This window comes from Onychomys torridus, chromosome 2 (genome assembly GCF_903995425.1).
Source record: "Onychomys torridus chromosome 2, mOncTor1.1, whole genome shotgun sequence".
NCBI lineage: Eukaryota > Metazoa > Chordata > Mammalia > Rodentia > Cricetidae > Onychomys > Onychomys torridus.
Genome location: NC_050444.1, coordinates 135,623,331 through 135,694,447, shown reverse-complemented (window position 1 = coordinate 135,694,447; position 71,117 = coordinate 135,623,331). Strand labels below are relative to the sequence as shown.

At 45.2% G+C, this 71,117-nt stretch overlaps 1 protein-coding gene across 3 annotated transcripts; it reads left to right on the top strand.

Moving 5' to 3' along the window:
- The first annotated feature begins 15,576 nt into the window (after positions 1-15,576).
- Positions 15,577-67,219, top strand: Smap2 (small ArfGAP2). Of its 3 annotated transcripts, XM_036178774.1 has the most exons (11): positions 15,577-16,120; positions 47,560-47,693; positions 49,731-49,816; positions 50,678-50,756; positions 55,367-55,453; positions 57,280-57,361; positions 58,266-58,372; positions 61,657-61,822; positions 62,650-62,966; positions 65,916-66,054; positions 67,047-67,219. In XM_036178774.1, the coding sequence occupies exons 1-10, from the start codon at positions 16,018-16,020 to the stop codon at positions 66,039-66,041; spliced, it is 1,287 nt and encodes a 428-aa protein (XP_036034667.1). In that variant the 5' UTR covers positions 15,577-16,017; the 3' UTR covers positions 66,042-66,054; positions 67,047-67,219. The 3 variants fall into 3 exon arrangements, with proteins under 3 accessions (XP_036034667.1, XP_036034666.1, XP_036034668.1); XM_036178773.1 differs by having other exon boundaries at positions 65,916-67,219; XM_036178775.1 differs by lacking the exon at positions 15,577-16,120 and adding an exon at positions 28,849-28,926 and having other exon boundaries at positions 65,916-67,219.
- The last annotated feature ends 3,898 nt before the right edge of the window (positions 67,220-71,117 follow it).

Below are 71,117 nucleotides of genomic sequence, written 5' to 3'. Positions count from 1 at the left end.
TGGAATTCTATTTTTCTTTTTAAAAAATTTCAACTATGTTTATGTCTTTTATGTGTTCCTGTGGATGTATATGTGAACATATGTCTTTTCTTTTTCCTTATCCCTTCCCTCCTTCCCTTTTTTCTAGGTCACGTGTAGCCCTCACACTTACTCTGTAGGTGAGGATGACCGTGAACTCCTTACTCTCTGGTGTCCCCTTCCCAAGTGCTGGGATTAGTGGCTTAAACAGTTTTGGGGATCAGACCCTGGGTTTCATTCATGCTGGGTAAGCTGTCTGTGCTGGATCTCTCGCCCCTTTTTAGGAAGTCTTGGTTTTGTATTTTGAAGAATACACGGTGTACAAATCTGTGGCTTTTATATCATTTGATCCACTCTGTGGTCACCTGGGAGAAATGTCAACAGAGTCCCATGGTGACTGTTCTCTTTAGAGGCAGAATTCCCTAAAATCCAGCCTGAATTTTGTTACTCCTCAGTGAGCAGGTCCCCTGATTATGTCTGTTTTTTTTTCTTTAATTTCTTTTTTAGATTTGTTTAATATGTATGAGTGTTTGCTTACAGATGTGTTATGTGAACCGCACATGTGGTACACACAGAAGTCAGAAGAGGGTGTCAGATTCCCTGGAACTGGGGTTATGGGTGGTTGTGAGCCATTATGTGGGTGTTGAAACCGAACCAGGGCCCTTTGAAAGAGTGTAAGTGCTCTAACCATTGAACCATCTCTCCAGCCCTTATTTATGTGTGTTTCATACCAAGGGAAACAAGTTTAGCAGAATGGACTTTCCCGAGACCACACACTTGAATGATTACCATTGTTTCCTGCTCAGCATGGTCCCAGTGACCTGCGCTTGCTCCCTTTTCCACTGAGGCCACAGCATGGAGATATCCATTTGGGGTTATGTACAGAAATGGATGACAGGTCAAGAGGGCAGAGGGACCACGAGATTGTTTCAAGTTTTTATTTAGCTGGTCCTAGACTTTCAGAGAAGACTCTTTGGAATCTTTTGTTTGATTGTGAGGCCTGGGAAACTCTAGGAGTGTTTCAGATTTCTAAACTCTAACTGGCTAATCTCCCGGACCTTTCTTCCAGCTCTGGTGGGCAGACAGCCCAGACACGTCCAGGATGGCAAATCAGGCTGGCTGGTGCTCTGGCGCCACCTCGTGGTCACTATTTGCAGTACACCATGCTGGTGACTAAATTGTATAGAAAAGCCGGTTTCTCTGGAGCTCTAGGGCAGGAGCCAAACTGAGAAACACTACTGGGAAGGGGCTGGTGGGATGTCTGCGGACAAACCACCTGTTGCCAAGCTCAGGGACCAGCGTTTCAGCTCCGGGACCCACACGGTGGAAAGAGAGAACCAAGTCCCACAAACTGTTCTTGGGTCTCCGTGTGTGAACACACAAATGAATGGTGTATCTTTGAAAAAGAACTCAGTTTCATGAAAGATCATGGCTTTCGAAAATCAGAACTGGGGCTGAGAGATGACTGAGGATAAGAGAGCTTGCTGCTTTTTCTTTTCTTTCTGAGACAGGGTTTCTCTGTGTGGCCCTGGCTGTCCTGGAACTCAAAGATCTATCTGCCTCTGCCTCCCAGTGCTGGAATTAAAGACAAGAGCCAGTACTACCTGTCTGAGAGCTTGCTGCTTTTACAAAAGACCCAGTTCGGTTCCCAGAACCCACACTGGGCAGCTGACAACTTCCTGTAACTGCAGCTCACTTCTGGGCTCACAGGCACACATGTGCAAACACAGTCCACCCCTACATACACATAACTTTTTTTTTTCCAGAGCTGAGGACCAAACCCAGGGCCTTGCACTTGCTAGGCAAGCGCTCTACCACTGAGCTAAATCCCCAACCCCATAACTTTTTATATATGCATAATTAAAGATAATTTTAAAAAAGAATTTGGAATTTGGCTTCAATTAGAATTAGATCCTCATTCTACTATGTATTGGCTGAGTGACCTTGGGTGAATCACTTCATCTCTCTGATCATCATTTTCCTCATTTGTAAAGTGACGAGTGTGTGCATACCAGCCCCTCCTTATATCCAGGGCATGTTTAACATGGCACCTGGAAAGCTTGAGGTGTTTCTTTTAAGCAGAAGGCACTTGGTAAGCAGTAAGCAAAGGGAAGGAGCAGGATGTGTGTTCAGAAGACAAGAAGACAGTAGGCGACAGCTCCTCCCTCTTCCCTGATGGAGGGGAGGAGTCTCAGCTGGTCCTTCCCTGAAGCAAGATAGGGCAGCAGAGGAGTTGAAGCTTTTATTTCAAAGACCTGTGTGTGCGCGCGCGCGCGCATGTAAGTGCAGGTGCCCTCAGAGGTTAAGAAAGGGCATCAGAGTGAGCTGCCACCTGGGTGCTGTGTCCTGAACTCTGGTTCTCAGCAAGAGCAGCAAGTGAGGCATTTCTCCAGCTCTGTTTTTTATTTATTTATTTTAATTTTAATGTGTAGCTTAGGCTAGCCTAGAATTTACAGTCCTCCCACTTCAGCGTCCTGCATGCTGAGATTTCAGGCATGACTGCCACACCTACCTCAAAGGGAATATATATGTGTGCATATAGATGTACACACACACACACACACACACACACACACACACACACACACACATATATATATAACAAGAGAGGAACCAGATTCCTCCTGGGGGCAGCTCCCCATCCTCAGCTGGTTCACTCCCTTGACTCTGGCTGTCTCTTGTGCTCAGGAAACACCCCCCAAACACCAATTACCTGCTTACACCTCTCCTTTCTTCTAGGTCTGACTATGTAGTTCAGACTGGCCTGGAATTCTCTATGTAGACCAGGCTAGCCTCCATCTCCCTCTGCCTTCCTAGTGCTGAACTTAAAGGCATGCACCACCACATCCAGTTTCTCCAGACGTCTCTGAACAGTCACAGCTGGCTCTGGTTCTGTCTGGCCGCCCACCTGATTCTTCCCTGGTCCAGAGCCAGCACCGACCACCTGCTCTGCTCTTTTGGTCTGTTTCTCCAGTTGTTCCTTTTAGGAGTTTCTTCTCTACACACCCTGGCTCGGCTGCTCCTCAAAGGTTTGTCCGGCCCTTCTCTTTTCATATGTCATGTTCTTCCAGAACTATGTATGGATTGATTGTATTATTATTATTATTTGTGTGTGTGTGTGTGTGTGTGTGTGTGTGTGTGTGTGTGTGACACTATAGAATGCAGTCAGTTCTTTTTTTACACCTTTATGAGGATTCAGTTCACCAGACTTGCAAAGCAAGCTCTTTTACCCCAGTGAGCCACCTCAATGACCCTATATATTGGTTGGTTGGTTGCTTGTTTTGTTTGTGATAGGCTCTCAAGTAGCCCAGGCTGACCTCAAACTCCTTATGTAGTTGAGGATGACTTTGAACTTCTGATCTCCTGCCTTTGCCTCCTGAGTGTTGTGATTACAGACATACACCACATGCCTGTTTTATATAGTGCTAGGCATGGGACCCAGGGCTTTGAGCATGCTAGGCAAGCACACTGCCAATTGAGCTACACCCTCAACCCCTTTCCCTGGGCCATCTGATCCACCCCAGTGGCTTTAATTATCAGTTGCTTTGTTTTTCCCAGAACCCCAGACCTACTTCTGCAACTGCCTCTGGAATGTTCCACATGAACCACCAACTCCCCATGTGCAGAATGAAATTATCTCTTGCCCACAGGCCAACTCCTCTTCCTGTGTGACCTGTACAGCCAGTGACTGTACCAGGCTTTTTCTCTTGGGGAGCTACCACCTATGTCCCAAATAAAGACATGGAGACTTCTTATTCTTTGTTACAAATACCCGGGCTCAGCTTAGGCCTGTTTCTAGCCAGCTTTCCTAGTTTAAATTATCTTGTTTCTCTTTATCTATGTTTTGCCTCCAGGCTTTTTACCTTTCTTTAGTCTGTATGTCTGTCTTTCTTTCTTGCTCCATGGCTGGCTGAGTGACTGGCCTCTGGCGTCTCCTCTCTCTCCTTCTATCTTCTTTCTTCTCTTCTCTCAAGCCTAGCGTTCTCCTCCTGTTTTTTCTCTCTCCCTGCCAGCCCCGCCTATCCTTTCTCTGGCCGTTCAGCTCTTTATTAGACCAATCAGGTACCTCAGGCAGGCAAGAAGAAACAGATGCAACACATCTTTACATAATTAAACACACATCCTTACATGTTAAACAAATGCAGCAGAAACAAATGTACCACATCTTCACCAAGTTAAAATAATATTTCACAACAAGTGGCTCCACCCTTTACCCTATTAAGGCAAAAATGTGGTTACCAGTCTCAACTCTTCCCTCCCTCCTTCCCCACATTCCAGTGGCTACATGTAATACAAATTTCTAAGTGGTCTTTTAATAAAAATCCAGAACTAGATATTGGGGTAAATGTTGAAAGATCAGAGAGACAAAAGAACAAACCACTGCCACATCTTACCTTTAGGAAAAGCTTTTAGTTCCTGTCTCCTCACGCCTTATATACCTTTCTGCCCAGCCATCACTTCCTTCCTAGTGCTGGGATTAAAAGAGTCTGATTACAGATCTGGGATTAAAGATGTGTGCCACCACTGCCTGGCTCTGTTTCTCTCCTAGACTGAGTCAATCTCATGTAGTCCAGGGTGGCTTTGAACTCACAGAGTTCCAGACAGATCTCTGCCTCCCGAGTGCTAGGATTAAAGGTGTGTGCCACCACCGTCTGGCCTCTGTTTAATCTAGTGATTTGTTCTGTTCTCTGATCTTCAGGCAAATTTTATTAGGGTACACAATATATCACCACAGCTACACTTTACATACACATTTTTTTTTCTAACCCATTCACTTCTCTAGCCTTTTTTTGCCTATATTATTGCTTGTCCCCACCTCCAAACCCTGAAATAGAATCTCTAGTTGCTTAGTATGTATGCTGGTCAGTCATCTGGTCCTCCTGTGTATTGGAATCACCTGGTTTTAGGTGGTGCTGGGGAATGAATATTTGTTTAATGATGCAAAGATGTGTTGCATTCTTTTATGTTGCATTTAACTTTGTGAAGCTGTGTTACTGTGCCTGCCCAAAACACCTGATTGGTCTAATAAACAGCTGAACAGCCAATAGCTAGGCAGGAGAAAGGATAGAATGAATGAATGAATGAATGAATGAATGAATGAATGAATAAATAAATAAATAAATAAATAAAAGAACATGAAAGGGAAGAGTGAGAAAAAGCAGGAAAAGAGGATGCCAGGGGTCAGCATCCAGCCAGACACAGAATAAGAAGGAAAGAAAAGAAATACAGAAATAGAGAAAGGTAAAAGCCCAGAGGCAAAAGGTAGATGAGATAATACAAGTTAAGATCTGGCTAGAAACAAGCCAAGCCCAGGCATTCATAAGCAAGAAAAAGTCTCAGTGTGTTTATCTGGGAGCTGGATGGCAGGCCCCCAAAGAGCAAGAGTGAAAAAACAACCAACTACATATGACAGAGTCACAAGTTCTGAGGGACTAAGGACATAAGCATTGTTGGAGGGCCATTGTTCTTCCTACTGCAATCCTCTCTGGTCCCTAACTATTCACGAGCCTACCCCTCAGCCCTCTAAAACCAAGGCCTCTCCTAAATCTCTTCAGGACAAGAACTTCACATCTCATAATACAGTTCACCCTCTGTGAACACAAGGTGCTGGAAATGAGTCCTCAGCTCCCAAACTTCAACAGTGGGATGGACACAGAAGAACAGGTATAAATGGTCCCACGCAGAAAGAGAAAGTGGAAGAGACAGTTCCAAACAGTTTTAAAATAAGGTTTAAGACCTAGGAATCTCAATCCCCTGTGGTTCATAGTCCCCCACCCCGACCCCAGACAGCTTCCTTTTCATGAAAGTAGCATTCCTGTTGGTGGGATCTGCAGGAGTGAATTCCCTCTCATTTGGTACTCTCTCCCTTTCTGTCTACACTCCAGTGGTTTTTGTTTTTTTGTTTTGTTGTTTTGGTTTTGTTCTTTTGGTTTTGTGAGACAGGGTTTCTCTGTGTAGCTTTGCGCCTGTCCTGAACTCACTCTGTAGACCAGGCTGGCCTCGAACTCACAAAGATGCGCCTGCCTCTGCCTCCTGAGTACTGGGATTAAAGGCGTGTGCCACCATCGCCTGGTCAGTGTTTTCTTTTTGTTGTTGTTGTTGTTGTTGTTGTTGGTTTGTTTTTTGTTTTGTTTGTTTGTTTTCTGGTATTAAATCCTCAACAACCTTGTGGGTCTCTTATGTATGTCGTGGGCATTCACTCCATTAGATTCCTCCATGGGTCTTCCCTAGATAATGTCCCCATTTCCTTCCTTTCCCTCCCCTCCCCTCATCTCATCTCTTCTTCTTTCCTTTTGGATTTTGAGTCTCCCTGTGTAGCCTGTAGATGAACTGCTAAATGGTCTTATTAATAAAAAAAAAAAAAAAACCCAGAGCCAGATATTGGGGTTAAAACCGAGAGATCAGAAAAGCACAAAGAAGCCAGCCATGTTCTCACCACTTGGAGATCCCCAGCCAAAGAGACCTGTCTACCCACACCTGTGTGCCTTTCTGTTCTGCCATCTCATTTCCTCTTTCCGCCCAGCTACATCACTTCCTGTCTGTCTGTACAGACCTCCCGACCTTTATAGGATTAAAGGTATGTACCACCATGCCTGGCTCTGTTCCCAGTGTGGCCTTGAACTCACAGAGATCCAGACGGATCTCTGCCTTCTGTGTGATAGGATTAAAGGCTACCATTGCCTGACCTCTAAGTTTACTATAGTGACTGGCTTTTCCCTCTGATCCTCAGATAAACTTTATTGGATAAAATATCACCACAGTATCCCAAGGTCACATAATCCTGGGAAGCCTTGAATTTGTGATCCTCCTGCCTCAGCCTCTTGAGTGCTGTACCACAGGCATGTGCCACTGTTCTCAACTTAGCCTGTTTTTAAGTGAAAGTATAGATTCATTAAAAGCATGTGGGTACTTACTACAGACTGAGAGCAGGCTCAAGCCAACACAAGAGTAGACAAGAGTAGTCAAGAGTAGACAATCCGTTTTTATTTTTGGCTTCCACTGAGGTAATTGAAGGGATATGTGTATCACACAATTAATCTCAAAAGCATTTTCTCTCAGGAATGCTCTGACCTTGTGATCGTATTAGCAACAGATCCCTGACCTATAGCCTCAGATTTTCCTCTAAAACACACTTTTCTGATGGTGAAGGCTTCCATTTTTAAATCAGTTGTGATCTGAACAGGCTGATGATTCATCCCCCAACCACCAGGTCCCAGGCTTGTTGGTTTGTTTTTTGAGTTGTGTGCTTGCTATATTGCCCAGGCTGGTTTCCAACTCCTGGGTTCAAGCAATCCTCCTGCCTCAGCCTTCCACATATCTGGGACTACAAGCTCACACTATCATGCTCAGCTCTGGTAAAGCAGAATCACTAATATGTATCCTAAAGCAGATACAAGATATTTGACATTTATAGAGGTGTGCTACAGCACCATCCTACAGCTAAAATACTTAACAAGGGTTGTGTACTTTAGGTAGTTTTTTCTCCAATAACGTGTGTGTGTGTGTGTGTGTGTGTGTGTGTGTGTGTGTGCATGTGTGTCCATGACACACACAGTATATGTGTGGAGGTCAAAGGACAATTTGTGGAAGTCAGTTCTCTCTAGCATGTGAGTTTTAGGGACTGAACTTAGCTTCTCAGGCTTGTGTCCAGCACCTTTACCTGCTGAGCCATCTTGCCAGCCTAGGATACACTTCCAGTTGCATTATTTGTCCCAGACATGGTGGAACACACCTGTAATTCTAGCACTCAGGAGGTGGTAGAGGCAGGGAGATCTGAAGTTCAAGGTCATCCCTGCTAGATGGGTAATTTGAGACCAGTCTGGGTCAGAGATTTTGTCTAACTAAAACAAACAAACAAACAAACAAACAAACAAATAAATAAATAAAAGAGGAAAATGCATGTTTCCTAGCGAAGGCCTTCAGTAAGGGTTAGCAGGGTCACCAAACAACCCATGAACCAACACTGGAGTCACAGTCAAATCCATCGTCTGTACCATTTTCGAGGTCAGCAAAGGTTGCAGAGGTCAGTGTCATAACCTGAGGTCTGTCCCCATGACAGCATGAGCCCATGGCCAGGGCAGGAGAGACCCAGGAAACTACACTCTTAAACTTTGAGAAAAAAAGAAAAGGGTTGGTGCCGATGGGTGACATCTGTTTCCTGGGACAAACAAAATCCACAGCAGGTCTGTGCAGGTGGTGTGCAAGGTGATTTGCAAATCTGGGCCACTTCCTGTTCAGAAACCAGTTATGAAATATGTTTGAGTAAGTTGGGTTAAGGGAGGTTCCCACCCTCATTTCAGGCCTAAGGGTGTTCCTTGCAGGTCTGCTAGGGCCACTCAGCTGAAATTCAGGGATGTTAGCATCTAAAGAAAGGGCTGAGCACAGGAGTGAATGGGAAACAGCCCACACACCATCACTAATGCACAGACTTCATCAGGTGAAGAACCTTCCTTTTTCTTTTAAAACTTTATTATTATTATTATTGTGTGTGTATACACAGTAGGAGGGAACACTTGGGTGCCACAATGTCTGTGTGCAGGTCAGAGGACAGCTTTCAGGAGTCTCTCCTTCCACCATGTGGGTCCTGGGGATTGAACTTTGGTCATCACATTTAGTGGCAAGTACTCTATCTGCTGAGCCATCTGGCTGTCCCTGCTGAGCTGTTACAACTTCTTCTCCTTCTCCACTCCTTCTTTATGCTATCCATCCATTCATCCATCATCCATCCATCCATCCATCATCCATCCATTTCTATCTATCTATCTATCTATCTATCTATCTATCTATCTATCTATCTATCATCTAGCTCTTTCTCCATCTCTTTGAGACAGGGTCTTATGTAGCCCAGGGTCTGCTTGGAAGATCTGGAGAGAGGACAAGTTTCCAGGTGATGCTGATACTGTTCCTCCGTGGATCGTTTGAGGATTACTGAACATGAGCAAGGCAAAGCAGGATGATGATACCCTGATGCTGATAGTATCCTGATGCTGATGGTACCCTGATGCTGATGGCCTTGTCAAGGACCTGAGTAGTTAAACAACTGCCCTGCTTCTGAATTTCTTGCTCAGTGAGAGTAAACCACTATTGGTTCAAACCCAGTTGGATTTCTCATCACTTCCATTTAAAAGGTCTTTGGACTTGGAGCTGGGAATGTAGCTTAATTGGTAGAGGGTTTGCCTAGTGTGCACAAAGCTCTGGGTTCAGATCCCAGCACTGCACAATAAGCCAGCTTGGTGGCTCAGATCTGTAATCGCAGTATTTGGAGGTGAAGACAGAGGGATCAGGACGTTCAAAGTTATATTCAGAAACAGTAAATTCAAGGCCACTCTGGTCTGCTTGAGACCTTGTTTCAAAACAAACAAACAAACAAAACATGAACATAAACACAAACTGCAATCAAAAGCTGCAGAGGATGAGTGAGATGGCTCAGTGGGTAGAGCCGCTGCCTCTAACCCTGCGCGCTTGAGTTCATTCCCTGGGATCCACAGTGGGGAAGGAAATGACTGACTCGCTCAAACTGTTCTTTGACTTTGTAAAAAAAAGTTGTTTTAAAAACAATTCGAAGGGATTGGAATGATGGCTGAGCAGTTAAGAGTACTGGCTGCCCTCCCAGAAGACTGTGGTTCAATTCCCAGTACTCACATGCTGGCTCACTACCATCTGTACCTGGAGTTCCAAGGGATCTAATGTCTTCTTCTGGCCTCCGAGGGCATCAGGCACACATATGATGCACATACATGCAGGCAAAACACTTTCACATATAACATTTATTTATTTATTTATTTATTTATTTATTTATTTGGTCTTTTTGAGACAGTTTCTCTGTGCAGCCCTGGGTTTCCTGGAACTAGCTCTGTGGAGCAGGCTGGCTCTACAGAAATCTGCCTGCCTCTGCCTCCCTGAGTGCTGAGATTAAAGGCGTGTGCCGCCACCACACATAGAGAGTTCTATGATGATATTTTATTTGTACTGAAATGTGATTTTATTTGTATGTTAATAAAGTTGCCTTGGGGTCAGAGCAAGCTATAGCAGAAGCTAGGCGGTGGTGGTTGCACGCCTTTAATCCCAGCACTTGGGAGGCAGAGCTAGGCAGATCTCTGTGTGTTCAAGCATACAGCCAGCATGGTGACACACGCCTTTAATCTCAATACCAACCATAGAAAACCTGGAGGTCTGTACAGACAGGCAGTGACAAGGAGGTCATGTGGTTGGGTTTACAACCAATGAGAAAGCAGAACAGAAAGTCTATATAAAAGACAGGACACAGGAAGTAGGTCTCTTGCGGAGAGGAAAGGCAGGGCAGCAGTGAAGGGTAAGGTTTTCAGCTCTCAGCTATTGCTCTGACCTCTTGGCTTTTAACTCTGCAATGGGCTCTGTGTTTCTTATTTAACAAGACGGTTACATCTACAGAGTTCCTCAATAAATTCCAACATATTAACTAGTCTGTTGGCTTCATTCTTGACTGTCCATGCCAGTTTCTTTTCTGCTGGTCCATTCTGCCAAAGGACCCTCACCCTGGACTTGACCTTCATATAACTGGGAAGAGCTTTTATCTGTTTTCTATACTGGTGTAGCTCTCTATATTGACTGTTCTATCTTTTGGATAGTGTATGCCCAGGAGGTGGCTTGGTAAGGATGTGATCAGAAACTCATGGCCAATGTGAAAGAGGCAGCTGAGGAGAGCCTTCAAATGGGAGCACTGCATCTTGAAGCCAGCTTCAGCAGAAAGCTGTTACCCTCAAACTCTGGGGCACCAGGAGGGGGTTCTGGAAGGTCATGTTAAGAGCTGTAGTTGTGGGAGAATCGGTCCTCACAGGAATGCTGGCTGCCAGTGCAGGAAGGAAGTGCTCTTGGCAGCAGGAAGAAAGCCGAGAAAATGAATAACTCAGCATCCCTCTGGTTTCCTGCCTGCCTGCGCCTCCTGTTGGCTAATGGTAAAGCACAACCAGGAACCTGCCTGCCAGGGACCTGGCTGATGCTGCTGAAGCTCTCCACTGGTGTAGACTCTGGGGCCCAGGGAGGGATGAAGGGCAGAGAGTGGGAGGCAGGGGGGAACACAGGCACAGGGGGAGGTACAACTCTGAAAGCCGGTGCAGCTAAAAAAACGCCCTTGTTCCACCCTGCTTCTAGAACAGCAGGGTAGCTAGCTTAGAATTCTGGGTTGGCAACTCTTTCTCTGAGAATTTTGGAGGCACTGTTCCATGTCTCCTGGCTTCCACATCTGTTGCTGAGAGCTCTGTGCCATTCTCCTTCCTGGTCCTTCTACATGAGACTTGTTTTTCCTTTCTGGAAACTTCCGGTCTTACCTTCCCCCGAGTCTTTTGCTTTTTACAGTTGATATGCTGTGGGGTGACTTCCTTTCACAGCACTTCACTGTATCTCCCAGGAGGGCCTTGGCCAGGTGTGCTTACCTAGTCCCGTAGAAGGCCCTGAAAGTGCAGGAGCTATGGCTACAGTGCAGAGGGTAATGAGAATGCTCTGGGCTGCTGTTTGCACTATCATGCAGCTGGAGGGGATGTAAGCAACATCACCATGGCGCGGTGATGGCAGGGAGCTGCTTAGCCAGAGTCACACATGGTCCAGCCTCCTTTCCCAGGACCCACATCACTGAATGTGGAAGGTTTTAGTGAAATTAGGCCAGAGAAGGGAAGGCAGAGAAGAGGGTATGATAGATGGGGTGCACAAGTTATTGTAAGGAGAATGGCAGATTGGCATAGCATGAAGTCCGTTTCCATCAGGTTCCCTGTCCTGGCATTGGGTCTGGGCTTCCATGTTGGAGTGGGCACAAGAAAGACTTCATGAGACTGTCCACAAGCAGGGATGTTTGGAGTCCAGAGTACAATGTGTAAACAGATAGGGGGATGCCATTCTCTGTCTGGAAGGGACCAATGACTGTGGCTGGTCTTCTGGAATCCCAAGCAGTGTAAACATCAGGACACAGTGCCACTAAGAAAAGCACTGACCCTGTCCTGTCAGGCATCTGCAGCAGTGGCAAGCAGAGGCACGTCTGAGAGGCAGGCTGTGGAAGTGGATAGATGCGAATTCTAGCAGGGAAGAAGGGTCAGAAGGCAGGGCTCGCAGCTGGCTTCTGGACAGCCATGTTTTCAAGGTGTCAGCACTCTTGTGCTAAAGTCATAGGAGGTTCTCTACATCTAAAGAAAAGTGAGGGATGTTCTAAAGTCACAGCAAGTTCGCCACATCTAAAGAAAAGTGCAGGTTGGCTGGAGTTAGCTGAACAGGCCCCGAGCTCACTGGAGATCCAGCGCTCACTTCTTAAGACAACTAACACGGAGACGACTGGGAGATAGAAAATCGGTCCAGCCTGTTAATGACAGAGCCATTTAATCAGTATTACCCCAAACTGGTAGCCTGACCAACCAGTGGGTTGGAAACTATTTCAGTTCGATATATGACTCAAGAGGTTTGCTCTGTTAGTCAGAAGGTGCAGGAATGGAAAGCTCTGTGTGGCATTGGTCCAAACGCGTTCACCACAGCGCCTCTGGAGACAAGTTCCAGGCATTTGACTGCTGTGTTTGCTCTACCATAGGCACTTAAGAGAAAACTGATTTCTGAGCCAGGCATGCATGGTGGTACAAGGCACTCTGCTATAAAAATAAACACAAAGGGAACGAATGAATAAATACACCTGAGTATTAATGATTTCTTCTTCTTCTTCTCTCTCTATATATATAAGAGAAAGAAGAGAGAGAGAGAGAGAGAGAGAGAGAGAGAGAGAGAAGAGCGAGCCCAGGAGATCCTAATATCCACCATATAGCTGAGGTTAGCCTTAAACTCCTGACCCGCCTGCCTCCATCAACCAAGTGCTGGGATCACAGGCATGTGCCACCATGTCTGGCTTTTATGTAGGATTACTTAAGTTACAATTTGTTGAGAAAACAACTCATAGCGCAACGAGAAGACTTCCGTCGCTCATCACCCCCTATCTTTTGTGGACTAGCAGAGAGCTTTGGCTTATCTGAAATCAATTCAGGCCTTCATTGCGCAGCCCAGTCTGGAACCTTGAGGGCTGCCCTTTGGGGAATCAGAAGCTGCCTCTGTTTTCTCTAGTGATGCTTCACTCTGTCTTGACTGTTCTGTCCTTTCTGGATAGTGTGTCCTAGCCAAAGCAGCAAAGAGAGCCTTCACGCATCAAGTGACACATCTCTGCTTGACCCGGTGACCATGTCTGACCATAGACAGATCAGGAAATAAGCCCTATCATAGAGTGATAAGGCCAAAAGCCAGATACATTTAGCAACAGGTGTTAATTGCCTATCATTCATTATGTGCCAAGTGTTGTTCTAGACATGCAACAGGTATTAGGCCAGCGAAGCTTTGCATCAAGCCTTCGAAACAGGTTGTTAGCATCATAAGTACCGAGGCCCAGGGAAGTTAAACGACCTGCCAAAGCTACACAAATTGTACGGAAACTGTGGCTCCCAGCCCGGGTGATCTGACCTCAGGGTCTGTGTGTGTCATCACCAAACTATGCAGTCTCTCACCAGGTGGGGGAACATGAGAAGCTGCCAAAGACTTTTTCAGTGGGTGAGCACGGTGCAGTGAGACTGTCATACAAGAGGTGTCGCGTGGCTCAAAGCCACCTGTAACTCTAGTTCCAGAAAATTGGACACCCTCTTCTGGCCTCCGAGGGCACCTGCACTTATGTGTACAGACACACATATAGACATACATACAATCATTAAATATTTAAATCTCTAGGACAGAATGTTGTAATGTCTCTAATCCCAGCACTCAGGAGGCAGAGGCAGGCAGATCTCTGTGAGTTCAAGGCCAGCCTGGTCTACATAGTGAGTTCAGGTCAGCCAGGGCTACATAGCGAGACCTTGTCTTAATAAAATAAAGTAAATATTTTTTAAAAATGCCTAGGATAATATCTAGTCTGATGGATCTGTCTTAGGAAAATACTTTATGAACTTGTACATTTATGAAAATGAATTCTTCAAAGCTTGGCTAGAATGGAAAGGTTTTGGACAGAGTAAAAAACTGTTCTGATGAATAAAGTAACAGGAAGATTGAATTTTCCTTTGAAAATAGAAACATTTTGAGGGGAGCCTGGTCTGGGGAGAAAGTAGAGCTGGACGAGGGTATTAGTGGTAACGGAGCACTTTGCCGACTTCCCTGGCCTGTCACTCTAGTGTTCATCCCTTAAGATCACAAAAAGCATTGTTCTCCTTTCCTATAGCGCTTCCTGCTTCCCACCCATGTCTTGTAAGAATTTGAGTGAAGGAGAACTCGGGCTAGAGGGCAGTGGGTTCAAGACAGCCACCACACAGTCTCTGTGGCAAGGGTAGCTTGGGAAAATAGTGCTTAATAACCATTTTTAGTAATGGCTTATTCCATGCTAACCTTTAACTGGCTCTCTCCCAAACAACCTTTAGTGGAGGTCTCCCCACAAAACTGCTCTGCTTTGTGAGGATTCAAGTAAGAAGGCGGCTGGAGAGTTGGCTCAGCAGTTGAGAGAGTTCGGTAATCTCCCATAGGACCCTGGTCCTGTTCCTAACACCCACACCCATTGGTCAGCACATCTCTCAGCTCATAACAGCATGAAACTTCAGTTTCTGGGGGTGCAATACCCTCTTCTGGTCTCCTTGGGCACCTGAGCACATCACACACACACACACTAATAATGGCAAGTAAAGCCAGGTATGGTGGCACAAACCTTTAATCCCAGCACTTTGAGGTAAATGGAGGTAGATCTCTGTGAGTTTGAGGCTATCCTGGTTCACAATATGAAGTTCAGGCCATCCAGGGATACATAGGGAGAACCTATTCAAAAATAAAAACAAAAAAAGAAAGAAAGAAAAAATCGCAGAACAATGCTCAGAGAGGACGGCAGCCACAAGATGAAGGGTAATGAATATCAGTGGGAAGAGGTATTCCAAGTTAGAAGCGATCACCAGCGCTAGGCAGTGGAGGCACACTCCTTTAATCTCAGCACTTAGGAGGCAGAGGCAAGCAGATCTCTGAGTTTGAGGCCAGCCTGGTCTACAGAGTGAGGTCCAGGATAGCCAGGACTGTACAGAGAAACCTTCACTTGGAAAACCAAAAAGGGAAAGAAAAGAAAAAGAAGAGGAAGAGGAAGAAGAAGAAGGAGGAGAAGAAGAGATCATGTGGGAAGGTGTGATGTCTCTTTAACTTGGGTCAGAGGGTGAGTCCTTTCATTTCTCGAAGGGAAGACTAAGCTGAGGGAGTCTGGGATATCCACAACCCCTGGGTTATATAAAGATAATAAATACGCATTTCATAAAGGTTGCTGTGAAGAGCATACGGTGATAACTGACATAAAGTGCTCAGAGCGGTCCCTTGCACACAGTAAGAACTCAGTAAATGTTGGGTGTTACCTTCACTTTATTCTCTTCACTCTCCTCCCTTTTCCACCAGGCTTCATTCATTCTTTTCCAAGGACACGAAGGGGGCGTGCCCTCCTCCTGCCGCTCTCGCCCAAGCCCCGCCCCCGGCTCTTCACGGATTGGCTCCTAGGAGGCGGAGCCGAGGGAAGAGCCCAGTGCGGTGCGGTGGGCGGGGCGCATGCGCGGGTTGGGCTGGGTGGAGGAGGATAGGAAGAGCTGCCGGAAGTAGGCGGTGGAGGTGGCGGCAGAGCTGGCCGCAGCTGCCAGGGAAACCGAGGCGGGAAGCGCGGCTGCAGACCCTCCGCACCGGGGTCAGGTGTGCGCCCCGCACGCCTGAGGCCGAGGGCTCGCTCCTCCTAGGCCGCGTCCCGGGTCCCGGGTCCCGCAGTCTCCGCGGGCCCCCTCCTTGCCCGAAGCCCGCCAGGGGGCGCCGCGCCGAGGGGCTGCGGAGCGGGGGGCAGACGGCCCTGACCCCCGGGACGGCTCGGGGCGGGGCGGGAGGACACGGCTCGTCTCGCTCGGGAGGTGCGCCTGGGCGGGGGCCCCGAGGCCTCAGCCCCGGACCGAGGCAGGGGCTCCTGGGGGCGCGGGGGGCGCGTCGCCCTCTGCCCCCGCCGGCACCCTGGCGATGACGGGCAAGTCGGTGAAGGACGTGGATCGGTACCAGGCGGTCCTGGCCAACCTGCTGCTGGAGGAAGATAACAAGTTCTGTGCTGACTGCCAGTCCAAAGGTAGCACATCCGTGGCACCGCCTAGGGGCTGGCTGCGGGGGTGGGGTGGGGGGCAGCGGCGTGGGGGGCTGGCCTGAGTGGGGAGGGGGTTCTGGTGCCCAGGGGCGAGTCCTCTTCAGGTGGCAACGGGTGCCACCCTTGCTCAAGAGCCTGCTGGGTTTCCTGGGGCTCGGGGTTTGATGTGGGAGAGGGAGAGGTGGTGTGTGTGTGTGTGTGTGTGTGTGTGTGTGTGTGTGTGTGTGGGCGTGTGAGCGTGGTGAGGCTGGTATAGTAGGGGGTGGGGTGGCCCGGTGTGTTCAGGTGAGAATGTCTGTGTTGCAGGCTCTGAATGGCTTCTGGGCCCGCTGTCATCCAGAGCTGGCAGCCTTTCACTTGGCAAAGCTGTGGGTGAGCTGCAGTGTGGGGGGGGGGGTGGGGGTGGCGAGGAGGAAGGTGAAATGATGAGGAGGAAAACTGTCGAAATGATTTTTAAAGGTGGTATTCTTTGCTGTCTGCTCTTTCATTAGCAACTCCTGCCATTTTACCACCTTGTTGAGCTCTGACAGCGTGCTTAGGTGGCCTTCTTCACTCCGGATGTGTGCAGTGGGAAAGCTGCCTTACGCAGTGACACAGTGCGGATTTCTAGGTAGCCTAGCCTGGTCTGTGGAGGCCTCATGCTTGTGTGGTGGCTGAAGCTAGCAGGATCTGGGCTGTAGTGCAGGACCCATTCAGGCAGGGAGAAAAGGAAGCAAGGAATTCATCGAATTCGTTGCTTCTTTGGTGCTTACACTTCTAGAGGTGAAAGAGGAAGGATCATCATAAATTGGCCACAACCATTTAGCCTTTGTTTTCTGTGCCCTTAAAGGTTCGTGCTTTAATACAATTAAAGGTCAATATGGTAGTAAAAGTTACTAGTGAAATATTTGTACTTGCCTTTGTAAATACACGAAATTATATTTTGGGGAGCTGTTGTTTATGTACCCTAATTCCACTTCCCAGATTTGCCGTATAGCATATGGGCATGTAGTATAAAACAAATTCAAATGTGTGTGTATTAATTTTGAGAAAAAGCAGTAGATGCTTAACCCATGATTCCTGTGATTATGGTTTATTTTAGAGTAGGGTTATGTAAGGAGGGCACCAGGAATGATGGTGCATTGATTTAGACTCCTAGTAATAGTTTTTTAGTGACCTCTATCAGTAGGTAAATGGAATGTACTGTTAGGAAAGCAGGTCCCTGGATTTCTCTCCTGAATTTTTTTTATTTATTGGGTTTTTTTTGGGGGGGGGGTTGTTTGTTTGCTGTCTTTTTTGGTTTTGTTTGTTTGTTTGTTTTTTGAGACAAGGTCTCTCTGTGTAGCCCTGGCTATCTTGGAACTCGCTTTGTAGACCAGGCTGGCCTTGAACTCACAGAGATCTGCCAGTCGCTTCCTCTAGAGTGCTAGGATTGAAGATGTGGGCCACCACCACCTGGCTAGATTGATTCTTGTTAGATCTATTGGAAGATTTGGTTTAAAACTTAGGGGCATCTTGGTTTCACTCAAATTCTCCAGTGTCCTCAGTTGACAGCTCTTAAGTCGTAGTGAGGCATCCCTGAGTGGGCATCACCACACTTGGAGAGTCAGATGCCATTTTGGTGATTTTTAGAACCACCCTCTCCCCTATTTCTCATGTTGCTCTTATATTTACTCATTCCAATGAAATATACCATATGGAAGAGAGAGGTTAATTTATAATTTCTTCCTCCAAATTCCCTATTACCCTTTATTAATAGTCCTACTGAGAACTCAGACATGAAGCTTTAGTTAATTTATTTTTTTTTTAATTTTTTTATAACTTTATTTAATGTGCATTCATGTGAAGGTGTCAGATCTCCTGGAACTGGAATTACAGACAGTTGTGAGCTGTCATGTGGGTGCTGGGAATTGAACCCGAGTCCTCTGGAAGAGTAACCAGTGCTCTTAACTTCTGAGCCAACTCTCCAGCCCAGCTTTAGTTAATTTCTAATGAGAACTAGTAACTGGGGTCTGTGAAATGGCTCAGTGGATAAAGGTGCTTGCCACCAAGACTGGCGGCCTGAGTTTGATCCCCAGGATTCACATGATAAAAGGAGAGAACCAGCTCCCACTCTTGCCCCCTGACCTCTGTGTGGATGCTGTAGTACATGTACAAAGCCCTCCAGTCAATAACTAAAATGGAAACAACAGCAAAAACTAGTAGCTGTTGATGCTAAAACCTTAGATCCTGAACATTCCAAAGTCAGAAACTCTTTTCCACACATCTCATCACTATTAAAAAGAGATGCCATGCACCCGTTATCTTTCAGCTCTGTTAAGCAAGCGTTTGCTGAGGCCTTGTTTATCTAGTTGGAGAATGATCCAGTCCAGTCTGCCGGTTAACCCCTCTTCGTTTTCTTCCTCTTTTCTATTTTCTGCTTTTGTAATGAACATGTAGGCAGTTCTCAGAGGGTGGGAAGGAAAGACCTTTGTGTCAGTATATTGTGACTTGCTCAGCTCTGGTAAAAAAAAAAAAAAAAAAAAAAAAAAATTAGTTGGCAGAAAAGTTTAGAAAGTATTCACTAAATAAGATTTGGGTTTGAGTTTACTTTTTTTTTTTTTTTTTTTTTTAATCTTATCCTTTCTCAGAAAATTGAGAGCTCACCAGACAGGATCTTTAGAGTATTCTTGTATTAATATTTAGTCTATTGATATAGCTTGAACTACAAACCTGTAATACCTTTGTAATGTTCTAAAGTAACTCTTTGGCAATGACTCTTTTTTAAAAAAAATTTCATACTATGTTTTAATTTATTTGTGTGTGTGTGCTTTTTTGTAAGAGACAGAATAATTTCTACCATGTGGGGAGTGAACCCAAATGATCAGGCTTGGTAGCAAACACCTTTCCTTACCTACTTAGCAATCTTGCCACCCTGACTTTTCTATTTATTTATTTTTTTTAGAAAAGTTATCTTTCATAAAAATTTTATTTTAATTTATGTGTATATGTGAGTGCATTGCCCATGGATGCCAGGAGAGGGTGTCAGATTCCCTGGAGCTGGAGTTACAGGTGGTTGTGAGCCACCTGAGGTGGGTGCTGGGAAATGAACTCAGGCCTTCTAAAGAGCAGTATGAACTCTGAACCACAGAGTAACTTGTCTAGTCCCCTGATTCTTCTCTTTCACATTATATTTAGGAGTGATTACCTGTTAGATGATCCTTAAAATGTTGTGATTTAAACATCAGAATAGAGAACAAGTTGATGCCCTTCTCTCTTTATTCAGTAGAACAGTGGTTCTCAACCCCTTTAGCAAACCTCTGTCTCCAAAAATATTTACATTATGATTCGAAACAGTAGCAAAATTACAGTTATGAAGTAGAAAAATTAATTTTATGGAGCTGGACATGGTGGCACACAATTTTAAACTCAGTACTTGTGAGGAAGAGGCAGGTGGATCTCTATGAGGTTGAGGCCAGCCTGATCTACAAGGATTCCAGGATAGCCAGGACTGTTACATAGAAAAATCCTATCTTAAAAACAAACAAACAAACAAGCAAACAAAAAAATAATTTTATGGTTGGGGTCCCCACAATATGAGGAACTACACTAAAGGGTCACAGCATTAGGAAGGTTGAGAACCACTTCAGTAGATCTGTTGGACCAGGCTCCCAAATGTCCAGGATGTCCAGAACTGCTTTTGCATTGCTTTAAAAAAAAAAAAAAAAGCCACAGTTTAAATCACCTGAGGTGGCCACACCTGTAATCCCAGAACTCAGAAGTTGGAGTCAGAAGGAAGATCAGTTGAGTCATCCTCAGCTAGTTTGAGGCCAGCCTGGGCTACGTGAGACCCTGTCTCAAAAAGCTCACTTTCCCAAATGCTGTGACTTGTTCTTAGTCCATGATACAGTCTCCTTGTCATGAAAGCTCCCACATTAATATCTTAAATGGACTAGCTTCAGTCATGATAAACAGGGGCAAAACTAGTGTAAGGTCCAGGAATGTCCATAGCTTCTGGCTGCTGGAGACCTGGCTCCATCACACTTCCTTTGTACTTGGGGTCACCGTGGCCCAAGGCTTTGCCTTCAGCTCTTTAGCTCCAGATGTCTATCAGTGTGTGGGAATTAGCCCATTTGGAGACTGGCTAAAACCAGATTCTATCTAGCATTTACCATTGGAGGGTCTGCCTTTCTGAAGACCTTCATACTCCTGTCCACCATTGTGACATTTCCAGTGTCGAGGGTTGTGAGACGCAGAGAACTGTTTCATGAGAAGGAGCTGACATGGGGGCACATAATGGGCTTGTGGAATATAGGAGAGACTGGAGCACCTCTTGGAGTTCTGGAGTCTGAGGGCTTTCTTAGGTCCCCGTCCCTCTTCTGTAACATCCTGTCTGTGAGATGTTTCCCTCTAACTAACCACTGCCTCTGTTTCATCCCCTATTGTATATGTTTTCATTTAATTGATTTTTCATGTGGTTCAAAATTCAAAAACTCCAAAAGACAACAGTGTGAAAAGTCATTGTCCTAAGGTGACCCAGCCACCATTGTTCTCTTCCTGGGGATAACCACTGTTGGCCATTTCTTACCTATCCTTTTTCTTTGTTTGAAAAGGGTCTTGTAGCCCAGGCAGGCCTTAACCTCTGTGTAGCTGAGTAAATGAACTCCTGATCTTCCTCCCCAAAGCTTGCATTACAGGCATGCACCCCTCCCTGTACCTGATTTCTTACCTATGTATCTGAGACAGTTCTATATAGCTTTGGCAGGACCATGTAGAGCGGACTAGATGCAAACTTCCTGTGATCCTCCTGCCTCTTCCTCCCAAGTACTTTGCCTTACCTGACTTTCATTTTAAATGTCTGTGTAGGACCATGTGTTTGAGGATACCTGTGCACATGTCTATGCCTCCTTGTAGAAGCCCAATGTTGACCTTGGGAGCCTTCCTCAATAGATCTCCACCTTTTTTATTGAGACAGATCTGGCACTGATTCTGGCAAATCTAGCTACCCTGTCCTGAGATTTCCTGTGCCTGCCTCCTGTACTCTGGGATTATAAGCAGGCTGCCATGCGCACCTGGCTTTTAGGTGAGCTTTGGAGCTCTGAACTCCAATCCTCCCACTTGCAGGGAGAGTGCTTTCCTCCTGAGTCTTCTCCTCAGCCTCCCTGATTTTTGAGAAGTAATATATGCATTGACAAACAATGACATTTTCTTTATTTTGTATATGTGCGCATATGTATATTAAACAATGACATTAAATGGATAGGTTTTTCAGCACTTTCCTGCAAATAGCACATTACCCCTGTTCTTGGTCTTTTGGATTTTTCAGTCAACAGCATAACATGGAGACAATGAAGACTCTCTGTCCATGTCCACTCAAGAGCTTCTACACAAGGCTGTACTTCTATTAAGTTGGGAGATATTCTTGAATGATTTGGAAGACAGCTTCTCTCATGGAAGATGTCTTTGGAAAGTGTGCACAGAGGCTAGAGAGATGGCTCAGTGGTTGAGAGCAGAGGACCCAAGTTTGCTTCCCAGCACCCACACGGTGGTTCACGACCATCTGTAACTCTAGTTCCCGGATCTAGTATCTTCCTCTGGCTTTCATGGCCACCAGGTGTGTGTGTGTGTTGCACAAACATGCATGTAAAGCATTCTTACACACAAAATAAGAAGGAACACATGTAGATGGATTGTTCCGTCTCACAAATAATGACATGGAGACTTCTTATTAATTCTGAAAGCTTGGCCTTGATTTAGGCTTGTTCCCAACTAGTCTGATAACTTAAATTAACCCATATCTATTTATCTACTTTTATGGTCTTTTGTGTGGCTCTGTTACCATTACTCTGTACTTTGATCCTGCCTCCCCTGAGTCTGGCTGGTGACTACGCATTTCTTCCTCTCAGGTCTCCCTCTGCCTGGAAGTCCCTGCTAGCTCTCCTAGCTATTGGCTGTTCAGCTTTTGATGACACCAGTCACAGCAATACATCTTCACAGTGTACAAATACCCCACAACAAATGCATCTTTTAATAAAGTATCTACAGCACTTAGACGGCCTTGAGGAGCCGAGGAGGCACTGGTGAAGAGGACCTCCCCTTGGTGACGGAGCAGCTAGTCTGACCCTTCAGCATGCCACCCACTGTCTCAGCTGCTTTTCCTTGTTTTTTTTTTTAATGTACGAGTGCTCTTTCCACATGTACACATGCATGCCAGAAAAGGGTATCAGATACTGTTATAGATGGTTGTGAGCCACCATGTAGGTGCTGAGAATTGAACTCAGGACCTCTGGAAGAGCAGCAAAGTAGCCAGGGCTCTTAACCTCTGTCAGCTTCATTTTCTTAAGTGGAAAAATGAAGGTGCCTTGTAAACAAAAGATGTAAACATCCTTTATTTTTACCACTCTTGGTCTTACATATTTTATCTTGAGTTCATTAGTTTCTTTTTTTTAAACTTTGTGTCCTTAAAAATACTCCCGTTACTGGAAGTCACGGTTAGAATGACTCACTGTAATCTCCTAGTTCTTAAGCCAAAACCATTTCCTATATATGGGAGTTCTGGCATTTTTGCAAATGTGCTTTACAGGACCCTTGAGGATGATAGCCTGCATGTTTCCTGCCTCTTCAGACATGTATGAAAGATTAGGCAAGGGAATTTCTTTGTGTGGAGATTTTCTAGTAGTAACGCTAAATTTTAACCTTTTAAAATTTATTATATTTTAATTAATTATTTGTGTGTGTGTGCACATGCTACGCACATGCTATGATATATGTGTGATGGTCAGAGGATGCCTTGTAGGAACCGGTTCTGGCTTGCTGCAGTGTGGCTCTGAGTCAGAGCTCAGATGGGCAGACACAGCAGCAAGAAGCCTCTCCTGTTGAGTTCTCTCACCAACCGCCCAGGCCTAACGTTCGCACTTTTATCTGTAGCTCTCCCTTTATTGGTTTTTATCAATGGCCACACCATTGCTTTTGAATCATCATTCCTAGAACACAAACTTTCCTGTCAATTTTAAGTTGTTTTAGTTACGAGTCAGTGGCATCTGATAATGCAGAAACATAGTTTCTAACCTTCTGGAGAGGTTAAAAAAAAAAAAATCTACCAGCTGTAGACAGGCAGAAGTTCTGCTTCCATTTCCAGTTTCCTCTCTGTTCATCCTCCTCTTCCCAAGATCAAGTAACTTTCTGAGCTTTTACAGCTGATGCACATTCACACTGGCAGTCAGGAATCTATTGACAAGTTTACTGAAAGGAATTAGTCAAAGCCACCATTAGATCGTCTTGTAGTTTTGGTGTGCTGAGGCTGTTCTCTGGGAGACACTTCCTTGTTTATTCTGCGTTCCCTTTAAATAGCATCTTGTGGCAGGGAGGAAAAGAGGACAGAGTTCCTTTAGGAACGGCTCACTTTAGATTGGCATTCTGCACTATATGTGTGTATGCATGTATGTATGTGTATGTGTACACATATTCAGTAATTATCTTAAAGTGGAGTGTGGTGGTACCTGCCTGCAATCATATCACTCAGAAGATCAGGAATTCAAGATTATCCTGAGCCAGCCTAGACTACATGAAACCCTGCCTTTTTTTTTTCTTCTTCAAGACTGGGTTTCTCTGTGTATCCTTGGCTATCCTGCAACTTACTCTGTAGACCAGGCTGGCCTCGAATTCACAGAGATCCATCTGCCTCTGACCTCCTGAGTGCTGAGATTAAAGACGTGCGCCACCATGCCTGGCTATGAAACCTTGTCTTAAAATACCAAAAAAAAAAAAAAAAAAAAAAAAAAAGCAAACAATTACAAAACACTCCAATAAAACAAAACAAAAATTTTAAGCATTCACTCTGTGCCAGACACTGTGCAGGGATATATGAAGGGCTTCAAAGATGAAGTCTTTGATATCAGAGGTTCTAGTGGGGAAGTAGATATATAAAGCAAATAATCATTATAGCACTGAAGAAGGCAAAAGATCTTCCAAGAGGCAATTAAGCTGACAGAAAGGGTACATAGGGCTTTGTGGGTGAACTTGAGGAGCTACACTGTAGGAAAGGGAGGCAGAAATGTACAGAGACTCTGTGATGTGCTGGTTGTGCTGTACTCATGAGTGTGTGCATTCGTGTGTGTGTGTGTGTGTGTGTGTGTGTGTGTGTGTGCTCTTGTGTGGTATTTAGGGTGATTTAACTACATATTGTATAGTGTGAGGGTTAGAATTTGGTAGCTAATCAGAGGCTCATACGATTAAAATTCCAGCTCTCCAGGTGACTTTTTATGGTTTTGAGATTATGAATATGTGTTATGCTTTCAGCTTTTTGTATACATCTAGTGTTGTAGGTCGACCTGCTTTTCCAGTGGGATTATAAGTCTCACAGGCATGAAGTACTTGGTTATTGCCAAGTAGTAAAAGATACGTGCCGGGTAGTGGTGGCGCACGCCTGTAATCCCAGCACTCAGGAGGCAGAGGCAGGCAGATCTCTGTGAGTTCGAGGCCAGCCTGGTCTACAGAGCTAGTCCAGGACAGGCTCCAAAGCTACAGAGAAACCGTGTCTCGAAAAACCAAAAAAAAAAAAAAAAAGAGAGACGTGAGTATTGCACCTGTATCATCTGTGTGTGCTTTCGTGGACACATGCATTCCTCTTAGAGCAGTCTAGTGGAACGCCAGCAGGAGATGTGCTGTCGTCTCTGCGGCCAGTGCTGCTAGTTTTGAAGCTGAGCATGCTCTTATGCTCAAGCAGGACCATGTGTCGACTATTTGTTATGTCTTCATGATTGTGTCAGGTACTTTCTTGGTAGCAAATCTTGTTTCCAGATAAATCTGAAGACTACCCCCTTTCTGCCTTTGTCATCCGATGTCATTATGGGATGTAGGTGGCAGCTTTCTTCGGCACAGTTGTCTATGTAACTGTTCATCACATGAGTCATTGTCTGTTTCTGTTCTTCTGCCTGCAAATTCCAACTTGAAAATAATATGCAATTGCTGGCTGTGACACACCATTAATTACGTACATTGCATGCTATGTGAGTGGACTCTACCTGTGCTATGGAGAGAGGGTAAGTGACATAATAAGCAGAGGTTGACTCTTTCTCCAGTTAATATCCCCTTATTAAGATGCCCAGCAAGTCTGTCATGCTCTCTTGCTGTGCATTCTAAGCACACGGTGTCTACTCAGACCCTTGCCACAGTTGTACTTCTGTTGGAGCAAGTGGCCTGTTTAAGTAGATAGTAACTTTGAGGAAGTTCTGTCCAGCTCCTGGAGTTCTCAGCTCAGCACACCATACCAACAAGGTAGGGACGAGTCTGTAGAACACCTTAGTAGTGTATTCATTTACTGCATTCCTCTACTGGGAAGACAGTAATTCTGTACTGCTTAATTCATTATTTTTGTGGTGCTGAGGTTTGGCTTCTCACATGCCAGGCCAGCACCCTAACACTAAGCTATATCCTCAGGCATCCCTTCCACCCCCATTTTTAGATAGGGTTTCCCTATGTAGTTCTGGATAGCCTGGAACTAAGAATGTGGGATGAAGCCTCGACCCTGTGAATATTCTCCTGTTCTGCCTACTGGGATACAGGGTGTGCCACCATATCCAGCCTTTTAAACTTTCTGAGACAGAGCCTTTCCAAGTTGCCCAGGTGGGTCTGAACTTTTGCCCTTGCCACCTCCAACTCTCAAGTCACTGGGATTACAGGCCTGTGTCACTAGACCCAGCACACCCAGCTCAGATAACATTTATTTATTTATTTTGAGGCAGGATCTGGTATATCCCAGGGTGTCCTTGAATTCAATATGTAGCTGGGGATTAGCTTTAATTTCTGATCTTTTCCCCTCTACTTCCCCAATGATAAGGTTATAGGCAGGTGCCATCACACCCGGTTTATGTGATGCTAGGCATCAAACCCAAAGCCTCATTCATGCTAGGCAAGAACTTAGTAACTACACTGCATCCCCAGCCTACAGTTAACTTCTTAAATTGTGATTCACTGCACTTGAAGTGTCCACTAGGATGTAAGCCCACAAGGACAAGGACTTGGGACTACATCCACTAATCTTCCGAGCAGTGATGGGGTTTGATAAGGCCTAAGTAATATTAAATGGATGAATGTGTATTATCATCTGTACATTTTGTTTCCTAGAAGCATATTTTTTACAGGATATCTGGATAAAAGAAAATTATTTTCCAAACCAATATGTTTGACATGCCTATCGGAAGGTCTCCTTAATCGAGGCCAGTTAGGGAAACAGAAACCAGTAGGTCAGGGAATGAGTTACAGCTAAGTGGTTACTGAGACACCTAGGTATTGGTGCTGCCCAGGAGCTACCATGTGGCTAAGGAAATTAGAAAGTGCCAGTAGCCATGTGGTATGATCCAGAGGCATGGAAAGAGGGATTGTTAGGTGGCAGCTGAAACCCAGGCCGAACAAGAACACTTGGACGTCTTTCTTCTTTCTGCCATCTTCCCTTACGAGGATCTCACTGAGGGAATTTATCCAGAAATCATTTGGCAGGGAGGCTGGGAAATGTAGTTGGTTCTCTGTGATAGAGTAGAATAAGAGTAAGATCCAAGTACTGACAGACACACAGACACTGAAACCATCTCCTAAATGGTTTCACACATCTCCATGGGATCGTCCCCCTTAGTTATTAGGGATGAGGGATACAAAAGTCTTTCCTGTAAATGTGGACAAGAGATAGGAATGGGTTTCTGGTAGAAACGGCCTGTGTGCTTCTAAAGGATCGTAGCTGTTGCTGAAACTTAGTCCAGTAGTGAGACAGTAAGTCATAGCCTGTAAGCTGTGTGCCAGGTTGAAGCCGTTTGACTCTGGCTCGCCACCAGGAGCTGTGCATCGATTTGTCATTTGGTTACTCAGAAAATAAGTTCTCACCCTTCCAATTCTGGGAAGCTTAGGGTCTGGGCATGTTCCCATCCTCACCTGAGTGACTTGAGTCAATAATACAAAGATGCACAGAGTTTTGTCAACAGCAGCCTTACACATGGCACGGCTTAATCTCTCCTTGATAATTGAATTTGTTACAGTGGGGTTAATTTTCCTTGTGCCTTGCACCACTGTGTCTAGGTGTGTTGAGTGATGAGTCGGGGGCCAGTGGCTGGTGTCTCCCAGCAACTTCACATAGGTTAGTTAGTGCTGGGTGAACAGGGTGACATCAGTAGATCTATCTTCTGCTGCACTGACCCTAAAAAGTATTACAGTCTTACAAGGAATGTCACTGCTCTGGCTAAAGGCAAAGTTTGCCAAGTTAGGGTCGCTAATTTCCTTCCTGATTATAAAAGCGTTGGCGTCACGTGGTTCCAGTTCAGCAAGTTCTTTTTTTGTCAATCAGGTCACCTGCATTTGGGCTCTGACCACGTTAATGGCTTTGGTGGAACCAGGCCAACAAAGGTTTCAGTTCAGTGTGAGTATGTTTGTTTTGGGCTGTTACTTTCCACAGATTAAGGGAACGTCATTGTTTAAGTTGTCATCAACTATGAAAATCACATGGGTTTCACTGTTTTTTCGCTTTTCTCTGAAAAATTAATTTCTTCTTGATGGGTATTCCTGTAAATCACATATAATTAAATGCAATTTGGGTTTTATTTATTCACTATGTATTTACTTTTGAGACATGGCCTTGCCATGTAGCTCTGGCTGCCCTTGTAGACCAGTCTGGGCTGAATTCACCTGGTAGCCCAGGCTGACCTTGATCTTGTAGCAATTAACTCTGTTTTTGTTTTTGTTTTTGTTTTTGTTTTGTGTGTGTGTGTGTGTGTGTGTGTGTGTTGTTTTGTTTTGTGACAAGGTTTCATTACATAGCTTTGGCTGTCTTGGAACTCGATCTGTAGACCAAGCTGGCCAACTCAGAAACCAGCCTGCCTCTGCCTCTTGAGTGCTGGGATTAAACACTTGTGGCAGTTCTCTTGTCTGAGCCTCCGAAGTGTTGGGATCACCTGAGGGCTCCACCATGCCTGGCTTAGATTTTTATACATACACACACACACACACACACACACACGTTTTGTTTGTTTGTTTGCTTTGTTTTTTAGAGACAAGGTTTCTCTGTGTGGTCCTAGCTGTCCTGAAACTCCTTTGTAAACCAGGCTGTCCTCCAACTCACAGAGATCCTTCTGCCTTCGCTTCCCAAGTGCTGAGATTAAAGGCGTGTACCACCATACCTGGCTGGATTTATATTTTATTATTATTATTTTGTTGTTGTTGTTGTTTTGTTTTGTTTTTTGAGACAGGGTCTCTCTGTGTAGCTTTGTGCCTGTCCTGGATCTCGCTCTGTAGACCAGGCTGGTCTTGAACTCACAAAGATCCACCTGCCTCTGCCTCCCAAATGCTGGGATTAAAGGCGTGTGCCACCACCGCCCGGCTAGATTTGTATTTTAATTAAACAAGTCAGTAAATAATTTTGAGGAGGAAGTCCAGGCTTGTCTTGTGCTCCTCACATAGCTGGTAATGCCTTGACTTCTTGATCAGGCTGTATCCACCTCCCAAGTACTGGAGCTATAGGCAGATTGTTTTGTAATTAGGTATTTGAAATACTTGCCTTTCTCCCAGGATACCAGTTCTTTTCAGCCAGGCCACTTGTGCTTTAAAGGTACATCTTAAAGGCACATCTATGCCTTTGTAAAGCTTCATGTTTTATAATGATAATTATTTCTTCCTCTGTTTGACTCTTCCCTTTCTCAAACTTTCTCCTTCCCTACCCTGCTCTTCTGGATCCTGTATTTCTCCACAGGCTTTGTGAATGCTGGTCATTGATGGCTGGACGGCAGGTCCTTCCCCAGTGGAAAGCCCCAGAGATGAGCCAAATTCGCCTTCAGCTGTGGCCATCCAGCCGTGTAAGGTTGCTGCTGTGGGGGTTATATTTAGTTTGTCAGCTCTCCACTTCCCCTCGCTCCCTCTTGTGAAGCTGAAACCAGCCTCTGAACCCCACCTAACTTGTGGCTTGCAGAGGAATGGGGGTTTCTATTGTTCATTGACAATGAGTGGATTCTTTGGACAGTTTTTTTCATCCCAGGTTGGTTTTAGATACATAGATTATACAGTTTAAAAATGCATTAGGGCTCCAGGTGGTGGTGGCGCATGCCTTTAATCCTAGCACTCAGGAAGCAGAGACAGGAGGATTTCTGTGAGTTCAAGGCCAGCCTGGTCTACAGAGCGAGTCCCAAGACAGGCTCCAAAACTACACAGACAAACCCTGTCTTGAAACAACAACAACAAAAAGCAATAGGTTTTTCAAGCCCACCAGCAGAAGATTTTGTTGATATTCTTTTTCCTTTTCTTCTAAAAAACATTCACTCAGCTATTACAGGAACTTTCTTAGTCCTAAATTGGATCCTTTTGGCTTCCTGTCATTGTTTTCTTACCCCACTGAATGAATGTGTGATGGTCCCATTTTGTGGCCCACTGAAAATAGTAAAGGACAGAGGAGGGGGAGCCTGCCCTCGCTGGGATAACTGTGTCCCAGGCGGTGACAAAAGTGTCCCTCCCTTCTTCAGGGAGCTGTTTGTCTTAGCTCTCCGCTGCTGTGATAAACACCATGACCAAAAGCAGCTTGGGAAGGAAAGGGTTGATGTGGTTGACACATCCTAATTTGAGCCTGTGGTTGAGAACATCACGGAAGGAACTCAAGCAAGAGTCCTTGTGCAGCCATGAAAAGCACTCACTGACTTGCTGCCAGGCTCATGTTCAGCCGCCTTTCTTACACTCCCCTGAACCACCTGCCCAGAGGTGGCACTGCACACTGTGGCTGAGTCCTGGCACATCAATCCACAATCAAGAAAAGAACCCAGCAGACATGCCCGCAGACAGACCAATCTGATGAGGCATTTCCTCAATTGACGTCCCCTCCTGCCACATGACTCTAGTTTGTGTCAAGTTGAGGAAAACCAACCAGCACACTGTCTTTTCCAGCAGTTGCTAGTGAAGGCTAGATTGTAAATCCCCAGTCTCTCGCAGAATATCCATCTGTCGCTGCGCGTTTGTGTGCAAATCCTACTGTGTGTTCCTGCCCCTCGTTTGTCCAAGTGCACACAGCTTGATGTTGTTTTTAACTTCTTCCTCTTTTCTTATCTGACTGGAAGTCCCCAAATGTGCAGATTTAGAAATGACTTCTCTGGCATTTCTGGCTTTGACTTGAAAGAACTTATTTAGTGTCAACTTTGCTAGTTGTTGGAGTTCTTCAGCTATTTGGTTTGGTTTGGTTTGGTTGGTTTTTCAAGACAGGATTTTTCTGTGTAGCCCTGGCTATCCTGGAGCTCACTTTGTAGACCAGGCTGGCCTCAAACTAAGAGAACTGCCTGCCTTTGCCTCTTCCAAGTGCTGGAATTAAAGGTGTGTGCCACCACCCCCAGCAGTTCTTATACTCTTGAAAAATGATTTCTCACGAGAACTTTACATGCAGGTTGTGCGGTCTTGGTCTGCAGCCTCTGGCCCGGCCTTTCTGTTGCTGTAGATACTTTAGCTTATATGACAGAAGCCCCTAGAGCAGAGCTAGCAAGGACCCTGTCCTTACCGGGCTGCAAACAGCAGAGCTGCTGGAAACCAGGTCCCGTGTGACAGCTGACTAGATAAAGAAAGCAGTGAAAAAGATTCAGTCAGCCTCTCAGGCCAGGTTGAAAGTGTATTTGCTCAGAGTAGCTCTTTGGCCAGGGCTTGGCTTTGTCACTCTGAAAGTGGGCATGGGGACTTTGGCAAGAGGAATTGCTGCAGACAGGGGAAATCTAAGAAAAGGTCTTTCCTGTAATGGGGCTGCTGTGTGTGTTTCCAGCGCATACAAGAGAGCAAGGCCCATCTTTAGATGAAGCTTTCGAACTAGGAGGATGCATTTTCGCTCCCTCGAGCATCCTCCTTGGTTCTGAGCCTTGTCTGAACAGAAGCAGTTGGCACAAATGACTCCAATCGAGGGTCTACATTATGGAAGAGTAAAAATAGATCCTCATTTCATTAGACTGCTCATGTATTTAAGGGGGAGGGGAAGACTTGTTGCCATGGGAACAGACTTCTAGAGCAGGGTTTTTGTTTTTTTAATTTAATCTTATGAGATTTGTGGAGTGGGGAGGTGTGCTTATTTTCTAAACATTAGAAGCTATTGCCTTTAAAAGCAGAGCCACCAGCTGCCATCTTTTCTGACCATGGCACTTACCTATATTCATGATAAAATAATTGGAAAGTATGAAAAACAGAATCACAGAAATGATAATTCCCAGAATTCTTATTATTTACTTAAGTTTGTACTTCATCAATTTTTATGACATTAGTATTTCATTTAACATTTGTCATAGGTCTTTTCATGGCATTAAAACATGTAATACCTTTTAAAAAACCATACTCTGTCATGTTAGACATTTGGGTTTTCAGTTTCATTATTACAGACAATAGTGCAGTGTAAATTTTTGTGCTCTTTTAGGCCACTTTACATGTTCAGCCCCAAGTAACCCTGGGCCCCTCTAATTTAAAGAAGTTGGGTGATATCTCCTGGGTTGAAACCATTTAGGAGATGGCTTTGCTGTAGGGAGGGCTATCATGAAATGCTTCACTGTGGTAGACATCTGTTGAAGCAAGGAATGGAGAGCTGGGAAGTCCTGGTGCCTGTGTGGGTTAGTGTTGTCACACCATGATTAGCCCCTTAGGTGTTCACAGTCTTCCTTCACTTAGACACATCCCCTGGGAAGGTGGATTAGAGGCCCTACATTTCCAGAAAGGGAATGATAGTTGTTACAGTTCTTATTTTTTGAGCAAGGATTTTCTTAGACTGTAAACAAAGACAAAGGACTTTTTGTCTCTGTGTGTGCAGAGCGGATGTAGCTGTCTGGCAGTGTCTCTGTGCCCACTACAGGTAGTGGTGTTCTGCTACTATGTGTTCAGATCAGATTCTTCTTTTGGTTTGTAACAGTCCCCTTCACACTCTTGGCTCGGCTAGTTGGAGACCTGTGACATTCTAAGAAGCTGAGAGGTGAATCTTGTGGCTGCTTTGTGGTAATTGCTGCTTTGCAGCATTTCATTTGTGTGCTCCTGGCATCTGTACCACAGGAAAGCTGGAATCAGTCAGGAAGCTGACCCCGTGCCCTCTGTAGGAGGTTTCAGTGTGACACATCATCTTGGGGGAAATGTAGCAAGTGGTGTGAATCTGGAGGCTGAAATGGCCCTTTTGTGGGATGGGAGTAAATATTTAGACACTGTTCTAGTGAAATTAATAATAACCTTATAGCAGTTCTAGAAGCTCTCTTTGTCCCCCCGGGACAGGTTTGCTTAATTGAAGAACCTTGCTTTGGCTTTTTGGAAGCTGTGACTATTTTTCTAGAGACCTGTTCTGGTCTCTGCTCACAGATCCTTGTGCAGATTTTTCTCTGTAGAGCTGGTATCTTTGCCCTACCCCATGCCTATGTATATGTCATACTTGTTTCTGCTATGCCTAGGTTTGAGACATCGTGATGGGTCGTCTCCGTGAAGAGGCAGACCTCCTCCTTTCAGGCAGGGCTGTTTCAGTGACTAACGTCCAGCATGCCGCTGGACTAGCCATTTGTACTTTGACCCCAGAATTCATTTCTAAGCTGCTGTGTGTTTAGAAAGCTGTCTGACTTGTTTAGATATGGTTGTGATTTGGTAAATGGCACTGCTTTTCCGTGTGTTGGCCATTCATTGGGTCTCCTCTGGCATGTGGAGAAAGTTGCCGTGCTCCTCTTTGGGCCACAGAGCTCATCTGTTGGCTCAGAAGGTTTTGTATAGAGCCGCTTGCTGCCTGGGTGAGAAGCCTGAGCTTTGCTGGGAACGGCTAAGAGACCTCTCCTGCCTAGCTGCTGGGTCCTGAGGGCCAGTGTGTCACCCGTGTTCTTCTGGACTTTCCTTTGAGGAAGCGGAGGAGTGTGGATGGAAAACCAGAGACTACGTCTTCACACTCAGTCTCGGATGCTCCACATCCTAGCTGTACAATCATGTTATAGTAAAAAGACTACGGAAAGAGTGAGGTATTGTTTTAGTAACTGTTGTGGAGGATCTACCATTTGTAACACATCTGATACATGTGGGGTGTGTAAAGACGATTCTAATTCCAGGTTAACTGATGATCATTTCTTTAATGACCTTGAACTCTCTGAGGCTCAGTTTCTCAACTGCATGAACTAGAAGATCTCTAAGGTTTTTTTCCAATTTTAGAATAGTGTATTTGTGTTAGTCAGCCTTCAGTCACTATAACGAAAAATCCAAAGCCTGGCAATGGTGGTGCATGCCTTTAATCCCAGCACTCAGGAGGCAAAGGGAGGTGGATCTCTGTGTGAGGTCAAGGACAGCCAGGGCTACATGGAGAGACCCTGTCTCAAAACAAATAAACAAACAAAACAAATAAATAAAAAAGAAAAGAAAAATCCCAAGGCAGTTATAAAGAGCAATGGTTTGGGGTGGTGGGGTGCTGTTAAGAGCACTTCTGTTTTTGCAGAGGTCCCAGATTCAGTTCTCAGTGCCCACATGATAGCTTGTACCCAACCATCTGCAACTCCATTTTCAGGGGATCTGACACCCTCTTCTGACCTCCATGGGCACCAGGTGTGCACATGGTGCACATACATGCATGCAGGCAAAACCTACATACACATAAAATAAATACATCTAAAATACTCTTTTAAAAAGAGAAAGCTCTGTTTGGCCAGTGGTTCTAGAGGGTTCCTCCAAGACAAACACAGCACATTATGGCTGGAGCATGTGGTTGACCCAACTAGGAAGCAACAGAGAGGATGAAACTAGGGACTCACAACCCATCTGACGGCACACACCCAGTGATTGGAAGACTTCTCACAAGGCCCCACTTCTCAGTGCTACATCATCTCCTGGGAGTGCTACTCTTGGACCAAGCTCTTGACATTTGAGTCTGTAGAGTACCCATCAAGCCACAGTTGACTCTAAATGCCTGCCTGTCTGTCACAGAACAAGAGAAAACTTCTGCAGAATTGGTGTGTTTTTCTATCTAAGGCTTAAGACTGATTCTTCTAGAGCAGCATTTCTTGACCTTTTGGTAATTCTTTGTGGGGATTGCTCTGTGTATTTTGGGCATTTATCAACATTCCTTGGCCTCTAGATGCCTAGCGTGTTTCTATCTCCTGTCAGCTGTGACAGCCAAAAATTTCTAGAGACATCTCCTTAAAGTAGAGATTGCTTTGATTGGGAACCGTGGTCCGGAGGGAGAAGAGAGGACTCTGTGGATGTGGGTGGGGTTGCTGTCCGTTTCTATGTTGTTCCTCTGCTGCCTCTTGCTGTGTTATCAGCAAGTTTGTATTCTGTGGGGGAACATTAATAATACCAGGTTCTGAAATGTAGGTGCCTCTGGCTGGCTTTGAAGTGGTTGTGTAGCCTTCAGCTCAGCATCCCTCCCTGCCCATCTGCTTACCTCCGTCTGCTGTTAGTGCCTGGTTGAGGTAGTGGCTGACATGCATGAAAGCATTTCCTGGCAGAGACTATCAAGTCAGCCAGGTGAGTCATGGGTCAGGACTGGGTCCTGTGTGCGAATCCAGTGCTATGACCATTAGCCCTTCAGCTACCCAGGGAAGAAATTAACTTGTCATTATTGGAGAGGAATCTATCCTATGGATAGAGGATGAAGAGCAACTCATGGCTCAGTTCCATATCATCGTCTTTAGTGGCTTCTTTCAAAAAGTTGTGCCCTCCCTCCCAGTGGGCATGCTCTCTTTGCATTTTCTCTTCTTTTCTTTTTAAGATAATTTGATGACACCATTTCTTCCTCCCTCCATACCTCCCCCTATATCCCTCCTTGCTTTCTTTCAAATACTGGACCTCTTTATTCATTAATTGTCATTACATGTATGTACACACACACACACACACACACACACACACACACTCACTCACTCACTCAATCACTCCTAAATACAACCTGCTTAGTTTGTATAATGTTACATATATATATATATATATATATATATATATATATTTTTTTTTTTTTTTTTTTTTTTTTTTTTTCCCCCCAGGGGTGCCTTTTTTTACCACCTACTTTTGCTCCCTGAGTTCAGGGGTTAAAGGCATACATTGCCATGCCCAGTGTTGTTCTGTTACGGTGTGGTGTTGTGTTTTTTTTTTTAAGGACATGAGTAGATTATTTTTTTAGTAAACTATTAAATTTTAAAATAATTTATAAAATTATTACAGTAAAGATATTTTAACCTGAAGTAACCTAGAAATCACCAGAGAACTGGATGTCCCCAAAGGGAAGATGGTGACTCCTGGTGAACCAAGCTAGCTTTATGACTTGAAGTGAGGTCACCAGTACTAGGAATATAGCTTAATTATGGTGCTTTGAAGTGTCACATGTATGGGTTCGAATCTGCTGCACTTGTCTAGCTGTTAAGGAGCCCATCTCCACCAGTCTGCTGCTATTCCTTGAGATGATGCTGGAGCCACACTGGATTTCCAGAGGTACTGCTCTTAAGAGGTCGTACTTGTCTACTTGTTGACAGTTGCTATGGAATGTCAGTTTAGGATAACGTTGACTTTGTTCCCTCTGGCTCTTTAAATTCAGTCTCACTGGCTCGATTTCAGACTGGTGCATAGTAAAGGAGGCCGTGTTCTGTGAACATCCTCGCAGGGATGCGCTGGGATCCCAGTACCATGACTCTGACACTTGAGTCTGTGTTAGTCCCTGGGGTTCTGGCAGGCTCTGCTTCTAGTCCAGCTGAGCCTTTGCTGGAGTAATTGCCCACATGGAGGCTTCAAGCCAAACACAATCATTTGCACTGAGATAGTCTCACTGTTTGGCTCCTCATGAAGTAACCTCCTTCCTGCCCTTCATGAAAGCAGCTATTTTTTGTTTTTCCCCTCCCCTTTGCAGAGAAGCATGCCTCAGCCACCACTCTTCTAGCTTATTCATAAATGCATTAAGCAGGGTCTTTGTGTAGAGGGTGCTCAGTTGGAAGCTCCCCTTGGCTTCACTCCCCCCTTTCCAGACCCTCTCTTCTCAGAGAGCCTCCTCCGGAGCTGTTCAAGACCAAGCCTACAGAGGAGTCTGTCGTATACAAGCTCCGGTCCCTAGACCTGCCCTGAGATTTCTCCTCCTCCCTTGCCTCACTTCTGGGGGCTTGAGAGTCCCCCGGGGCTGCTTGGCTCATTAAACCCGGTGTTTTTTGATTCGGCTTGATCTGACTTACTGTGTCGGCGGAGAACCCTGCCATGGTGGATCCAAAAATGCTTGTCAGAGGGAATTAGCTGGATTCAAACGATCGTGGGCTGGCCGAGGAACACGTAACATTATAGCCATCGATTCCTCTGACATTCTATGTGGCATGTTTAAATTAACTCTGTGTCATTCCTCTATAAAAAGTTATTTTCACAAAAATACCTTACTAGGTCTTTATTATTTTTTTTACTATTTTATATGATTTTTAAAATGTATTTTTTAAATGTGTATGAGTATTTTGCCTGCACATATGTAAGTGTACTGCATGCATACCTAATGCCCACAGTGCCAGAAGAGGGTGCCAGATCCCTCAGAGCTGAACCCAGATCCTCTGCAAGTGTTCTTAACCACTGAGCCATCTTTCCAGCCCTGTTGTCTGTGCTCCTCCCCCAAGGTTTGATTTAGTGTGTGTGTGTGTGTGTGTGTGTGTGTGTGTGTGTGTGTGAGAGAGAGAGAGAGAGAGAGAGAGAGAGAGAGAGAGAGAGAGAGAGAGAGAGAGAGAAGGAGAAGATTGAGAGGGTACAGGTACATACATGCACATTCCTGGAAGTCAGAGGTCGACCTCAGGAGTTGGCTCTCACCTTCCACCTTGTTTGAGGAAAAACATCTTTGTTGACCTTGCATGCCCCAGGCTAACTGGCCTGTGAGCTTCCAGAAATTCTCCTGTCTCCACCTACCATCATGCTGTAGGAGCAGTGGGATACAGATGTGCTCTACTGCATCCCACTTTACAGGTTCTGGGGATTTGAACTCAGGTCATCGTCACACCAGCACAGCAAACTGTAATCTCTGAGCCATTTCTCCAGTTCTGGCTTAGGCTTTTAAGAGTTATCTGAATTAGAAAGTTTTGTTATCTAAAGGAACTGACAAAAACCAAAAACAAAACCCAACAGTGAACAACTGTGGATGAGTACCCAGGAGAGGCATTAGAAAGAGAAAGGCTTCCTGGGAAAAGCAGCCAGGAGCATGGGCTTCACAAAAGGATGTCTGTCTCCAGTAGAGAAAGTGGCCTTCTGAAGGCTTCTGGGAGGGATCTTCAGCCAATCTGGAAAGGGCAGGAAGTTTCACAAGCCTTTCCAAGTCCACAGCATCAGGGAGATGCCAGATGACCCCCAATCCAGGTGCGCTCCTTCTCTGGTTCACTTTTCCTTCCTTCCTTCCTTCCTTCCTTCCTTCCTTCCTTCCTTCCTTCCTTCCTCCCTCCCTCCCTCCCTCCCTTCCTTCCTTCCTTCCTTCCTTCTTATTTTCTTTTTCTTTTTTTTTAAAGATTTATTTATTGGGCCGGAGAGATGGCTCAGAGGTTAAGAGCACTGACTGCTCTTCCAGAGGTCCTGAGTTCAATTCCCAGCACCCACATGGTGGCTCACAACCATCTGTAATGAGATCTGGTGCCCTCTTCTGGCCTGCAGTCATACGCTGTATACATAATAAATAAATCTTTTTAAAAAATTATTTATTTATTATGTACACAGAAGAGGGCACCAGATCTCATTTCAGATGGTTGTGAGCCACCATGTGGGTGCTGGGAATTGAACTCAGGACCTCTGGAAGAGCAATCAATGCTCTCAACCTCCGAGCCAACTCTCCAGTCCCCTGGTTCACTTTTTCTAATCCCAAATTTTCATCATCCACTTAGTAAACTCCAAGGGCAGTAGGCAAACTTCACCTCCCAGTACAAATTCAGTCAAGACCTTCTTTTTTGGGGGTGGGTGGGTGGGTGGAGTAGCTGTTTCAAGCTCACCATCCATGAAAGTTCTTCATTCCTGTGACTCTTGTGTTCTGGATGCCAGTCTCCAGGAACTGAAGGGCTTTTGAGGCATTTTTGGGTGATGAGGTCTCTTGAAAGGTTAGCCACTCTCCTGTCACTGCACAAAGTTAAAGGTTAGGGGTTCACTTCTGTTTGTTTGTTTTTGAGACAAGATCTATTAGTTCTGTCTGGCTTGGAACTTAGTAGGTAGACCAAGCTTGGCCTTGAACTTGTTATGATCCTCTTGCCTCTGTGTGCCATGTGCATGGCTTTTGCTTTTATTCTTTCTAAAGAAAGTACTGTATGCTCAAGTGAAGAGATGGGCCTGTTTAAAAATTTATCATTTTTTTTTTTCTCTTTGCCTTTTTTTTGAGACAAGATCTTGTTTGGTCCAACTTGACTTAAAACTCACAGTCCTTCTGCCTTAGCCTCTTAAGAACTGGGATTTCAAGAATAGAAATCCATGTCCGGCTCTTTCAATAAATTTTACCATATTTGCTGGACATGGTGGCACTCAGAGATCCACTTGCCTCTTCCTCCCAAGTGCTGGGATTAAAGGCCTGATCCACCACCATCCAGTTTAGTACTTTAATGTTTTGTTGGTGTTGCATTTTAGGGTGTGTGTGTGTGTGTGTGTGTGTGTGTGTGTGTGTGTGTATACTCGCGCCTGCTAAAGATCTATCTCAGTACCTCAAGCATGCTAGGTAAGCACTCTACCAATGCTACCTCTCCCTTAAAATTTATTATTATTGCCAGGCAGTGGTGGCATACACCTTTAATCCCAGCACTTGGGAGGCAAAGGCAAATGGATCTCTAAGTTCGAGGCCACCCTGGTCTACAGAGTGAGTTCTAGTACAGCCAGGGCTACACAGAGAAACCTTGTCCCGAAAAACCAAAAAGAAAATATTATTACTATTATTTTTATTTTAAGACATTGTCAAACTATTCAAGCGGGCCTTGAATTTTCGATCTTCCCACCACTGTGGCTGGGATTACAGGATTCCAAGTAGCAGGTATTATAGGACCACACCATCAAGCCTAGCAGTTTAATAAATTTTTAGAGGCATTGTACTGTCTTTCAAAAGAGGTAGATTTTAGAGATAATCTAATCTAAGGAAATTGGCTTTGGAAGAATTGAGTTGACAAAAATCACATAACGGATTAGCATATCTTATCTTTAGGGATCAGGCAGATAACCTCAGGACTAGTTCAGAGCAAGTACTGGGCTTCCTAGGGTTCATGAGGAATTGCTGGTGATACTTCCTGATACTTCTGCTATTCCTTTCTGTAATCTTTTCATGTTGTTCAGTTTCCTTTTGTGACCCTCCCCTGCCTGGAGCTGAGGAAAGTCAAGGGAACATCACAGTTTGTATGTAAGGCTAGCTACCGAGAAAGGGGAAGATTCTCCTCCTCTTTGTGCCTAAGACCTCAGTGATTTCTTGATGTTTTAAGTTTTTGAGTTCTGAGAAAAGCCCTATTGGCTGTTGAAATAGATAGATCTACAGTGATTATCATTTCATCAGTGAGTACTTGGCAGTATTCTGTTTCATTAACCCCCGTTTCCTGGTTCCCTGGTACAAAGTAAGGTTGCTTTGCACCTCCACTGATATCATAGCTGTCTAGTTTCTGCATCTGTTCGCTTAGTGATCGCCTTGATTAAATTGACTCAGCCGGCTTGTGTTTTGGTCAAATGTAAGAAGTGCTGCTGCTCTCCTGCCAGAATCTCCTAGCCTCCACCTTTGTCTTGTGTGTTCCATGTAATCTGGGAGAGGGAAGAGGGCCAGACAGATGAACAGAACCAGCCAGAGCAAGCCCCAGTCTATGCCATCTAACAGTGGAAGCCTGGCTACCTTCTGAGATGGTCCCTAACTTGCTAGTCACTCCAGAGCCAGGTGATTACCTGAAGCAGTGGTCCTCAACCTTCCCAGTGCTGCAGCCCTTCAGTACATCTCGTCATGATATGGTGACCCCCAACCATAACATTACTTTTTGTTGCTACGTCAATAACTGTAATTTTGCTACTGTTCAATGCACAGATTGAGAACTGCTGACCTGAAGGGTCTCCCACATCCTGTGGGAAGCTGGGCTCCTTGAGGTCCAAGGTTCTTTGTACCTCTGGCTTTTTTTTTTATGATTTACAAATTTTTTTATTTTTATTTTATGTGCGTTGTTTTGCCTGCATGTGTGCATGTATTAAGACTGCCATGTGGGTGCTGGGAATTGAACCTGGGTACTCTGGTAGAACAGCCAATGCTCTTAATTGCTGAGCCATCTCTCTAGCCGCTGTACTTCTTTTTTTTTTTTTTTTTTTTGGTGGAGCTGAGGATGGAACCCAGGGCCTTGTGCTTGCTATGCAAGCACTCTACCACTGAGCTAAGTCCCCATCCCCTTATTTTTGTTTTGTTTTGTTCAAGAAACAGGGTTTCTCTGTGTAGTTCTGGCTGTTCTGAAACTCGCTTTGTAACCCAGGCTGGCCTCAAACTCAGAGATCCAACTGTCTCTGCCTCCCTAGAGCTGGGATTAAAGGTGTGTGCCACCACACCCTGTTGTACCTCTGACTTTTTAACTCCTTAGTGTAGTACTCTCCTTCATCCCTTAAGTGGCCTGAGAAATGTGTCCGTTGCCTTCGTCTCAGACATTTAGGAAATTCAACTTCTACTCTTTCCTTGACTTTGTGGACGTGGACGTGTCCTGTTGGACAGATAGAAACAACATTGCATCTGTTGCCCAGAGGGATCAAGTCTCCTCTCTTGCAAATCATTCTAAGAGCAGAGCTTGATTGAGCAAGCCCTGTGTGAGTCTCATGGTTCCTTAAACTGCGTGTATTTACAGAAGTTACTGCTTACTGTTACTTTGGTACAGGGAACTGGACAGATGCCTTTTTGAATAAATAAAAACAGACTGGTAAACATACCTCTTGTAGCCCTACTTAGTTTCCCATATCAACCATTAATTAAGAAAATGTTTCATAGACTTACCTATAGACCAGCCTTCTTTGGGGGCATTTTCTCTGTTAGGATTCCGTCTTCCCAGATACATCTAGGTTTCTGTCAAGTTGACAAAACCTGACCAAGACATTATCACATTTAAACCAGTTTTCAGTGCCAGTTCCAGGCTCATGAACTGAATTTGACTGTTTTAATCTCATTAACAGTTAATATGTCTATAATTTGATTATTTTATGTGGCACTTTCATTTCATTTGGCATGTACTTATCTTGTACACTCACACACACACTCACACACACACTGCACATACACGCACAAACAAGCCATGGCATACATATGGAGATAGAAAACATCTTGCAGAAGCTAGTTCTCTTTCCATCATGTGGGTTCCTCATCAGACTCAGCAACAATGCCTCTACTTGCCCAGCCATTTTCCATCCTCATTTGGCATTTGTAAAGCCATTGATGGTAATCAAGAAGCGTGAAGTTAATCTTGTCAGTCTGAATGGATTGTGAGCTACCTAGGAGATTAGTAAAGCTTAGAGAGGGAAGATCTGCAGATGTGTAGCACTGTTCTGAAGTGGGTCCCGAGGGAATGGGACCTGTCTGGTGCAGGCATTCCTTCTCTCTTTCCTCACCACCATGCAGTGAGCTCTGCTGACCTCTTCTCTCCATGATGGGCTAAGACCTGAAACTGAGTGCAAATAAGTCTTCCTTCCCTGAGCGGTTACTCTCAGACAGTGTCATAGTGACTGAACATAGGAAAGAACCTAAAACCCAGTCCCTACAGTGCTGGGAAGATAGCTCAGTGGTGCAGTGCCGGCCTTGCACGCTCTCAGCAGACTCAGGCTGCACATCTCATCACAGAAAATATCCCCTGTAAGCCATCCGCTGGAACTGTATCAACAGAAAGGGTGTGAAGCCTCTTTGCTTACCTGCTCAATGATTTTGCCACGTAGGCTCATTCCCGAGAGCTGATGATCTAGCCTCTGCCCCTGGTTTCTGGGTGCATTTCTTTTTACCTTGATTGTTAGAAAGTTCTTCCCAGACCATCAGCCACCATCTACGCACGGGTGAAGTTCTACCTTTGATGTCTCATCAGCTAGCTCATCTCCCTCCTGTGAGTACTCAGCATGTTGGAAACTACTCTGTCCCTCACTGAGCAAGGCAGAAAAAAAGATAGGCCAAGTAAATGGAAAAAAAAAAAAAAAAAAAAAAAAAAAGGATTTCTAATCCCATTTCCCAGAAATAACTTTTAGTATTTAGTGTGTACTTTAGACACCTTTCCTGGAGAGCCATATAGATTCATCTTTAAGCGATATTAGAATAGGTTCATGTATGCTGTTTTAATACTTAATTTTAAAAGTCAATATAATGATGGATAGTAGTGGCACATGTCTTTAATCCCAGCACTCAGGAGGCAGAAGCAGGCAGATCTCTGTGAGTTCAAGTCCAGCCTGGGCTACAAAGCGAGTTCCAGGACAGGCACCAAATCTACACAGAGAAACCCTGTCTCGAAAAACAAAAAAGAATTTTGTTCTTTTTAAAGATTTTTCATTCCCTCTCTCTCCCTCCCTCTCCCCCCCCCCTCTGTGTGTGTGTGTGTGTGTGTGTGTGTGTGTATGTATGTGTGTGTGTGTTCCCACCTGCACATGAAACTCACACCGGGTTACTTTACGTCTATACGAAACGCCATGGAAGGTCAGAAGTCTTCTGGTGTAGACTTGTATTGTAGACAGATGACTCTTCTGCTACGAGTCTGAGGCCCGATTGGTTGTTGGTCTGCGTGGCAGCTTGGAGGTAGAGCACCGGCCTAACCCGTCTCGGGCTAGCGTCAGTGCCCAGGACCGCAGAAGAAGGAGAGCATTTCCTTTGTACCCGACCTGGGACTAAGTAATCAGGGATACTGAGAAAAGGAGTGTTTGCCGTGACAGGAGATGCTCTCGGTAGAAACGGCCGTCTGGGGCGGAGGATGGAGTGGGGACTGCTTGCCTAGCCGTCCCAAAGGCCTGGCTGTGATGCCACTCGACACCAGGTGCGGTGGTGGACCTGGGATCCTAAACCACACAGTGCGTTTAAAACTGTTTTGGGTGACGAAGACCTCTGTCTTTAAAAACTGGAGGGAGAGGAGAAATGACTGAGGGTTGAGAGCTCTTACTGCTTCTGCAGAGGACGTCACCATCTATATATAGCACCGGATCCAGGGGATAATAGAGCACCCTATCTGGCCCCCAAAGGTACCAGGCACACATACAATATACTTAAATACATGTAGGCAAAACACTCATACACATAAAATAAAAATAATCTTTTTAAAAAAGAAATGGATAGATTCTGGAAGTTTCTGGGAACACTGAGCAGGGCTTAGGTAGAGGGTGATGAGATTCTCGCTCCTCTCTCACTTGTTAATGCTGCTGCACTGGTGGTCATGCAGTTAGTTAGTAACGAGGCAAGCTGCAGGAAGACTGCAGCAGTTTTTAGTATGCAGATGCTGTCCAGAGTGGACTATAAGCTGGACATTGCTTGCATGCTTTCCACTTCACATATGGAGACAGCAGCCCAGAGGTATCAGAATGCCTGCGGTTCATGTGAGTCCAGAGTTTTCCAGACTAGGTGATCAACCAGATCTACAGGCTTCCTTCACCGTGGTGTATTTTTCATTACAGAGTGACTCCGTGTCAATTTGAGTATTGTCTAGTCTACCCTGAGGTGTTCTTTAGCTCCTGGAGAATTTGCTCAGTGGCTGTGACCGTGTTCTTAGGCTCATGATCACTGTCTGTTTATATCACTTGTTACTTCTTTTGCTTTTAGAACTCTTGAAAGCATTACTTCGTGTCACCTCTTTCCATGCTTAATTTCAGGATGATGTTTTTGTATTTTCTGCTTGCCGTGACCAATGCGTAGTGGGCAATTGTAGGGATGCCAGACGGAAGTAGGCTGGCCTCGCAGTGGTAGTGTCAAATACCATGGAATCTGAGCACCTACCACGCAAGCAGGCAGCGTGGACCTTTGTGTATGAGTGGGGCATGTGTTGGCGTAAGTACAAGGATTGCAGCCAGTGGGGGTTTAGGTGATGTATTTTAGACTCTTTTGTAGGAACTGCGGTTGTTTAAATTTTCATGTTTCTTGGAACACTGAAACTGAGTCCATTTCACTGTAGTAACTATTTTTGTGTATTTTATAATTTAGTGTATATCATAAAACACAATAAGTTTTATTCAGAGATAAGGGGGTGGGGGAAGCCAGGTGTGGTTGTGCATGCCTACAATCCTGCTGCTGCAGAAGCAGAGGAGGAAGGATTGCTGTAAGTCTGAGGCCAGCTAGGGCTACATGGTGGAATCTTGTCTCAAAAGAGAAACAGCATAACAGCCCGCAACCCCTAGCATTCTGTAGTATTGTACAGCGTTGGGGTACACATGTGAATCCATCGACTGGCCCTTCAGTGGAGATGAATGGGGAATGTGCTCTAGAATCCTCATTCTGTGCTGTGCTCATATGTGCAGTTGTTATGTATTGTTCCTCTCTGTTCTAGGCAATTGGAGGTAGATGTTATACACATCTCATAGATGGAGAGACTAAGGCCTGGGAAGTGTAAGTCTCTGAAGGTCATATATGTAATCACTGATGGTGTTGCATTCAAACCTAGGTTTTTTTCTGGGTTCACAAAAACCCAGAAAAAAAAAGAATTTTTTTAAAAGATCTATTTATTTATTATGTATACAGTGCTCTGCTTGCATGTGTACTTGCATGCCAGAAGAGGGCACCAGATCTCATTACAGATGGTTGTGAGCCACCATGTGGTTGCTGGAAATTCAACTCAGGACCTCTGGAAGAACAGCCAGTGCTCCTAACCTCTGAGCCATCTCTCCAGGTCCCCACAAATTATAATTTAATAACTACACCATTCACTCACATTTTCAGCCATCTAAGTTGTGGGAGGTGTTGAGGTTTGAACCCAAAGTCTAGCACACTAGGCAAGTGCTTCACCACTGAGCTCTACTCCTAGCCCATGACTGTCTCTTCCTGGATTTCACAGTCCTTTATGGATTTTGCAGTTGGTGACCATGACATTTAGTTGCTGAAAACTGAAAGAGAGCTCAGGTTGTAGGGCTGTCGTTGTGTGAGGTGGTTGGTTCAGACTCAGCCTTGGGGGGCTGGGTGAGGGAGAAAGAGGCGGAGTAAGGTAGAAGTGAGAAGTGTCGCTATTTCACTGGAAATGGGGGAGGAATGCCAGCAGAGGGCTGCGGGGGTGGGAGAGGAAGAGAAGGCTGTCATCTGGTCGCTTATTAAAAGGTACTTGCCTGTGCTTCTGTTCGGAGGCCTTTGTAAGGGTGTAACTCAGGGGCAGAAAGACTTTCAATCCAGGAATGTCTGCAGAAATCCTACAATGGTGCCAGGGTCTTAGATGACTGGAAATGATCTGTTCTCAACTTAGACCCAGGGCTTCATATTCCACAGCTAACTTCTTTCCAAAAACTGTTATTACATTTACTTATTTACTGTGTGTGTGTATATATATGTGTGTATGTGCATGTATGTGTGTATGTGTATATGTGTGCGTGTGTGTGTGTGTGTGTGTGTGTGCGCGCATGTATGTGTGTGTGTATATGTGTATATGTGTATGTGCATGTATGTGTGTATATGTGTGTGCGTGTGTATGTGTGTATATGTGTGTGTGCATGTATGTGTGTATGTGTATGTGTGTGTGTGTGTGTGTGTGTGTGTGTGTGTGCGCGCGCATGTATGTGTGTATATGTGTGTGTGTGCGTGTATGTGTATATGTGTGTGTGTATATGTGTACATGTGTACGTGTGTGTGTGTGTGTGTGTGTGTGTGTGTGTGTGTGTGTGTGTGTGTGTGTAGACCAGAGGGCAACTTGTGGGGTGCATTCTCCTTCCACTGTATAGAACCCAAGGTTATTCAGGTCACCACCCTCAGTGCCAAGCGTCTTCACCTGCTCACCTGTCTCTCCTGCCCCATTTTAACTATCTTGATTTTGACCCTTAAGAATCTAGAACAAAGTACAAATGCAAAAGAAGCGCAAAATATTGATAATCAGTCCGATTACAAATTTTAAAGATCATATGGGAGTTGTGAAAACTGTTCATAAAAACATGAATTCGGCACTGTGAGAAACCTTGTTCATTTTGCATCTGTATGACACCCCACTACCAGAAACAAGTATATGAGTCTTTGTGTGTCTGTTAGTGTATGGAAGACTGTGCAATAGGCTAGGGACATGGAGAGACTGAAGATCTTTTAGAAGATTCACCTGAGCCTGTCAAGAGACTAGCAATAACCTTTCAAGCAGAGAGCACCCCCTGGTGGTGGTCTGGAGGATGTGCGCCTCCTCTGCTTCTATATTTTACCATAATGAACTTTACCTGAATCAAAATTGTATCTTTCTGGTAATAATTATGGATTCAGGTTTCTAAGAGTTCCCACGAGATTCTAGCATTTGTTCATTAAAACTGCTGTGAAAATCCACAGGCTGGACAACTATCTGGATCCCAGAGAGCGGGAGTCTTACTCCATTGGTGTCCCTTCAATGTTTTATCACAGCTTCTAATTTTGACACTGTGCTTAAGTTATGCCATCAGTTTCTGAGGATGATGGAGAAGGAGCCATGTCAGATTTTTCAGTTATTCCTTGGCAGTTGTCTTATAGAAGTAAGTAGGTTTCTCACACACACACACACACACACACACACACACACACACACACACACATAAAATTATAGGAAGGAGTTTGGGGATTTTCCAGAGATATTATTAGGGTGAAGAGAACTGTCAGGGGATGGGAGATTCTGAAACAGCTTATTAAATTCACATCTGAGGTTTCTCTTTTGTATCAATAAGCATTCAAGTAATTACATTATTTGACAATTCTGAATCTAGATAATTCTGTAGTTGGGTAAAGTAGGGACATCAGCCCAGGGGAGAGGATCCTGTCAGGTTACTGTGGATGCATATTTCATAGGCCAGAGGAGCAGAGAGGATTACAGCATCTTCAGTTTCAACATGAGCCTGCTGGCCTGCAATGTGTGTATCCTTTTTCCTAGGAGAAAGCTGAATCCAAGCCCCCCACCTTCACAGTATCAAGTACAAGCTAGAGAAAATGGGCCTTGGCTTTCTACCACTCTGGAGTGTTCTTCACACAAGTAGCAAAGTACAGTACCGTGCATTTTAGCACTCCTTAGACACTGAAAACCTGTCCTGCGTCTGCACATTGCATAGTTCCATGTCGATTAGATGTCTGGAATTGGCAAGTCATAGTCAGAAAATAGATCCATGATTGTCAGGAACTGGGAGCTAGGGGTGGCTGGGGAGAGGGTGCTGAGTGCCTGCTAGTAGGTCTGGGGTTGGAGTGATCAAACTGTCCTGGAGTTAGAGTGGTGACCCCGCACAGCTCTGTGACATCCTGGGAGCTGTTTAAGGTGAAAATCAAACGTTGATCCATAGGAGTGAATAAAGTCAATATAAAGGTAATTTCAGTAAAATCTCTCCCATTTGGTTTTAGCAGAAATACTGCTTGATAATCTAAATAGCATAGGTGGCCTGGGACATTCTCATAACTTGTCCTGTCTTGGTCTTCACAGGGCCGCGATGGGCCTCCTGGAACATTGGCGTGTTTATCTGCATTCGGTGTGCTGGGATCCACAGGAATCTGGGGGTACATATATCCAGGGTGAAATCAGTGAACCTCGACCAGTGGACTCAGGAACAGATTCAGGTATGAGCACAGTGAATGGCCAGCTTCTCTTATCCCTGAGTAGGAATAGTTCCAGGTGAACTCTCAACTGGTTGTGAAGGTGAGGGAAACTTAGTTGTCAAACACATTTGTCAAATTCTAATTTTTATTTAATTTATATTTATTTGGGGCAGAGTCTCACAGTGTAGCCCTGGCTGGCCTGGAACTCACAGAGATCTCCCTGTCTCTACCTACTGGGTGCTGGAATTAAAAGCATATGCCACCACACCCAGCAAATTGTTATTTTTGTTGTTGTTTTGAACAGGCTGGCCTCTCACTCTTTCTGCGCTTACCTCAGCCTCCCAAGCCTTACCTTGAGATTACAGGTGTGTCATTCTAATCACAATGATTAATAATAAAATGATTACTCTTTGAAGACGTCTGTGATCCTCTAGGACTTTTGCACTAACAGATACAGCATTTGTAGTTTTAGATGTAGTCAGTCATTTAAACAAAAGAACAAACACACCTTCTGGGCTGAGGGAATAGCTCAGAGAGAGAATGTTTGCCTAGCCTGAAGGAAGTTTGCTGGGTTTGACCCCAGCACTAAGAACAGAACCCACAACCTTCCAAACTGTAGACTACTCATTTTTCTTCCTTGGTCTACAGGTTGGACCAGGGCCTCACACATACTAGGCAGATACTCTGAGCTGTGCTTATATTGCTAAAATGCATGTATACATCCTGCATGCCGTTAGCTTGGTGGGCTGGGGGTGACACATAAATTAATGCTGCCAGACGGCCTGAGACCTGCTCCTTGGTGTAGCTTCATTGCTCTTTATTTTCTTCCTAGATTTAAACATTTTATTGAAATCATTTTTTTTTCTTCTTGGGCAGAGGCATTAAGGGAGGAGGATCCAAAGAAAACCACTTGCTAAAAGTTAATGGTAGAAATCAGAGGTTTTGTTTTCTTTGTGTCTGAAGAGGCTTTAGAAAGGATCTCAGATTGTATGTCTAGGCCATTGTAGTTCTAAGTGGTAAGTGACATTTTTTTTTTCTAGTTTCATTTCTGTTGCTGTGATAAAACACCTTGACCAAAAACAGCGTAAAGGAGCAAAGAAGGAGCTTCTTTGGCTTATAACTCTAGGTTCCAAGCCACTGTTTTGGGTATGTCAAGGCAGGAACTTGAGCAGCTGGTCACTCCCCACCAGCAGTCAGAGTAGAAAGACACAAATGCATGCTGCCTTTCATCCAGCTTTTGCCTCTCTCAGACTGTCAGGAACTTGTGCCTAGAGAATGGTACCGCCCAGAGTAGGCCGGGTCTGCCTACATCAATAACAATCAAGACAGTCTTCCAGGGACATGCCTATAGGCCAATCAGAGCTAGATAATTCCTCAATTGAGACTATTTTCCCAGGACATTCTAGATTGTATCAAGTTGATAGTTAAAACACAGCATAGGGGTCTATTTAAATGCTTAATGGGAAATATATATTTACTGATAATAGAAATAAATAAGTTAGCTAAAAATAAGTTTAGAAGGGCCAAGGATGTAGCTTAATGGTAGACTATTTACCTACCATGTACAAGGCCCTGAGTTCAATTCTTAGCACTGTCAAAAGAAACCTGTATTAACTTAGAATTATAGCACCCATTAGTGAGGGCCCTGTAGAAATTTGATGGGTAGCTATGTAGCATGGGTTTTCAGATGAATTTTTACGGAATTATTTGTCCCTTATTAGACACATCTTTCAGTTAAAAACAGCAACAAAAACTGTTGAGGGGCTGAGAGACTGAGAACACTGGCTGCTCTTCCAGAGGACTCACAACTGTTACTCCAGTTCCAGGGGATCAGATGTCCTCCCTCTCTGGCCTCCTCAGACACAATCATGGTGCACAGACAGATATGCTAGAAAAATACCCATACACAGAAAGGTAGCAGAAAACAATTAAAGCAAGCAGGTGTCAGGAAAACAGACCCCTCGAGTTTCAGTCCTGATCTGCCACTTGTACCCTCTGAGAACCGGGGAGACGATGCACTCTCTGGGCTGACCTGCTCTTCCTTCTCTTCCACTGCAGTGCATGCAAGAGATGGGGAATGGAAAGGCAAACCGACTCTACGAAGCCTACCTTCCTGAGACCTTCCGGCGGCCTCAGATAGACCCGTATCTTTTCTGGAGCGATAGCTGAATGCAGTTTTGATGTTTGGGGAGAGCCAGGCGACCTTCAAGCGCTGTGACAGGACTGGGGATCTCTGTGTGGATTAGTCAAAGACTTTGGCTTTTCTCTCTCCTTCAAGTGAGGCAGAAAAGGCGCTTGTGTGCTGATGGGATTGTCGTGGAGTGTCACGTAGGGAGAGCTCGGTAATTAGGGCTGCGGTGATTTCACTGTGAGCTCTTCCATCGAGTGACAGTTCCAGTAGTTTCTGAGTCTCTGAAACTATTGTTTGATGAAAAGAATGGTTTACTGTGCTCTGTTGAACCGTGGCAATCAGCAAAACTAGCACTCATTTTTACTGCTTTTTAAAAATAGCTTATAGAAAGTATTGACTGTTTTTGCCCAGCTTATCAATATTGTTCTTCCTCTGTTCCCTCAGCAGGGCTGACAGACACAGAGCAAGCCCATCTGAAGGCGGTGTTTCTCAAGGGGCACTTTGCAGACTACCTCTTTGGGTGTGACTTTGGGGGGTGCTGGTGGAGCCTGTTAGGTGAAAGAGACCCATCCTCAGAATCTGGCAGCAGGGTCTAAGCTTCTTTGGGGGGAGGCTTTTAGGTGCCTTTGAAGTCTGTTGATAGGGACCTTCAGTCAAGGTTGGGCCCCTCGCTCTTGTCATCAGTCTAAGGGGAGTCACTTGAAGGAGGGGTTTCAGGGTCAGGTCAGGGAAGGAAGCTGCATCTAAGGAGCCGGGAGTCCTGTGGGGAACCAGGCAGGAGAAAGGAGGACAGCGTTGCCATGGGGACCAGTTGCTCTCTCACATCCCACTGTTGGAGACACTCTTTTGATCAGTCCTTAATAAGCATCTGTAGAGCTGTTGAAGGATTTATTCGAGATAAATATGAGAAGAAGAAATATATGGACCGAAGTCTGGACATCAGCGCCCTTAGGGTTGGTCATAAATCTTTCATTTGGTTTCTACAGTGGTTTACTTTTTAATCAGGCCAGGAAAGAATTTGAAAGACTTTCACTTAATAAACGAAATACCAGTGAAACAGCAAAATGGTCAGTTAATAAACGTGAAAGTGGCCTGTCATGGCCGTGTACACTTTTAATTCCAGCTGAGTCAGGCAGTCTCTGTGAATTTGAGGACAGCCTGGTTTACATGGTGATTCCAGGCCAGCCAGGGCTACATAGTCATACCCTATCACAAATGAACGAACTAAGGCTACAATAAATAAACAAATAAATAAATGTAGAAGTGGGAGAAAGCCAGGTGCTGAGTCAAGGCCATGATGTGGACCATGCTTAGAGATTAACTTGTGGGCAGGTACCAGTGGATTCTCTGCCTTGATCTACACTGAGAAGTGCTACTGGTTCCCAGTTCTAAATTCTTCCCTCCCTCCCTCCCTCTTTGAATTTTTGGGACAGGGTCTCATTTTGCAGCTTAGCCTGGCCTCAAACTCCTGCCTCTACCTTCTAAGTCCTGAGATTATAGATCTTCTCTATATCTGACTCCAAATTCCTTCCTTAAAAAACTGTTTATTTAGCCAGGCACACGCCTTTAATTCCAGCACTGGGAGGCAGAGCCAGGTGGATCTCTGTGAGTTCGAGGCCAGCCTGATCTACAGAGCGAAGTCCAGTACAGAGAAACCCTGTCTCGAGAAACAAAAAAAAAAGTGTGTGTGTGTGTGTGTGTGTGTGTGTGTGTGTGTGTGTGTCAAAAATGTCATGGTTTGCAAATGTGGAAGTCAGAGGACAACTTATTGGAGTCACTTCCCTCCCCCTACCATAAGGGTCCCCGAGAGCGTACTCGGAAAGATCGTTAGCAAGGCCCTTACCCACTGAGGGTCTGGCTGGTCCCAGATTACTTTTTATAGATGGTCATGTTGAGGGTAAAGGTCAAGTAGAATGGTATTGTATTTATATGTATATGTTAATAACACGCACATATGCTTTTTGTTTATGAATGACGCCAGAAGAAGCAGTCCTAGTTAAATCATTGTGCCTCCTTCAGTCTGACCAACCTGTTCCTGCACTGTGGTGTGCTGACGGCCTGTGCCATTGAACTGATTGCCAGTGTATTGGGGAAATTATCAAGGCCACTCCACGTAGTTAAAAGGGAGGTTTATTTTGTGGGGTAACTTACAAATGAAGGGGTAGGTTGCAGGGTCTGGGAAAGGTATGGCGCGGTCCGGCGGTGTTCTCTGGAGAACTCTGCTCAGTCTACCTCCAGCGTCCAGGGTCCCGGAACCAAGAGAAGCCTCTTCTCTCGATCCTGGGTCTTCAGTTTCCTCCCTCTGCCCCACCTTGTAGGCGTGACCATTACCGAAGCCTCAATGGGGGTTGGAACTTCCAGGCCAACGCTGGAATGGCTACCCACTACATCAATGGGACACTTCTTTTTTCCCAAGAGTTTCAGAGGGAGATGGATAGGTACCAGTTACAGCTCACAGGAGGGAATGCAACCTAGTTTCTAGATAAGTATGCCTACTAATGATGACTAAGAAGCAGTAAAGATGACACTCTGGATCCTTAGTCAGCTTTTGGCAAGATTCTTTACAATAATTGATAGTGTTTTCCCAGCCATAGAATTATAGGGAGTATGAAATTCTGTAGTCCTAGCACAGGTCACACCCACCCATCATTTGTCTGTCTTCTCGTTTTTATTCAACTGCTCTCTTTCTTGTTTGCATTGCTAGGGATTGAATCCAGACAAGCACTCTACCACTGAGCTCCATTTCCCAGCCTTTAGTTGTTTATTCTAGTGGATGATATGATAGCTAGCCAGTGAAATCATGTTTGCATGGGGCTCCCTAAGCCATTTCATGTAAAAGCTTTCCCAGATAGTTTAGTTAGGCTCATTGGAATCAGCTGTAGATGGATGTTTGGCAGTGTATGGGAAGGGCCTTACCTGGTAAGTCTCGACAGGCAGGTAAATGCAAGGAGTGCAGGCAGTCAGGGAAGAGGAATTCCTTCCCAACCTAATACAGCAGACTACTCACAGTCATCTGGAAAAATAAGGCTTGTCGGTTAGAATAACTCTTCCAAGAAAGAATTTACCGCTTGTACAGCTACACCCCAGAGAGCTCCATCCAAAAGAATTTCATAGGGCTAGAGAGATAGCGCAGCAGTCAGTAGCATGCACTCTATAGCAGAGGATGAGAGCTCAGTTCTAGTCCACTCCAGATAGCTCGAATTTGCCTGTAACTCCAGTTCCATGGGATCCAGCACCTGCTTTTGCCTTCTGTGGGTGCTTTGCACTTGTGTACACAACATACCTCTCTCCACACACATAATTTTAAAATAAAATAAATCTTTTCAAAAGAGTTTAAACCCAAGCACATACATTTTCTTTTATTTATAGAAAGTAAAAGCTATGTTCACTGTGTTGAAGTGTAAACTAAACGAGGAAGTATGTAGAGTGATCCAGAAGATGGGGAAGGGGCCTGTGGCAGGAAGACACTCAGAGCGCGTCATACATTGCTGCAGCACTGCCCCCACAAAACATTGTTTTCATTTGGGGAGGAAATACTTCCTTTTAACTGAAGCTTTCAGTTTTTCTATTTACTATGCTTAGATGTTTTCATATTCTTGTTATACCAAGAATTAATAGTTACTTCAGTCTCTAGCACCATAAAGAAAAAGAATATTTTCAGCAGCCAGGATGATGGCACATACCTATAATACCAGCCTCTAGAGACAGAAGCAGGAGGATTGCCACAAGGTATACACCAACTCGAACTATATAGACAGTTTCTAAAAAAGGAAATAAAATAACAATAAAACAAAACAAAACAAAAACATTTGCTAAGTGGAAACATTTAATTTTAAACAAAAAGCAACTGGCTTTGTTAAAGAGATCATTTTGTTAGTGTGAGGTGCTAATATCTAACAACAGCCTTGTGCACATTAGGTACATGTTCTGCTGAGCGACAGAATGTCTGCTTTTTGTGTTTCTTTGTTTGGATTTTGTTTGGTTTTGTTGTTGTAGTTGAGACAGAGTCTCACTTATATAGCCCTGGCTAGCCTGAATTTACTACCTAGACCAGGCTTATCTCAATCTCCTACAGATCCACGTGCCTCTGCCTCTTTAGAGCTGGGATTAAAAGCGTGTACACTACTCCCTTCAAAGGTCCATTTTAAAAATAGACAAACGGTTTTCAACTTCAGTATGTAAATAGTGTTCTGCTGAGCATAGCCCATCTGTGATCCTAGCACTTTGGATGTACATGTAGAAGGATCAGGAGTTTAAGGTCAAACTCAGCTATAGTGAGTTTAAAGGCAGCCTGGACTACATTAGACTCTTATTTCCAAAACCAGAGACAGAAAGGAATAGTGTTCTGAATCCCAGTGCCACTCTATACACAAAAAGAAAGTATGATGATGATAAAATTATTTTACAGGAAATATGAAAATTAAGAGGAAGATCTCATGCCTACTCCCACTGTCTCTCCCCCTAATGACTCATTTGGGTGTGTTCCTTCTTCAGAGGCAAAGTCTAGTTATAAAGAATGTCTCCTTGTATCCCACCTATTGATCATCCGTGCATGACCTTTATTATTATTACTATGGCAGTTATTGCATCTCCTGGTGAGCAGACAAGTCCATTCCTTTCCCCTCAGTCACAAGGCTGTTGTCATTTAAGTTTTTGTTAGCATTTCTGGAATGGACAACTTGGTACATACAACTTTTTGCATGTTTTAGGTTCTTTTGGGAGGCTATTTTTTGAGATAGGCTCTTGCTATGGCCCAGACTGGCCTGGAACTGACTCTGTAGCTCAGGTTGTCCTTGAATTGGCGATCCTCTGCCTCGGCATCCTAGTGTTGGTATCTCAGGCCCACACCACCAAGCCCTGCTAGATTGATCCTTTCTCCCTCCCTCCCTCCCTCCCTCCCTCCCTCCCTCCCTCCCTCCCTCCCTCCCAGTGCATGTTTGCCTGCAGGCCAGAAGAGGGCACCAGGTCTCATTACAGATGGTTGTGAGCCACCATGTGGTTGCTGGGAATTGAACTCAGGACCTCTGGAAGAACAGCCAGTGCTCTTAACCACTGAGCCATCTCTCCAGCCCCCCATTAAAATGATATTTTTGTTTTGGGATTATTGTTGTTTTGAGGGTCTTTGTTGTATAGTCTAGACTGGTCTCAAACTCAAAATCCTCCTGCCCCAGCATGATGGGATTATAGGCATTTACCACCATGCCTGTCTTTAACATTTATTTTTTATATTCCTTTGGCTTAGTATAGTTATTTAGAACACATAAGAGATCCTAAAAGGGCACAAATGGGTGGCAACTTTTAAACCTCCATAGATAGCCTGTATTAGAAATTTCAAGGGTGATGAATGGATCAGGCTGACGAGAAGAGTGACTGCTTAAAATGTGTAGTATGCCCTTCAGTGTGGAGACTAGTGAGAAGGTCAGCTCATACCCACACCGAGTCGGTTGAATTGCTACATCAGAATCTTAGGGACCTCTGATGTCCTGCTTGTGTTTGGACTGTAGCTCCTGAAACACTAACTGTGCTGACGCTAAGACATCCCTCTCCTGTTAAATCACTGTAGAAAGAGAAGGACGATAAGTGGAAACGAGGGAATGAACCTGCCCCAGAGAAAAAGATGGAACCTGTTGTTTTTGAGAAAGTAAAAATGGTAAGTGGGAACCTCTCACCATGTGGGTGGTCTCGTGTTCACTTATATGGAGGAGGAGGTGGATGGGAGACTTCATGGCTGTGAGTGGGTTTGAAACCATATTGCACAGTTGCACTGGGACTAACGGCCCACATGTGGAGCAAAGCTTGCCCATTGCCTGACACTGTCTAATGTGCTCTGTAGCTTCTCTCGCGTACTCTCTAGCACCCCTCCCCCTCCCCTTTCCCCTCCCCCATCTCCTCCCTTTATCCTTCCACCTCCCTCATTTTTTGAGAAAAGGTCTCACTGTGTAGCCCTGGAACTTACTCTGTAGACCAGGCTAGCCTTGAACTCAGAGACCTGCTCCCCACAATCTGAGATTAGTGGTGTGATGCACTGCATCTAGCTTATAGCTCTTCTCTGTGAGAGGAGGGATAGATGGAAGCTGGGGACTGTGTCTCTCCCTTCTGAGCAATGCATGTGTTCCCTGCCAATGTGGTATGGCCGCGTGATGCCTTCTAAGCAGATGTTCCCTCTGTGTTAGACTTCGTTAAACCTCTTACCTCCTTTCCCTGCTGCAGCAAGAAGCAGTCCATAAGTGAGGTCACACCGACATCTTTCCTGTAAGACACTGGCTCTGTAGCAGAGCTTCTGGGAACATATAGTCTTAAGAGAAAAGATGGCCAATAAATTCTATTTATTTATTTGTTTGTTTGTTTGTTTGTTTAGGATTATTTGAGACAGGGTTTCTTTGTGTAGCCTTGGCTGTCCTAGAACTCACTCTGTAGACCAGGCTAGCCTTGAACTCACAGAGGTCCATCTATGTCTGCCTCCCAAGTGCTGGGATCAAAGGTGTGCATCACCACCTCCTGGCTTATTTTTTATTTTTTAAAGGCTTATTTGTTTTTTATCTTATATATGTGAATGTTTACCTGCATGTATATATGTGTATGCCTGATGCTTGCAGAGATCAGAAGAAGGCATTGTGCCCTTCAGAACTAGAGCTGCCATGTGGGCGCTGGAAACTGAACCCGGGTCCTCTGCAAGAGCAGCCTGTGCTCTTAACCACCAAGCCACCTCTCCAGCCTCTTTTTCCCCCATGTTTGCTATTGCTAAGGAGAAGTCCTTTCCATCATGGTTAGCTTGTCTGCAGACTTGTCACGGTGACTATGGTAGAGTAGATGGGGACTCTTTACAGTGGCCTCCTTTAGCATAAGGTAAAAGGTTCCTAAACCAAATGAGAAATTGTTTGGTTCCTGACTTTTTCTTTAATTAAAAAATAAAACTTAATCCCAGCACCCAGGAGGCAGAGGCAGGTGGCTCTCTATGAGTTTAAAGCCAGCCTGGTCTACATGGTGAGTTCCAGGACAGCCAGGGCTATAGAGAAACCCTGTCTCAGAAACGAAACACAACAAAAACCCAATTTGTTTGTTTATTTGTGGGGTGCATGTGCTGTAACATATGCGTGGAAGTCGGAAGACTAGTGAGAGCCCATCTTCACCTTCCGCCCTGGGGGTCCTGGGAGTTGAACTCAGCCTGTCAGATTCGCCTTTATCTGCTGTATCGTCCCTTCAGGGTTCTTCTCCCCCACCCCAACCCCCACCCCAGGACTGAAAACTGCAGGCTGGGTGACTAGTTTCAGAAGGATAAGCGTCTCCAGAAAGCTAAAACAAGCTGCCCAGGGCTGTTTTTCACTTCGGGTCCAGTTCATGCACTTCCAGGCACTTCCTGAGTCTTAGTTCTTTGACAAACAGCCATACCACAAGAATATCTGTGGCTTTACAGTGATGGGGTGTATGTAAAAACAACTGCTTGCTCTTTTTTATACCATTTTTTTTTCACTTTAGCCACAGAAAAAAGAAGATGCACAGCTACCTCGGAAAAGCTCCCCCAAATCTGCAGCCCCTGTCATGGACTTGTTGGGCCTTGGTAAGAATTAGGCTTTTCAACTCCTGTGGTCTTGCAGATTTTGTGAATTCTCAGCCACTGTAGGAAGACAGGGAATCAGGGCTTACATTTGTGTCTACTTGGTTAAGATTTTCCTCTGTTGCTCTCTTGAGTTCTGAACAGTTACTCTAAGAAAGTGTTCACTAGGCCTTTTTCAGAGCAGCTCAGTGTCATGGCTGAGATATGACCTTTGTCCCCAAAGTGTGACCTACTACTGTCTGGGATCTTGAATAGTTTACTTAACCTTTGAATGCTACTTTCATGACCATGTGGTGTGGCAGGTCAGTGTCTACTTCAGATGCTGCTAGAAGGATTACCTCTGAGGCCCTGGCCCTTCTCCTGCTTACCAAGCCCTTAGTAAATGTTGGCAGTGTCACTGAAGACGCCTTTGAGCCTTCTGCCGCTTTCCCGTACTCTCCTGCTGGCCACCATCCCTGCGCGACCCTTTTCTGAGATGACTTGCTACCTTGCAGTCAGTTTTCTCTTCGCTGATTTTGCCGTTTTCAAAGAGAAAGCTGTTCTTTCTCACAGGCCTTGTACCTTCAGGCCTCTGCTGCTGACTCAGGTCATTAACTACTATGGCTCTGATTTCCACACCTCATTTCTCTCTGAAAAAGAGTCTTACACACCTGTCCTTCCAGTGGGCAGAAGGAAGCCAGCTTCTCAGCTGTGGCACTGATACAGCTCTGAGTTTCGGCTGCTCTCTGACTGACAGTGGACTGTAGCCTACTCCAGAGCACTTGTGGGAATGTGGACAAGGCCTCTTTTGAAAGCCCTATCCAGGCTCCCTGGGCTGAAACTGTGGTCTCATTGTGTCTGCTTCTTGTCTCACATAGAGGATGTGTCTTCATAGCTGTTCTGCTTTTAATTCTGTCTTTCCTTTTAGATGCCCCGGTGGCTTGCTCAATTGCAAACAGTAAGACCAGCAACGTCCTAGAAAAGGATTTAGATCTCTTGGCCTCTGTTCCATCCCCTTCTTCAGTTTCCAGAAAGGTGAGTCTTCTGTACTTCTCAGGATTAAAGAACATTCTGGAAAAGTTGGAAACATGACATGGAGTTGAGTCATGCTTCCTTGGTAAGGCTGAACTTTTGTTCATTTTCTCTTCATTTTCTCTTTAGTATTATGTTATCCGAGATACTGTTTCATAGTATTTGTCTTTTGCCCCAAAAGAGTGACTAGTTGAGTGGGTCTGTGTCACAGGGGTGTCATATTTTAAAGGCTGATACTTGAGGTGAGCCCCTCAGCCTGAACCCCTGCCAATGTGTGTGGGAATGAAAGACTTGAACTTCAGCAGCTCTTATTTATGGAGTGCTTGCTACTATGTCCCAGAAGTGATGTCTGTGTCTGTCTTAGAGTTTCTATTGCTGTGAAGAGACACCATGACCACAGCAACTCTTATACAGGAAAACATTTAATTGGGTGGCTCACAGTTCAGAGGTTCAGTCCATTATCGTCATGGTGGGACATGGCAGTGTGCAGGCAGACATAGTGCTAGAGAGGTAGCTGAGAGTTCTACATCATGATAAGCAGGCAACAAGAAGTGAACTGAGATACTGAGTGTGACTTGAGTATATATGAGACCTCAAATCCTGCCTCCACAGTGGCATGCTTCCACCAACAAGGCCACGCCTACTCCAACAAAGCCACACTGCCTAATAATGCCACCCCCTATGAGCTTATGGGGGCCAATTACATTCAAACTACCATATTCCACTCCCTGGCCCCCATAAGATTGTAACAATATCATAGTTGAAAATGCATTTAGTCCAACTTCAAAAGTCTGCATAGTCCCATCACAGACTCAACAATGTTTTAAAGTCCAAATTTCAAAATCTCTTCCAAGATTCTTGCACTCTCTTAACTGTAATACCCTGTAAAATAAAAATAAAAAAGCAGATCACATACTTCTAACACATAATGGCACAGGATATACATTATCATTCCAAGACTCAGGAAAGGGAACATAGAAAGGAAATACTGAACCAAAGCAAGACTGAAAACCAGCTGGACAATCTCCAAACTCTGCATCTCCATGTCTGATGTAAAAATGCTCTTCAGATCTCCAGATCTGTTCAGTTTTGTTGACGGTAACACACTTATTTTTCTTGGACTGGGTCCACTCTGTTAGCAGCTCTCCTCAGCAGGTATCTCATGACTTTGGTGTCTCCAAGGGAATCCAGGCTTCAACTTCACAGCTTCATGCAATGGCCTCTCTAGGCATCCATGCAGGGACACCCCTGACACATGCCTGGCATCACCAGCTTTCCTTAGTCACAGAAGGATATTCCATAATGCCTTCCTTCTACCCTTGACTGTAAAGCCAGAACCACATGGCCAAACCTGCCACGTTCTCCTGCATTCTGGGGCTAGAACATGGCCCCTTGTTCAATTACATCTTCATCAGCTTTCTGTTTTCCACAGTTTCCTTCATTGCCTAAGCTTGGCTGTTCTGGAATTTGCTCTGAAGACCAGATTGGGCTCAAATTCAGAGATCCCCCTGCCTTTGCCTTTGGAGTGCTGGGATTAAAGGCATGCATCACTACACCTGGCTCTAAGCTTTTCTTTAATTCCTTTTCACAAGTTGGAAACTTAGCTGAATGAGAGCTTGCCCTGAGGTCATCTCTCTCTTTATTCCATTTCTTAATCTGTTTATCTTCTTGAACATAGGACTTAGCTCCATTCTACTTCCTGGTGCTATTTTTCTTCTCAAATTTTATGTTTTTGTATTTTACCTTGCTCAGCTGCTCCCTTTCATTATAAATCTTCATTAGAGTTAACACTAATAACCACACAACCAAGTCTATACTAGGCTGTTTTGAGATTTCCTCAGCCAACGGAATTAATCCAACCCTTCACGTTAGCCTCAATCAGACTTTCTGGACAAGGGCAAAACCAGCCACATTCTTCACCAAAATATCACAAGAATGATCTCTAGGTCACATTATTAATATTCTCCTCTGAAACCTCTTGAGCCAGGCCCCACAGTTCAAATCACTCTTAGCACCTCTGTCTTCCATATTCCTACAAATAAGGCTCATTAAGCCACACTTAAATTGTTCAACTGCTTTCCTAACCCAAACTCCCAGAGTCCATATTACTCCAAACAAAAACATAGTCAGGCCTGTCACAGCAATACCCTAGTCCCTGGTACCAACTTCTGTCTTAGGTGTTTCTATTGCTGTGAAAAGACAATAAGACCATGGCAACTATTATGAAGGAAAACATTTCATTCAGTGGCTTACAGTCCAGAGGTTCAGTCCATTATCATCATGGTGGGACATGGCAGCATGCAGGCAGCCATGGTGCTGGAGAGGTAGCTGAGAATTCTAAATCTTGTACAGGCAATAGGAAGTGAACTGAGATACTGGGTGTGGCTTGAGCATATGTGAGACCCCAAAACCTGCCTCCATAGTGACACACTTGCTCCAACAAAGCCACACCTCCTCACAATGCCACTCTCTATGAACTTGTAGGCCAGTTACATTCAAACTACCACAGTGTCACTTTGTGTATTTTGTTTAATTTCATTTCTCCACAAGAATTCTCTAAAATGTATATTTTGCAGATGAAAACACTTAGTTGTGGAAGTTGCTTCTAGTTGTATTATGAGAAATAGCTACTCTGGGATCTTTGTATGTGTGAGAGAGTGACTGGGAATTGAACCCAGAAACTTAGTCATGCTAGGCAAACACTTTGCCACTGAGCTATCTTGAGCCTGTGCATTGAACTAAACTCAGTTCTTGGTGTTGCATCATTTTGGGGTTGTTTTTATTTCTTTTCTTTTCTTTTTTTTTTTTTTTTTTTTTTTTTGAGCTGAGGATCGAACCCAGGGCCTTGTGCTTGCTAGGCAAGTGCTCTGCCACTGAGCTAAATCCCCAACACTTTTATTTCTTTCTTATCAAGTCATATTGTTTTGTTGAAGAACAAAGGCTTGTACCAGAGCTTAATTTGCAGGGTTTGTCGGGTATTTTTAATGGTAAAATTTTCAGGAAGATGCTAACTTAACATGAGCCTTAAGTTCTTCTCTTTCTTTCTCTACCTAACTATCCCCTGTTGTCTCACACCTTAACAGTGTTGTCCAGGCTGACCTAGAACTCACTGTGTAGCCCAGGTAGCCTCAAACTTTCAGCCAGCCTCCTGCCTCAGCCTCTTAAATTCTGGGATTATAGGTGTGAGTTATACTCCTGGCTCATGAGCCATTAATTCTTTTTAGAAGAGAGTGTAAGGGTTCTTGCACAGAAGAGCATTCTGATTCCCCCTGTCCTCTGTGCTCTAGGCTGTAGGTTCCATGCCGACTGCAGGGAGCGCCGGTTCTGTTCCTGAAAACCTGAACCTGTTTCCTGAGCCAGGGAGCAAATCAGAAGAAACAGGCAAGAAACAGCTCTCCAAGGACTCCATCCTCTCACTGTATGGATCCCAGACTCCTCAAATGCCTGCTCAAGGTAAAGTCTGTGAGGTCATGGAGGTGTTCCAGGGAAAGACCGAGAACAAACATGCAAGAATGTGTTAGAAGTGTATTCGGCCATAAAGAAAATGAAATTTGTAAGCAATGGATAGAACTGGAAAATACTATGTTAAGTGAGATAGCCCAGGCTTAGAAATACATGTACCACATGTTTAATTTTACTCTGACATAAGTAATCATGTCCAAAAATTGTGTGCTGGAGTCCATATAGGAGAGGGTGATTGTGGCTAGAGTCCAGGAAACTGGAAAGGGCCCACGAGAGGGGGTCTCTGCTGACCCTTGGGGTAGAAAATGGAAGGGCGAAAGAGGAGTCATGGAGAAAGAAGAGCAGGGATGGGTCCTGGGAGAGGAGTGTGTACGGGGAAATCAACCAAAAGTGAGTGTATATGAAAAATGCCACCAAGAAACCTGCTCCATTGTATGCTAATCTATAAAAAAATTATTTTGTTGTGACAAGGAACACTAACTCTGAGTCCAGGGACATTATGTATAAAACAAACTTGAACATGACATTGCTGGGGAAGCCACAAAGTATCAGCAAATAGATACAGTGTCATCAGGGCTATACTTCTGTGGAGCCTGACTCAAGGTCAGGGTCTGCCCTGGAAAAAGGAATGACTAGATCAGAGTGAGGCCCAGAGGTAACCTGAGAGACTTACAGAGAGCTCACCCTGCTGATTTGCTGGAGAACAGGATTCCAGGTTGAGTAATTGGAGAACTTCTTCCAGGAAAGGACTAGCTGGTGTGTGTTTGGGCTAACTGTCTTTTCCTCTTTATCAGACCCTATGTGTGTTTTCTTGGCAGCAATGTTCATGGCTCCTGCTCAGATGGCATATCCCACAGCTTACCCCAGTTTCCCTGGGGTTACACCACCTAACAGTATCATGGGCAGCATGATGCCCCCACCAGTAGGCATGGTAGCTCAGCCAGGAGCCTCTGGAATGGTTGCCCCCATGGCCATGCCTGCAGGCTATATGGGGGGTATGCAGGCTTCCATGATGGGTGTGCCGAATGGGATGATGACCACTCAGCAGGCCGGCTATATGGCAAGCATGGCAGCTATGCCGCAGACTGTGTATGGGGTTCAGCCAGCTCAGCAGCTGCAGTGGAACCTTACTCAGGTAAGCAGCCTCACTGCACCTGGGATGGGACTTCAGAGCCTTCTCGGTGTCCCTCCCTGATCTCCCAAATCCTCTCCATGTGGACAAGCTAATGCCAGAGATACACCTCGTTTTATTTCCATAGAAGGCCTGGCTGAAGTCAGACTTTTTGAGGGTTCCTGAGTGCCTATAGGAGACCTGTAGACTAAGTCTGAGTCCTTCCACACCTTCTAAAAAGAAGACCAAACCTCTACAGACAAGAAAGGGCACAAGCAAAACTCTTAGCATGGCTCCACGTGACATGGCGTTAGGCATAGGGCCCGAGTCCAGAGAGGAGGCTATGCAGAGGAGCGGGGAGCAGAGGCCTGAGAGGAGGCTGTGCAGAGGAGCGGGGAGCAGAGGCCTGAAGGAGGCTGTGCAGAGGAGGGGGGAGAGAGGCCTGAAGGAGGCTGTGCAGAGGAGGGTGAGAGGAGACTGTACAGAGGAGGGGGGAGAGAGGCCTGAAGGAGGCTGTGCAGAGGAGGGAGGAGAGAGGCCTGACAGGAGACTGTGCAGAGGAGGGGGGAGAGAGGCCTGACAGGAGACTGTGCAGAGGAGGGGGGAGCAGAGGCCTGAGGAGGTAAAGGCATGCTGAGAAGAGGCTGGGGTATGGCAGAGGAGAGCTCTGCTTACCTGGGGCCTCACAAACATGGGAGCTGGAACACACAGGTGTCTAGGTTGGTAGCTTGGAAAGACATTGTGGGGACGTGAGCGTGACATAGGAGGAGGAAAGTCTTTGAAAATCTGGAGGTGATGGGAAAGACACAAGTAAGGATTGGAACAGAGACGGACAAATCAGAGGACACACCGTCCATTCGTCTATGCGGTCACTCCACTAACAGGAGAGGGCGCTCTTTTAACGCCTGTCTCGGAATGTCCCCAAACCCTCCTCCTGTCTGCTGCTGCCTCAGAAGAATGAGGCACTATGAAGGAAGCAGAATGTGGTAGCAGGCATTCTTAAAACCTATGAGGAGAAACTAAAAAACAAAAGTCAGAGCACATGCCCCCACTCCAAGCCATTGAGCTATCCGCATGGAGCTGGGGGAAGGAGAGAGCTTTCTAAGAATGTTGCCCTGGTAAATTGACCACTCTTCAGTAGAAGACCATATTAAGAATATTTGGGTATCACAAATTGTTCTTGAAGGATTAAAAAAGAAAAAAGACACATAGTTGAGGGTAGGGAAGTTGGGTGAATTGGGGAAGTGTTGGAGTGAGGGGTAAATATGATCAAAACAGGTTACATGAACCACCCAAAGAACTAATTTTTAAAAGAATTTCAGGTAACAACCCCCCCCCATCATGAAGCAGAAAAAAACTGTTACACAGTTCACCAACCTGAATAAAGTCTCCTTAAACAAACATTTTCAGATAAGAAAAACTACTTGAAGCCAGGCGTGGCAGCCAGCACCTGAAATCCCAGAACTCAGGAGGCAGGTGGATCTCTGAGTGTGAGAACATCCTGATCTATATAGTGATTTCCAGGACAGCCAGAACTACATAGTGATACCCTGTCTCAAAAAAACAAACAAACAAAACAAATAAATGAATAGTTCTGGAAATTATTGTATATAGTATATTATAATGATATAATAATACATATTATATAAAAGAAGGATCCCTTTTTTGTTTGTTTTTTGAGACAAGGTTTCTCTGTGTAGCTCTGGCTGTCCTAGAACAGGCTGGCCTTGAACTCAAAGATCCACTCTGCCTCCTGAGTGCTGGGATCAAAGGCGTGCGCCACCACTGTCCAGCAGGAAGATCCCTTTTATTGTATTTAGGGAAACTGACCCACAAGACAGGGTTTCTCTGTGTAGTCCTAGCTTCCCTGAAACTCACTATGTAGCCCAGGCTGGCCTCAAACTCACAGGGATCCACTTGACTCTGCTTCCCAAGTGCTGGGATTAAAGGAGTGTGCCAAAGAACAAGAAAATTCTCTGGGCTGAGGCTGCCTCTGTCTGTCACTCCCCACACAAGTCTGTCAGTCACACATTAAACAGGCTGACGTCAGGCTTCAGATTAGAGAGGAAAGAGTGGAGACAGTGAGGCGGTATGGACGACTGTAGCAGCGTGACATTTCTCAGGTGTGCTGGGGTGTCGTTCTGGAAAGTGTTCATCCTCATGAGATGCCTCCTGACCTCCAGGGAGTGCAGAGGTATGATACCTGCATACGTGTCTATGTATGTATGTGTACACAGAAAAAAGCAGGCTAAAATGTAACAGCTCGTGATTTTAAAGATGAAATGTGGGTTCTGTTGTAGTCTTCCAGTTTTCCCCTAAATTTCAGCTCTCAGGAAAACCGAAGTTCTTTGAAAAAGTCTGTCTTTCAATCTAATTACAAAGAAGTCCTTACTGGCCCAGCAGAGTAGCACATGACCTTAATCCTAGTACTTGTGGGGCAGTGGCAGAGGCTGGATAATCACTGCAAGTCTGAGGCCAGCCTGGTCTCTATAGTGAGTTCCAGGCCAGTCAGGGCTACACAGTGAGACCCTGTCTCAGAACCAAACAGCAAAAAGAAGACTGTCCCACCCAGGCTGCCTTCCACTGGCAATTCGCCCAACTTCTCTGGCTGTCACAGGTGACAGACACGTAGGTTGTTTCCCCCATTTCTTCCTTTGGCCGTCCGGTGGGAGGCCCCCATCACCCCACTTGTCCAAGCAAGCGCGCACAGCTGGTATTGGCACTGCCCGGGGGTGATGGGGACGGGGGGGGGGGGGGGGTGGAAAACTGCAGCAGGGACCTGATTTAGACTCCTCAGAGGCCAGCTGACAACAGGCCCCAACAGTGAGGTGTGAGGAGAGGGCGTGGGAAAGAGGAAGAGAAGCTCATTGGAGGCTTCTCTGCTGACTAGACTCGGGAGCCCTCCTTCCCCTGTTCTGTGTCCTAACTGGCTGAGTGCCCAAGGCCTGATCTGAAAATCTCTGTCCTTTTCAGATGACCCAGCAGATGGCTGGGATGAACTTCTACGGAGCCAACGGCATGATGAACTATGGACAGTCAATGGGCGGTGGAAATGGCCAGGCAGCCAATCAGACTCTCAGCCCTCAGATGTGGAAATAAAAGCAAAATGCCTGTATGGCTGCCACTCTTCCTCATCCCTTGCTTTCCCTTTTCTCTTCTTTCCCAGCCCTCTCCTCCTCTTTTTCCTACCTCTTTCTGTTTGGTTTAGAAATTGCTCATAAGTCATCTGGGGTTTGGCGTCCTGCCCAACCCAGTCCCTTCCCCAACTCACAGACCTCTCTGTTGCCTTGTGTTGGTCATGTCCCCTGACTTCCTGATTTCCTCCCACCCCACCCTCTCCCTGCACCAGCACCTTAGAAATTATTGGCAGAAGAGGGTACATGAGCTGCTCAGTACCTTCCCTTGAGGCTGAGCCTCCTCTCAGGCCCCCAGAAAGGTCTGTAGAGGCTGAGTGCTTGGCAGAGGGAACGTGGAGTGGTCCTTTGTTTTAAACTATTTCTAAGTGTTGGGAGTTCTGCTTGAAGAAGCAAGCATTGTTCCCAGTTTTGTGGGAATGAAGGAAGTTGCGTAGTCAGATAATCCTTGGGTCTTGGGTCAAGTTGGTCCTGGCCCTGGAGTGAGGCAAGCCCCTTCCTATGAGGATGAGCAAAAATATCATTCCACTTGACTTGATGAGTGCTATCAGGATCTGGAGCTTCAGGACTTGCTGCTCCAGTCTGCCTTTCTTAGCACCAAAGACTCCATGAAGGTCCCCCACACAAACACACATCCCTTGCCCGCCTTCTGCCTGCCTTGAGCAGGATCCGGCCCTGTGGCTGAAAGACCAGCCCCTACAAGGAAATGCAGAGCTTAGTGTGTGCGCTGCTTGTGTGCGTGTGGATGTGTGGATCCCACTGGCCACCTCCCCATCTGCTCTGGGTGTTTTGTTTTTCTACTTCTAGGTTTTCGACAGAGAGGAATTAATTTCTCAATAGCTAAAACTGTTGCCAGGTTACCTTACTGTGTAAAACTTGCCATCTCATTGATAGCTTCCTCCTCCTTTCCCTTTCCCATCACCGTCTTTGAGGTCCTCGTGTCTAAGTGCTGTTCACTCACCTCTTCCAGGTGTAAGAGGCGGAGAGCCTGGGCAGCTTTCTCTCGGCCATTGTTCACCCCACTTGAAACTCAAACAAGAAAACTTTGCTTCAAAGATCTCATGTGTGGGAACCACAGCGCCTGGTTGCCTTTCTCCTCTGTATGTGTAAACCCCTTAATAAATATTGCAGGGAAGGACCGTTTGCTCGGCTGTCACTGTGTCACTCTTGGAAGACAGTGAGACACTCACAGGATCTTTGCCTTCCAAGAGCATCCTGCTGCTTTCGCTTGCATTTTAGAGTTCTGTTCCTGGTAGGCCAAGGCCTGGGTCAGTCCAGAAGACAGGAAGGAGGCCTTTCCCCAGTGGTATCCGGAGCAGTGAGCAGAAGGGTCCGGGGCGCTGTAGTGTAAGGGTCGGGGAACATTCAAATCTGGAGTGGTTTCCCCGCAGGTGGAAAAGCTGAGACCCAGAGAAGAAATGAGGTTCCTAGGCATCAACCCCTCCATGGCAGAGCCCATAGTAGACTCTGAGACTCTGCTCTGTGAGCACTTTGTTCTTTCCCTGTACCCGGAGGAGAAAATAGGTAGTTTAAACTCTTCCCTAGCAAGGGGGCAGGAGCTCCCTTTGGTTGCCCGGTTAAAGGTGACCCAGCCCTCTAGGCAGTGAAAACTAGGAGGAACTTGACTTTTCCACCATGAAATGGGATGATGCTCTGCTGGGACAACAGCCTGCAGTGCGTTTCCTCTGTTTGACTGCCTTCCCTCCCTCTCCATCTCCCACCTCCACCATCCTTTCAGCAGAGCACACAATTGAGTGTTACCGTGTAAGTGTGAGGGTGGCACAGTGTCCACTCACAGTGAGACACTGCTACCATATCCTTTTTAACCAGAATTCCAGCAAACTACTATTCCCAAGGGTCTCAGTATAAAAGAGCTAATTGTAGCCGGAAGACAAAGTAATTCCTGTGGTGCATTTAACACAATATGGGGCAGTTAGCAAGCATTCAACTGTCAGTAAGAATTATGTGCCAGACGTGTAAGACATTAATTCATCCAACACAGACTGAATGTGTGAACATTGTGCAGCCTCTGTCTGAAGCATCAGAGACAGTACAGTAAGTAACTGCTCCAGTTGTCTGGGCTGGTTCAGTAGGAGAGACGGACAATCAAAAAAATTTCAGAGAGTATTAAGGGAAGAGGATCGTGAGCATGGGGATTTGGATGGAGTGTATCAGGAGGTTATGTCCCAATAGACCTGAATGAGCCAGCAGTGTGGTGGAGATCTGGAAGAAGGGTAAAGCAAATGTGTGTATGGGAGGTGAGCTGGCTGGAGTGTACTGGACATGAGGCATGAGTTGGGGGTGTCGGTATGGATGGATTAATCTTGCAGTTGGCATCTAGAGAAGAGGGCTTGGGATCCACTAGATTTTAGGATTTAAGAAGAAGAAAAAAGAACTAGCCAGGCAGTGGTGGCACATGCCTTTAATCCCAGCATTCGGGAGGCAGAGGCAGGTAGAGCTCTGAGTTCAAGGTCAGCCTGGTCTACAAAGTGAGTTCCAGGACAACCAGATCTACATAGAGAAACCCTGCTTTGAAAACAAAGAACAAAATTAACATTGTCCCTGGTCTTAAGCTTAACACAATACATTTATAATTGCTGATGGTGCATTATGAGCAGGGTTGGAGAATAATAGCATCTGAGCTGAGTCTTAGAGAGGTAACAGTTAGCCAGTGGGTAGAGGAAAGGGGAGGAATAGTCCAGATAGCATGATGTGAACAAAGACCATTTGGAGAGAGGAGAGCAGGTGGAGATTCCTAAATAAGTGGGTCTATGGTGTGAGATGAGGCAGGTAGAGGTAACCAGGTCACGGGAGTGTTTCCCATACTCCAGGTGAACAATAGTGTCATTTCCCCATTTGAGTTGTAAATAGCTTGCTCTCATACCAATGTGAATAGCATGTCTAAGGAAGCAAGATGAGAGCCATCAGGCCAGAAAGATGGTAAAGCTATGCTAGGGTCCTGGCACGGGGCTGGGGAAGAATGGACTGGTTCAAGGCAGCAATTTCATGCCTGATTAGGCACCTGAGATGCTACCCAATGTCCTGTAGAAATCCTCAAATAATCTTGGGAAAGATTGCAAACCTCCTGTGTATCTAGAATCTAATAGCCACAGAGTGCCTCCAGAAAGTCCTGTGGAGACAAGTTTGTCATAGCTTCCTAGTACTTAACAGCCTAACTTTACTGTAGAATCCATTTTTTCCCCTAAAATATCTAATATGCATGGAATACCACTCGGGAAAAGCAACCAGAGAAATACACCAAGAGGTAGAGCTGGAAGGTCACAACAATGTCTAGGAAGTGAGACAGAGGGGAAAAAGGAGAGAAAGGACCTGAGCTTCCAGGCATGCCAAAGAATTGGTGGAAGAAGCAGGGAATCACTGACTACAGGCATGCTGTATTTGGGCTGCCTGTCTTGTCTCCAGGTTGGTTGGACGGCTGGGAATTGGGTTTGAGTCTGACGTCAAAGAAGAGGTTGGACTGGAGGTACTAATGTGAGAGTTAGCCCCATGGAAGGAGAGGATGGGGTCAGAAACAGTGAATTAGTAAAATGAGAAGTATGGGCTAGGAAGAGATCCTGGGGGAACAGTTCAGTCTGAGCAGGGGTTGAAGCGGAAACACCCAAGAAGGAGAGAAGATGGGGTGGAGGTAAAGATGTAAAATGAGAGCATCCTGGGAAAAAAGACACAGGCAACCCTGGATGTCAAGTCAGCAGGGAAGCTCAGTGCACATAAGGATGGGAAGGGACTGTTGGACTCAGCGTGTGACAGTGTGCACCAGCATTTTCGTAGGGATGGTAGGGCCAGAAACCTACTAATGTGGGCCGAAGACTACACTGAAATAAGTTCAAATAGAGAAAAGGCTCTGTTCCGTTAAATGTACGGAAGTTGTTAGTAAGAAATAGAGTATGGATTCCAAACCAATGAGGAAAAAGCTAATAACAACTGTCTGCCTCATTCAGGAACAAACAAGGTGTGTGTGTGTGTGTGTGTGTGTGTGTGTGTGTGTGTGTGTGTTGCCATAACACAGGAAAAGATGCTCTGAGCATGTGATAAAGGCACTGAATATGTGAAGAAATCATTTCAAAGAGGAAAAAGTTAAGCAAATCTGGTGGCATAGGCCTTTAATTGCAGCTACTCCAGAGGCCGAGGCAGAAGGTCAGGGCCTGTTTTAGCTGCAGAGTGAGTTCAAGGCCAGAGGATGGCATTTAGCTTAGTGACAGTGCTTACTTAGTATGCATGAGACCCTGGGGCCCAGCCCCAGTACCAAAAAAGGAGAGAAAAGTACACACAGGTCCATGCACACACACACCTCTGAATGGGCATTGTAAAGGGATAGCCAGATTACTAGCGTATCCATGTGAAGAAAATGTTGGAGAAGTAGAAATGAGAGCTGTGAGGTAGCTCTGAGTAGGGCACAGGGCTTTAGTCTCGACACTAGGAGGAAGAGGCAGGGGAATACCTGTGAGTTCAAAGCTAGTCCTTTCTAACCAGTTCCACACACAGCAGGACTACTAGCGATATGTGTATATCGTCTCTGTGTGTGCATGTGTGCATGCATGTGCCAGAATGAAGAAGAGGAGAATGCAATTCCAAGTGCTAGAAAGAATGTGGAGCAAGCAGAGCAGGTGGGGATGTAAACTGATCCAAGTGCTTGGAAGGACGCTTTAGTTTAAGATTACTAATAGGCAACAATTCTGCCCCAGGTGTATATAAATAGAACATTAGAAGCATAAAAGTGTTTAGGAGAGAGCATTATTCATAATTTCCCCAAACCATAAACAATCTAAATGTCCATCCCCAGAAAAAAAAAAAGGATAACTAAATCATGGTATATTCATGCTATAGATTACTGGAGAGAATGGAAATTATCTTATTGGAGCGTGGTTACATGTAACTACATGAAGGGAGCTCATGAACTTAATGCTGAACACATTTTTCACTGTTGTCATCTCAAAGTGTGCTGCACCCCAATATTTAAGTATATACCTCCTAAGAATGATATCCTGTGCAAATTAAATAATTTCATGCCACCTAAGGTCAG

What these genes read in the sequence shown, in the direction of transcription:
- Smap2 (XM_036178774.1), top strand. Translation starts at nt 16,018, where the DNA reads ATGACGGGCAAGTCGGTGAAGGACGTGGATCGGTACCAGGCGGTCCTG. An exon ending in TTTTTGAGAAAGTAAAAATG is followed by an intron (nt 55,454 to 57,279) that starts GTAAGTGGGAAC and finishes TTTTCACTTTAG; the next exon opens with CCACAGAAAAAAGAAGATGC. An exon ending in TGCAGTGGAACCTTACTCAG is followed by an intron (nt 62,967 to 65,915) that starts GTAAGCAGCCTC and finishes TGTCCTTTTCAG; the next exon opens with ATGACCCAGCAGATGGCTGG.